The 72,089-nt window shown below is 40.8% G+C and overlaps 1 protein-coding gene across 2 annotated transcripts; it reads right to left on the bottom strand.

Annotated features, from left to right (window-relative positions):
* Positions 1 to 4,671: 4,671 nt before the first annotated feature.
* BTC (betacellulin) lies at positions 4,672 to 54,704 on the bottom strand. 2 transcript variants are annotated; one of them, XM_070791591.1, is made up of 6 exons: positions 54,325 to 54,704; positions 30,701 to 30,769; positions 20,647 to 20,764; positions 11,143 to 11,289; positions 8,996 to 9,106; positions 4,672 to 7,160 (listed from the first exon to the last, which is right to left on the bottom strand). In XM_070791591.1, exons 1-5 carry the CDS (start codon positions 54,386 to 54,388, stop codon positions 8,998 to 9,000), a joined length of 507 nt encoding a protein of 168 aa, XP_070647692.1. In that variant the 5' UTR covers positions 54,389 to 54,704; the 3' UTR covers positions 4,672 to 7,160; positions 8,996 to 8,997. The 2 variants fall into 2 exon arrangements, with proteins under 2 accessions (XP_070647692.1, XP_019817628.2); XM_019962069.2 differs by having other exon boundaries at positions 30,701 to 30,799; positions 54,325 to 54,702.
* Positions 54,705 to 72,089: the final 17,385 nt, after the last annotated feature.

Raw genomic sequence — 72,089 nt, forward strand, 5'->3', positions numbered from 1 at the left:
ATTCTGAGGTACCAAGATAGTGCCAGCAAAATGTTTAGTCTAGCGACTGGAATATTTTAAGCATTCTCTAGGTAAAGGTTCATATTTCCCTGGTGGCTCGGTGATAAAGAATCCTCCTGCAGGAGGATTGGGTTGCAGGAGCCGCAGGAGACATGGGTTCAGTGACTGGATTGGGAAGATCCCCTGGAGGAGGGCATGGCAACCCACTTCAGTATTCTTGCCTGGAGAATTTCATGGACAGAGAAGCCTGTCAGGCTATAGTCCATAGAGTCTCAAGAGCTGGACATGACTGAAGCAATTTCGCACACATACATGCAGGTAAAATTTCAAGTAATATCAGTTATTATTAGTAAGATCAATAATATTAAGGGTGATAGTGGTGATGATTCTGGTGTTTTCTGACCACTCTTATGGAAATCAAGGAATATACCTAAGAGGCAAGTGACAATGATTTACTAACAATGTGGTCTGGGAGGGGACTAAAGCTTCCTGAGCCTTAAGTTCGTACTTGTATAAATGTGTACGATAATTCTAACTATGCAAGAACATGGTGAATAATCATGGAGAGGTTATCCCCAGGCCTGGAGTCAAACTATACTCAATTCAAGTAATGTTGAGCTTACAAATGGTAAAAGTCCTACCCCACTTCCAAAAATAACAAGCTGAACTTAGCATAGTTTAAAAATTAATAGCCCTTCCATTACTTTCAATAGCATTGTAATAATTCTTCCTTAATTCTTCTCATTGGGTACTTTCAAGGAAGAAACGGAGAAGGGAGAGAGGAAGAATACAGGGAGAGAAATGAGCAGTTGCGTAGGGCCAGTCACTGAGTTGGAATCTCTACCTAAACATGGCTTGTTCAGACAAGAGTAGATTGACATTCCTGGGGATCATGAACTCTTGAAAATACAGAGAGCTTTTACTGTATCAGTGCAGCAATTTAAGTTCAGAAAAGAATTCCTTGTTTTCCATAAGGGTGATCAGAGAACATCAGTATCATCACCACCATCATCCTTAGTATTATTGATCTTTCTAATAATAACTAATATTACTTGAACCTTTACCTAGAGAATACTAAAAATATTCCAGGTGCTAGGCTAAGCATGTTACTGGCATGGTCTCATCTAATCCTCTCAGCCCACCCTATTTATTATTTATTTTCACTTTGCTGATGAAAACATTAGTAAGGTTAAGTAACTTGCCCAGGGGTTCATAGTAAGTTACCTGGGATTGAAGCCCAAATCTGTCTGAATTATGATCTTGTGCTGAGAACCTTTATGTTATAATAGTTCAGAAGCAAGTTTCTCCTAACCCTATGCCATTTACAGAAGGATCAGATTAGAGTTCAGATACTTTGGTGTGCAGTTGAAGCTATGAGACAGAGGGGTGACTATTCACAATGCAAGACCAGGTTATCTTCAGGAGTAAATCAAGACCAACCAACAAACAAAAAGCACTGTGCAAATTATTTTTTTAGAGTTGCTAGTTCTGGATCATTGAGTAAACAAATGTTCCTAGGGTATTAAAAAAAAAAAGAATATGCTAGAAACAGCTTTATTAAAATGAGTTTACGCATGGCAGTAATATAAAAATGGTTTTATAGAGCAAGTCAGAAAAAGATTCTCTCTCACTTCTTTCTAAAACCAGCATATGACAAAGTTGTCATCCAGCTTGGATCACAGAGCTTCAAAATATTTTATTATTCTGCACACTTCATACAAGAATAATTACACTTTCTGCAGCAAGTAACACTGAGTTCTGTATCTGTGAAGTTCTGTTTTTTTGTTTTGTTTTGTTTTGTTTTTATTTAAATAAGCTGAAAAAGGAGAAAAGGGAAAACACCTACTGAAGTACTTCTGTTGCACTTCTTTCCTGGTAACTGAAACTCGAATAAGAATAAGAAAAAGTGAAGGAGAATGTCCTTGGAAACACGTTTAACATTTCCTTTATAATACAAGTACTGGCTATAATTGTTGCATAAATGTTCCTAGATACCCACATTTTGAAATTTCCTATAGCACAAACATAATTTATCTCCTGAAAAATAATTGCTGATTTTGTTTTTAGAGTTATATCATTGATTTAGTTTTCTAATACAGAATTTCAGACTACTTCAGACACCAAAAGCTGACAGGTCCCAAGGCTGAATGAACTTGCAAAAGTGCAAACTAGATGTTATTATAAGATACACAGTCTCAGGATCAAGTCACATTAGCAAAGAGACAGGAATAGACTATTCTCACGTTATGTTCCAGTGTCAGTGCTCAAATGCCGAAGCAGGTCACATGGGAAAAGGTTTCTTTGCAGAAAAATACTTTGAGGCATAGAAGAGTCTTTGAAGAACAGATGTCCGAATGTAGCGCCCACATTCATCAACCATAACAAAAAAGATTGTATAAACCAGGATTCTTGCAGCGAAGAAACAAACTTTTTTTTTTTTGCTCCTGACAGTTATTATTAAAATACGTAAATTACTTGGGGGTAAAAAGAAAACTGTTTCTCTCACCATATACTGAGTTCTGGGAATGCTCATCTTGAGCTTCACGCTCCAAGACAGTGGTATAGGTTGAAAGTTTGACAGTGTCCTCTGGATACCATAAGTTCTTGGATAAGCCCTGTTTTAAATTCAGTGCTGTGAAGGATTATATCCACTACAACATAAGTTAGTGACCCTGAGGTCACTATTTGTCCACTGATGAGGTCCCAGGACCCAAGGTACTTGGCACTTAGTAGGTACTTAACAAATATTTTTGAATGAAAGAATGACAGCAATGCCCCAATATATTTAGGTTCTCATAATGTAGTGTATACAGACTATATTAAAATGAAGGTTTCATTAAGGCAATAGTTTGGTCTTAAAACCATGGGCACTAAAATGTGTCCTAGACTTCCTTCATAAAATTTGGCAGAAACCAGGGCCTTTTCCACATAGCAGGTTATTTGACCCAGAACATTTTACTCTACTCTCTATGTAACACTGTGGTCAATAATATAGAGTGGAAATAATCCACTCCAGGAAGCAATCAAAAGCTCTCTATCTCAGCTCATTGCTGTAACAGTATTGGAAGCAGAAACATCTCACCTCTCAGCTCACATGCCCATATACTTTACCCTGTCATGTACAGGACATTCTGAAACAAGGCATGAAGCCTTCATTCTTTCTCTTCTCATATTCTCTCATAGCAACACCCACTAGTCCTTCTATTGATAAGGCTTTTCAAGAAATTCTGTAGAATTTGTTAAGGATCCAAGAACTATCTGGCCTTACCTGGGATATGGGGTAAAGAGGTAAAGACCTTTATTCTCAGAGCCAGTCATCAGTTCAGATGTAATTTCCCTCCAGAATCTTCCATGATTCCTTCTCAACTGGCTAAGTCGTCCTCCTCTCTGAACCCATAGTACCTGAGTCTCTCTTAGACTGCGAAACTATATTGAAATTATCACTGAGTAGCTGTTTCCTCCAGTAAATTGTAGACTGTCCAAGGGACCATGTCTTATTTCTCCTTATCATTTGTCACAGTGGGTGGTACGGTGCCTAGAATTACAGGAGATGCCCAATCAGTGCTCGCTGGACTGTCTACTTAGTCTCCATGCTCCCCTGAAATCATTATCCTGAATGACTATACAGTGATAAATGGAATATTATTGCTAGAAATGCTCCTCTAATTGAAGGCATTATTTGATAGTACTGTTTCAAAGTCATGTCTGCTTTAAGAAACTGTCATCCATGATCTCATGATACACTGGAGTTAGTCAAGATCTTGGTTCCAAGTCATAGAAATCCAAATAGAACTAGCTTAAGCCAAAGAAAGAATTCATTACAAAGATACTGACAGGTCTCGTGGAGGCTACACACAGGAACTGAATGAAGCTAAACTCTGAGATTGCATGGGACAGGAATTCAGACTGTCAGGAAATTCACCTTTCACCTCGGTTCCTCTTTCACCAATTTCTTTGCTTTTCTGGACCTCGTGGAACAAAACATGACTGTCAATAGCTTTGAACTGCACATCTGTATACTCTAAGAACCCAAAGAAGGATAACTTTATTTCAAGTTCCCAATTTCCCAGGAAATGACTCCAGTTGGCCCAATTTCATTAATCGCCCACCTTAGACCAACCAAATACAGCTGGTGCTCATGCTCAGTTGTGGGGTTCCAACTCTTTGCAACCCCATGGACGGTAGCCTACCAGGCTGCCCTGTCCATGAGATTCTCCAGGCAGGGATACTGGAGTGGGTTGCCATTCCCTTCTCCAGGGGATTTCCCAACACAGGGATCAAACCCACGTCTCTTGTGTCTCCTGCATTGGCAGGCAGGTTCTTTACCACTAGCACCACAGAGTGAGGTTAAAAAATATGTCCAGGCTGCTGAGTAACCAGTCTCATAAGTATCTACTACATTTTCAAATTCTTTAGTTTCCAAGGAAAACTTATGGTCAGAGTAAACTACTTCAACGGTATTCATGATAGTTGCTATAAAACACAAGGTTTTGTAAGGCAATAATGTTCAAATTTATTTCTACTAATAACGTGTGGTAACAATAGAAAATTCCTAAGCAAATATATATTTGCTTTGTTTTAAAAATAAATTTATTTTATTACATGGTAATACTGACAGTTTACATAAATGAGGTCATTCAGTATAGGCAAAAAAAAAAATTATAAAATGCATTTCAAAAACATAGGAAAATCTTTGAAGTTCTTTATTGGTAGTTCAGATCTACCAAATTTCAAGAGACACATTTTAGCATCAGAACATAATTTCCAAGCTTGAATTGCCTTGAGAGATTCCATTGGTCAACCAACCTTGATTAAGGAAAGAAGAAACAGTTATAGCATTTTTTAAAAATTTAAATGCTCTAACAAACATTTGTTTCAAGCACTCTTAGTATCAGTAAAGACTGAGAAAGAGAAAGCATGAAGAAACTCAGAGGAAGCTTTTGAAAAGAGTGTATACAAAATGTATCAGGTGAAACTGACCCTATTCAAGGATGGTCATTGTTTGACTTGCTGCTGCTGCTGCTGCTAAGTCACTTCAGTTGTGTTCGACTCTGTCCAACCCCGTAGACGGCAGCCCACCAGGCTCCGCCGTCCCTGGGATTCTCCAGGCAAGAGTACTGGAGTGGGGTGCCATTTCCTTCTCCAGTGCATGAAAGTGAAAAGTAACAGTGAAGTCACTTAGTCATGTCTGACTCTTTGCGACCCCGTGGACTGCAGCCTACCAGGCTCCTCCGTACATGGGATTTTCCAGGCAAGAGTACTGGAGTGGGGTGCCATTGCCTTCTCCATTGTTTGACTTAGTTCTTACTAATATTTGAGCTATTTCTGTGTTATACTTAAGCACAGCCTCATTCTCACTTGAAATACGGTGTGTGATAAAAAGTAATACACAACTTCACCTTTTCTCTGAATTCTCTGCTTCATTTCAGGCATGGAGTCTACACTGCAAATTAGAATTTACAAAGATTCTGGAAAAGCTGTTTTGCTGATAGGCACAATAGCAAAATTGTAGTAATTTGAGGATATCTGCCATCAGTTTTTATAAATGATCCACCCAGCCAATGTAGGAAATTCCATATTATATGGAATTTTGGCTAAATGTACATTCCGCTTTTTCAGATTTAAAAAGAATCTTCATTAAATGTAATATGGAGTTGAAGGAGCATTGGCAAGATGGTCCCAAGTAACAGGTGACTATGGTCATAATTTGATTGCACTAAAATTCATCTGAGAGCAATCACAGGTACTGTTTTCTTGTGTGCTAAGTCACTTCAGTTGTGTCAGACTCCTTGTGACCCTATGGACCATAGCCCACAAGGCTCCTCTGTCCATGGGACTCTCTAGGCAAGAGTGCTAGAATAGGTTGCCATGCCCTCCTCCAGGGCATCTTCCCAACCCAGGGATTGAACTTGTGTCTCTTAAGTATCCTGCATTAGCAGGTGGGTTCTTTACCACTAGTGTCACCTGGGAAGCACCAGAAGAACAAAAATCAGGATATGCCTTATACATCCTGCCTGGGCTCTGTTGTGATGTCCCTGACCATTTACCCCAGGATAAACAGCCTCTTCCAGCGCTTCATCTATCCTTTAGCAAGCATAAACATTTACTTGGAGCTTAAAGATGGTCATGCAATTACTTTCCATCTCTGTCATTTTCCTAAACTGTGGGACAAATCTGTTTGCTTTAGAAATGTAAAAATGTATGTATATCACTGAGAATTTACAAAGGAGCAAAGAAACATAATGAAAGTCAAGCCTATAGAAAGCATGATGGTAACAGTTAACATGTATCCAGGACTCTGCAATCTGAGTTTCTGCAGGAAAATGTACCAGTGCCTCAGTCATTGCAAACACAGTTTAGTGTAAAGTCTTGGGTTATATTGTGCATTAGGTTGCAACAACTCCAGTGAACAAAAATGATGGTTAACAGCAAACCTTGAACTTGGCTAAATATTGGTTCCAATTTCAGCTCCACCAATTCCTAACTATATAAATCTGGGTTAGATCATTTAACTTCTTGTGTTGTATCTGCCTCTTTGCAATCCCATGGACTGTAGCCTGCTAGGCTTTTCTGTCCATGGGATTCTCCAGGTAAGAATACTGGAGTGGGTTGCCATTCCCTTCTCCAGGATATCTGCAAGACCCAGGGATCAAATCCAGGTCTCCTGCATTGCAGGCAGATTCTTAACCATCTGAGCCACCAGGGAATGTCCTTTAGCTTCTTAGGGCCTGTTTCTATACACGAGAAATGAGAATCATAGGTTTTTGAAGGAATGAAAGGAAATAATGTATTTCAAACTCTTAGCACATAGTAAGTGTTGGATAAATGGTAGTTTTATTATTAATGCAATTCCTAAGATCTAAACTCCTTCCTACTCTTCTTTTTTGTTTGACTAGTAATTTTGGTGACAAAACTGAATTGGAAGTTTATTCAAATGTCCCTGCTTAACTGGGTGCTTTTCCCAAACACTATATAATAATAAAATTACTTAGTATTACAAAAATAATAGTAAACAACACAAATCAACATTACAGACAAAAAGTAAATACATTATTTAAAATTCATTTTGCTAGCTGTTTCCTGAGACACATTCTGTCCATTTTCAAATGAGTAAGAAGATACTTTGTAACTTGCCATCAACCTGGAGTAATCTTCATCGACTATAGGAAAAAGGAAAGAAAAAAAAGAAAAGAGCAAGCCATTAAAACAAAATTTATTATGTAGTTACAAAAAAAACCAAAACACAAATCCCAAGCAGGAAACTGTGGGTACTCTGTGGGTACCTCTGTCAAGTTTATTAATTAACCTCTCTATCTGAACCTTTATTCCTTTTCTTCTTCAAAACTCATTCTCCTCAAGATTGAGGAATATATAAGAAAAGGGGGGAATTGTAACTGAGCCAGACCCTATGGGGACTTTCTGAGACCTGCCTTCACCCGTATCCTCTGCTTTATGTACTCTCTCAAGTACCTAATTAATAGTATTTGATGCAAATTTCCTGACTTATTTTGCCAATGGGAAAACCTCCCACCAAATAGAAGAAGTTACCTACCTGATGACCCTGAACACGTAGCCCCAAGTTTCTACTGGAGCCTAAAAACTAATAATGTTAATCCCTATGACACCACCATGCTGCCTCATTATCAGCCATTCAGAGAACTGTGCACAAGCTGATCATGTACCCAGCCATCCCACCTCCCACCTGCCCTTTAAAAAGGCTTTGCCAAAACCCTTGGGGAGCTCCAAGTTTTTCAGGACATGAGCCACCTATTCTCCTTGCAATCTCATAAAACACACACACACACACACACACACCCCAAAAACAAAACCCTCCAGAGTCAGCATTTTTGTTTTCAATTCATTCATATCATTCTGATAATAAGCTAGAAGAACATTATAATTTCTTGATAATCATTTACTGTATTCTATTGTTCAGTTGAGCATTTCTGGAAAAGGAGATTTTGCTGGGTAAGCTATGGAAAGCCACCACTTTCTCCTGCTGGATGAACAAGGCCATGTGCGGCCATGGTTGCTGCTAGCTTCCTCTATGACCTAAGAGGACTTAGCCAAGGATGAAGCCAGCTCTGGGAATGGTAAGCAGAAAGGCAGAAATAATAGTTCTCTGCATAAGAACTCTGGTACAAGCAAATGTGGATGCTCTCTTTCCTCTGGGTTTGGCTAGTGAAAGGTACCTGCTGCAGATCTGAAGGCAAGAGGACAGAGGTTTGGGGATATTCTTCTCCCGCTCCTGCCTCCTTCCTTATTCAGGTGCTGACCATGGCTACTCCCATCCATAGCTACAGTTTCTGCCTGGTGGGCCCTAGAGCACAGCCAGCTTCTCAATGGCAAGGTAAGTGTTTTTCTGCCCTTTCAGGCACAGGTGGGGGACAGCCTCCAGCAGTTGCTAGACTCTGGGAGCCTCAATATTCCTATAGGTTCCCTCAACCCTGCCCTCCCAGCCCCTTCATCAAAATGTCTTTGTTGGATCATCTGAGAGAATTTCTGATTCCTGCTGGGATCTCAAATGATGGAACTTTTAAAAGAGCCTCGAACAGTGCTTGGAATGTGGTAAATGCTCCATAAACATGGTTATTATCAAAACACTGCTTTTGCTATTTCCTTTCAATGTGAGATGTCTAAACTAAAATCTTTCTTATTTGTGTCCCCAAGTGAAAAATATATCAAATATCTTATAATATTTTATAAGAATATAAAATAACCACCACAACCACACAGAACAAGAAACCAGACTGATCTAAGTGCATCGGAAAAACTGTGTAAAAGTCTATATTCTATCTCTGTGGTACCATGCAAAAGAAAGATATGATAAAGTCTTTTATCTGGCTTCAGATTCAATGAAAAAATTGTCAATTTATTTTTAGATGTTTTTAAACACAATCAAATTCCAATCGATTTACTGAATGCAATTAAACCCCACTTCACCAGGCAAATATCACCTGAAGAGCTCCCCATCTACTAAGTTTATCACACTTACCATTAAGCAATACTAGTCTCTTGAATATCATCATTTATAGGAGTTATATCTTTACCCAGAGTTTCCATTTCTTCTTCCTTCTTTCTTCTTTTCCGACGTTTCCGAAGAGGACTTGGAAAACAAAGTGTTAGAAATTAGAGTGGTCCTTTTAGTTACTGCAGTCACAAAATTAAACATCAATAAAGCCTAAGATCTTATTTCCAGACTGGTAAAAATGTACAGGTTCATGAAAAAAAAATTTTTTTAGGTTCTCTCTTAACTATCCCTTTCTCTAGGCTCAAATAGCTACAATAGCAAAAGAACAGAGAGAATGTAGCTTTAGCTACATAGAAGGAACGTAGTACTTGATTGTGGATAGAGCTTGTTGAGCACAAGAAAACCTTTCAGGCCAAGTCATTTTACAAAATAGACTGATAAGCATTATTTAGTATGTAAATAAAAGATAGTACAAAATGGAAACCAACATAAGACTAAGAGAATGAGGGTAATCTCTGAATATGTTAATTAAGTTTCCAGATAAATTAATCAAAAAACGTATTAGATATTCTGTAGTGCAGTCCAGTTTTCTTAAAATATGATACAAAATGAATGTAATAAAATAGAGCATTTCCCAGCTCTGCCCCAAACTTGGCATTCTAAAATTCCTTTTTGCCATAAAGGAAGTAAAACGTTACAAATATCTATCAATTTTATAGCTAGAAGGAATCCTACAGATTATTTGTAAATGAGAGTTTAATCCTCTCATTTTACAGAAAATAAAATTAAAGTTTAAAGAGATTAAGAAGTTTGTCCAAGTTCTCAAAAGTGTTTGATGGCACAGCTGGGACAAACATCTCTCTAGACAGCTGGTAGCTGTGTTAACGCTTTTCTACCAAGAATGCTATAAAGAAAGGACTCCTGTAACACCTTCCTGTAATGAGAACCACAGTCCAAAGTACAGTTCAGGAGGCTTCTCAAGACATGAAGGTAGCATTTTAAGAAAATGCTTTTTTAGCATGCTGTGTGGGAGTTCTGGCCTGATCAAAAATTTGATGAGTTTCCAAAACTAAAGCATTGTACTAAGCCATTCTATCTCAGAGAAAAAACAAGGATTTTCTTGATTAACAAAGTTGAGGTATATAAAAAATAAAGACAGGAGAAACAGTGCAGGCATCTTTTGTAAATAAAATTCATTATTTTAATGTGACTAATAAAAAATACTTTTGTTTCTATCTTTCAAAGTTTTTGTGTCACGGTATAGTTTAAGAAAAGTATTGTTTAAGCTATTAACAAACTTACATAAAACGTGATGGACTCTAGGGCTAAATATTTGACTTTTTTTGATTTCCTTGGACTACAAGGAGATTACACCTGTCAATCCCAAAGGAAATCAATCCTGAATATTCATTGGAAGGACTGATGCTGAAGCTGAAGCTCCAGTCCTTTGGCCACCTGGTGTGAAGAGCTGATTCACTGGAAAAGACCCTGATGCTGGAAAAGATGGAAGGTGGGAGGAGAAGGGGATGAAAGCTCAAACTCAAGGAGGCAGTGGAGGACAGGAGGCCTGGTGTGCTGCGGTTCATGGGACTGGACACGACTTAGCAACTGAACAACAAAACTGACTTTTTAAATTGATATGTAGTTGATGTGTAACATTTTATTCATTTCAGGTATGATTTGATGTATGTTTATATTGAAAATGATCGCCACAATAAGTTTAGTATTTAATAGCCATCTCCACATTTACAAAAATTTTCATTCTTGTGATGAGAACTTTCCAGATCTCCTAAGAAACTTTCAAATATTCAAGACTGTTTTATTAACTATAATCACTATGTGTACATTACATCCCATGACCTGTTTATCTTATAACTAGAAGTTTATACATTTGGGTTGCCTTCATCCATTTTGCCCACTTCCTCTTTCTCAGAGGATTTATATAAATTTTATTTGAATTATAATAATTATGCTTAGAAAAATGACAAAAATCATGTCATGTGTTTATTATAAATGCTTCAGAATAAATGATGGTGAACTGTAAAAAGTAATTTAAATTAAAAAAAGGGGGGGAAGAGAAAAGGCAGGAAGGAGGGAAGGAAGGAAAGAAGATAGGAAAGGAAAGATAAAAGTTTTTAGACTTCCTTAAAATTAAATTTAAAAATACTTACTGACAGCATGTGCAGATACTGACCACTAAAATGATAAAAATTACCATAACTGCTATCAAACAAATCACCAAAATCTGCCCTCTGTCTCCTCTTAGGTAAAACAAGTCAACTCTCTCACATCTGGCCCCAGCATAGCCTTCATCACAGCTATAAAAATAGAACAAAAACAGGGCAACAAGGTCAAAGAGTAAAAGACTCTTAAGAATCTCTACTATTTCTTTGTTGAAGAAATTAACACTTTTTTCATTACTTGGAATTAACAAAGGGTACAATTCCTTTAAACAAAATGTGTTTAAGCTGTACAATCACTGTGTTTACGAGAAATTTCATTCTTTGCTAAAAACCTGTCATCCTTTGAACATCATTAACAATATGTCTGAAGAAGGCAATGGCACCCCACTCCAGTACTCTTGCCTGGAAAATCCCATGGACGGAGGAGCCTTGAAGGCCGCAGTCCATGGGGTCACTGAAGGCTGGGCACGACAGAACGACTTCACTTTCACTTTTCACTTTCATGCATTGGAGAAGGAAATGGCAACCCTCTCCAGTGTTCTTGCCTGGAGAATCCCAGGGACAGCGGAGCCTGGTGAGCTGCCATCTATTGGGTCACACAGAGTTGGACACGACTGAAGTGACTTAGCAGCAACAATATGTCTAAGATAAATAAACGGGGAGGGTAACACTAAAATCTACCCTGAAATTTTAGATTCTGAGTTTGAAAGGGAGGGGGTGATAAAATCCCCTATACAGCACTCTCAAGTGCTTAAATATCCCCGGACAGGGAATTCAAAAATCCCCAGGATTTCCCATTTCATCAGAGGGTGATACAAAGAGTTTCAGTGTGCCTGAGTTCTCCTATTATAAATTATATTCAAAGTATATGGTTTTATATGATCAAACATGGAACATACACAAAGCTCTGTAAATGTTATTTTATAGGACTCCTCTCCACACACCTTCCCCCACCCCTGGCCTCTCTTTTCATCTTCCACCCATCAGTTCTGGTTCTAATGCTTGCAGGAGTCAGACTAGGTAAGTCTCTTCCATCCACCACCTCCCCAACTGCATCCCCTCAAAACACAATAGATGTCCTCTCCAGTTCCTTTATCTGATCCTCTAAAGCCAGTCTCAGATCTGTGCACCATTCCCTGTGTGCATATTAGCTTGGTCGTGTTTGACTCTTTTGGGATGCCATGGACTGTAGCCCACCAGGCTCCTCTGTCCATAGGATTTTTCAGGCAAGAATATTGGTGTGGGTTGCCATTTCCTCCTCCAGGGGATCTTCCCCACCCAAGGATCAAACCTGTGCCTACTGCATTGCAGGGAGATTCTTTACCCTCTGAGTCACTGGGGAGCCCCACCTATCCCTCTGCTCTCTAAAGGCCCCTTTGCTGCATGGTCATGGTAAAGTGAAGTAAACAGAAATCAGCAAGCTCTCCAAACGCCCCAATTCCCCTCTCATTCTCTCATCAACTTCATCAATACAGTCCTGAGTTGACCTCAACTTAGCAGATGCTCCCCTGTCTGAAGTTACAGTTACAGAGCCATTTGACCAAGCAGCATTCAACCACCTAAAATTCAGTAATCTGAGGACTGTTCATTGCAGTCCCTGACTTGTGTCAGATGCCTAAAGGATGCATAAAAAGTTTGTCTGAAGATATTTGAAAACCAAAATGATATGTTGTAACATCACTACTTTTGGCTAACAAATATCTTCTCTTTTTTTCTCCTCAGACTCATGCCAAACACAAAGAGATACTGGTCGTATACATAATTATTTAAATTTCAGAAAGATGAAGCTCTGCTTCTTAGAAAGATGACTGTGTAATTTCATTTTTTGTTGTTATTGTTTAAGCAGATATCTATTGCCAGGCCACTCTAGAGTCTATGTCTGATAAAAAGCCAAGGCAGTTAGTTCCCACAAAGCCTTATTTCTCAAGTAAGGAGGTCCCTGACTGATTATATTGTAGCTGCTACAATGATTAAAAAAAAAAAAAGAAAAACTAGCTTGGTCACAGCCATCAATTGAAAGATGAGGCTCTATGCAAGCAAAGGAGAAAAAAACCACCTAAGGCCATCTATTGCAAAATGACCCCAGGATGTATGAGGGAAAATTGCTTCCTGCAAGATAGCTAGACTCTTCATCGCAAGGTCAAAATAACAGGAAGAGAGCTTAGAAATATCTGAAATATCAAAAAATCTCTTGCACATAGAACTGGAAATGGGGGAAGAATCACTTTTGATCGCAAGTGTGGGAGGGAGGTTTTAATGGGGTTTTTTTTAAGGTTATAATTAAAATCTACAAATATAGTCTCTTCTAATTAGCTGGAATGTTTCTGTAACAAATTTACTAAATACAGCATTTTTAAACAATAACTTTGCCCATAAAGTACACGGCAATTACTTGCTACTCTTTTAGAATGTTTTCCTAATTATAAGCTCTGGGTTCAGTTACTCACCCATGCTTTAAATGAATTTCTCAGTAAGCAGTCCTTCCTATTAACTATAACCCAGTGAAGCTATGTAGAAGGTCAAACCCTTACACAGCTAGTTACAATGACTCATGTTATTTCACTGCTCATCTAATTAATAAAGTATCAGCTAACGGTCATTTCAGAAGGGAAAGGAAGAGGAAAGGGTGAAAGATGCTAGCAAATGTTTAATAAATGCTGAGCAAATGAATGACTTTTTATTTAATAAATATCTGATAAATTAAAAATAACATTTAAAGATGCTATGACCCTTGAATGTGGTCCACTGGAGAAGGGAATGGCAAACCACCTCAGTATTCTTGCCTTGAGAACCCCATGAACAGTATGAAAAGGCAAAATGATAGGATACTGAAAGAGGAACTCCCCAGGTCAGTAGGTACCCAATATGCTACTGGAGATCAGTGGAGAAATAACTCCAGAAAGAATGAAGGGATGGAGCCAAAGCAAAAAGAATACCCAGCTGTGGATGTGACTGGTGATAGAAGCAAGGTCCGATGCTGTAAAGAGCAATACTGCATAGGAACCTGGAATGTCAGGTCCATGAATCAAGGCAAATTGGAAGTGGTCAAACAAGAGATGGCAAGAGTGAACATCTACATTCTAGGAATCAGCAAACTGAAATGGACTGGAATGGGTGAATTTAAGTCAGATGACCATTATATCTACTACTGCGGGCAGGAATCCCTCACAAGAAATGGAGTAGCCATCATGGTCAACAAAAGAGTCCAAAATGCAGTACTTGGATGCAATCTCAAAAATGACAGAATGATCTCTGTTCATTTCCAGGGCAAACCATTCAATATCATGGTGATCCAACCTATGCCCCACCAGTAACGCTGAGGAAGCTGAAGTTGAACAGTTCTATGAAGACCTACAAGACCTTTTAGAACTAACACCCAAAAAAGATGTCCTTTTCATTATAGGGGACTGGAATGCAAAAGTAGGAAGTCAAGAAACACCTGGAGTAACAGGCAAATTTGGCCTTGGAATACAGAATGAAGCAGGGCAAAGAGAGTTTTGCCAAGAAAATACACTGGTCATAACAAACACCCTCTTCCAACAACACAAGAGAAGACTCTACACATGGACATCACCAGATGGTCAACACTGAAATCAGATTGATTATATTCTTTGCAGCCAAAGATGGAGAAGCTCTATACAATCAGCAAAAACAAGACCAGAAGCTGACTGTGGCTAAGACCATGAACTCCTATTACCAAATTCAGACTTAAATTGAAGAAAGTAGGGAAAACCACTAGACCATTCAGGTATGACCTAAATCAAATCCCTTATAATTATACAGTGGAAGTGAGAAATAGATTTAAGGGCCTAGATCTGATTGATAGAGTGTCTGATGAACTATGGACTGAGGTTCATGACATTGTACAGGAGACAGGGATCAAGACCATCCCCATGGAAAAGAACTGCAAAAAAGCAAAATGGCTGTCTGGGGAGGCCTTACAAATAGCTGTGAAAAGAAGAGAAGCGAAAAGCAAAGGAGAAAAGGAAAGATATAAACATCTGAATGCAGAGTTCCAAAGAATAGCAAGAAGAGATAAGAAAGCCTTCTTCAGCGACCAATGCAAAGAAATAGAGGAAAACAACAGAATGGGAAAGACTAGGGATCTCTTCAAGAAAATCAGATACCAAAGGAACATTTCATGCAAAGATGGGCTCGATAAAGGTCAGAAATGGTATGGACCTAAGAGAAGTAGAAGATATTAGGAAGAGATGCCAGGAATACACAGAAGAACGGTACAAAAAAGATCTTCACAACCCAGATAATCACGAGGGTGTGATCACTCACCTAGAGCCAGACATCTTGGAATGTGAAGTCAAGTGGGCCTTAGAAAGCATCACTACGAACAAAGCTAGTGGAGGTGATAGAATTCCAGTTGAGCTATTCCAAATCCTGAAAGATGATTCTGTGAAAGTGCTGTACTCAATATGCCAGCAAATTTGGAAAACTCAGCAGTGACCACAGGATGGGAAAGGGTCAGTTTTCATTCCAATCCCAAAGAAAGGCAATGCCAAAGAATGCTCAAACTACCACACAATTGCACTCATCTCACACACTAGTAAAGTAATGCTCAAAATTCTCCAAGCCAGGCTTCAACAATATGTGAACCGTGAACTTCCTGATATTCAAGCTGGTTTTAGAAAAGGCAGAGGAACCAGAGATCAAATTGCCAGCATCCGCTGGATCATGGAAAAAGCAAGAGAATTCCAGAAAAACATCTATTTCTGCTTTATTGACTATACCAAAGCCTTTGACTGTGTGGATCACAATAAACTGTGGACAATTCTGAAAGAGATGGGAATACCAGACCACCTGATCTGCCTCTTGAGAAATCTGTATGCAAGTCAGGAAGCACCAGTTAGAACTGGACATGGCACAACAGACTGGTTCCAAATAGGAAAAGGAGTATGTCAAGGCTGTATATTGTCACCCTGTTTATTTAACTTATATGCAGAGTACATCATGAGAAATGCTGGACTAGAAGAAACACAAGCTGGAATCAAGATTGCCGGGAGAAATATCAATAACCTCAGATGTGCAGATGACACCACCCTTATGGCAGAAAGGGAAGAGGAACTAAAAAGCCTCTTGATGAAAGTGAAAGTGGAGAGTGAAAAAGTTGGCTTCAAGCTCAACATTCAGAAAACGAAGATCATGGCATCCGGTCCCATCACTTCATGGGAAATAGATGGGGAAACAGTGGAAACAGTGTCAGACTTTATTTTTGGGGCTCCAAAATCACTGCAGATGGTGACTGCAGCCATGAAATTAAAAGACGCTTACTCCTTGGAAGGAAAGTTATGACCAACCTAGATAGCATATTCAAAAGCAGAGACATTACTTTGCCAACAAAGGTTCGTCTAGTCAAGGCTATGGTTTTTCCTGTGGTCATGTATGGATGTGAGAGTTGGACTGTGAAGAAGGCTGAGTGCCGAAGAATTGATGCTTTTGCACTGTGGTGTTGGAGAAGACTCTTGAGAGTCCCTTGGACTGCAAGGAGATCCAACCAGTCCCTTCTGAAGGAGATCAGCCCTGGGATTTCTTTGGAAGGAATGATGCTAAAGCTGAAACTCCAGTACTTTGGCCACCTCATGCGAAGTGTTGACTCATTGGAAAAGACTCTGATGCTGGGAGGGATTGGGGGCAGGAGGAGAAGGGGACGACAGAGGATGAGATGGCTGGATGGCATCACTGATTCGATGGACATGAGTCTCAGTGAACTCCGGGAGTTGGTGATGGACAGGGAGGCCTGGCGTGCTGGGATTCATGGGGTCGCAAAGAGCTGGACACGACTGAGCGACTGATCTGATCTGATCTGATGTCCTTTGAGGACTCTGGGATCTCTGTTCTGAAATAATCACTAGGCACTATTGTAAGAACTTTGTAAGTATTAACTAACCGATCCTTATAACAACCTTTGAAGTAGTATTATTGACCCCTTTTGGAAGATGGAGAAACTGAGATATAAAGAAAGTAGGTGAGTGGGGGCTAGGATTCAAATGCAGGAAGTCTGGCTCCCAAGTTGTCCAACCACATATAATACTGCCCAGGGAATAAACCCTCATCTCCTGAGGCTCCTTCCTGGCAGGCAGAATCTTTACCGGATGAGCCATTGGGTTTCCAGGATGGCTCAGGAATACAGAATTCGCCTGTCTCCTGCAAGAGACTTGGATTCGAGGGTTCAGTCCCAGGGTTGGGAAGGTCCCCTGGAGAAGGAAATGGCAATCCACTCCAGTATTCTTATCTAGGAAATCCCATGGACAGAGGAGCCTGGCTGGCTACAGTCCATGGGGTGGCAAAGAATCGGGCATGACTTAATGACTAAACAGTAACAAGTGAGCTGTGCCATCTAAAATAAAAGCTATGTATCTGGAAACAAATCATCCCTGTTTCCCACCCCCCCAAAAAATACTGAGAAGATTAAGAAGGGATTGAGTTATTTGAAACACACACTTTGGTTTTTTATATAAAGACTGCTGCTGCTGCTACTGCTAAGTCACTTCAGTCGTGTCCAACTCTGTGCGACCCCATAGACAGCAGCCCACCAGGCTCCTCCATCCCTGGGATTCTCCAGGCAAGAACACTGGAGTGGGTTGCCATAAAGACAGGAGTCCACAAACTCCTATGATCCCAAGCAAAAGGAGAAATTTCTGGTTTCCCAAGATGGCATAATCGCCCATGGCAAGACGGTTTTGCCTGAATCTGTGCTACAAAAAATCTCCTAAAAGGTGAGACCTAGTTGAATAGTTCCCATTCAATTCAATAGTACATTTATGGAACATTTACTCTGTGCTGGGTACCACAATAAATATTTTTGCTTGATGTATTATTTTGCTTAATTTTCAACACATGAAAGAAGGATATTATTATCTTCTTTTAGAGATAATTAAACACCCAGGAAAGGTAACCAACTCATTGTTAACACTGCTCATAGTTGGTTGAAACAAAATCTTAGGTGTATTTTACTCCAAAGACTCCAATGTTCTTCCTCCATCAGCCCACTGCCCTCCTTGGTCTTATACCGGATCACCACTAAGAAGGTGTTCCTGGTTCAGATTAAAGCCTTGGATTTGACATTCAGCACAGCACTAGACCAAACCCAGATCTCTTGCTTTGCAGGCAAATTCTTTACCTCTTTATTGTCTGAGCCACCAGGGAAGCCCTCAGTGGTAAAGAATCCGTCTGCCAATGCAGGAGACATAAGAGACACCATTTCGATCCCTGGGTCTGGAAGATCCCCTGGAAGAGGAAATGGCAACCCAACTCAGTATTCTTGCTGGGAGAATCCCATGGACAGAAGAGCCTGGCAGACTGCAATCTATAGGGTCTCACAGAGTGGGACACAACTGAAGGGACTTAGCATGCATGCAGGCACAGCACTATATGAACTGTGACAGAGGGACTTGTTCATTTATTCATCAGACATTTCTTGAGCACCTAGTAAATTCTAGGCACTGTGCTTGGCACTGGAATATGAGAACGAATAAGCCATCATCCCTGCCTTCTAGGAGCTCACAGTCACAGAAGGGAGGGTCAGAGAAACCAACAGTGATACTCCAGGGGGAAAGAGCTTTTCATTGAAATGTGACTAGATCACTAAGGACAGACATCCAACTCAAGTCAGTGCAGGGATCCAGGACGAGCTGCTGTTTGAGCTGTATCTTAAAGCTTCAATAAGAATAAACTTTCCAGACTATGAGAATAGCTTGTCTAATAAACCCTGCAAACGAATGTAGGATTTCATAAGGACATTTGAGAATGTGGTGAGAGATATGGCTGGAAAGTCAAGCCATTCAACTATACTTCAGTGAATATATATATATATATATATATATATATATACACACACACATATATATAACCAAAAAGGTCAGTGAGAGGAGTGACTCAAGATGATATTAGAGAGGAGTCTAGAGAGCAGATCTGCTGAGAAGCTATGATTATTCTGGAAACAAGTAAGAAGAGACATTTATGGTTCAAAGTATGACCATGACTTCCTTTACATATAGAGATGTCAGCTCGCCCTGAATTAGTTTGTAAATTCAACATAATCCTAATAAAAGAAAAACAAAATAAAACAACTGAAAAAGAAAGTTAAGGCAGCATCAGAGGAGCTCTGGAGGAAATGGGTTTTAACCTCTGACTGAAGGAGACAGGCTGGGTAATTTTGTTGTTGTTTAGTTGCTAAGCCATGTCCAACTCTTTGTAACCCATAGGCTGCCAGGCTCCTCTGTCCATGGAATTTTCCAGGCAAGAATACTGGAATGGGTTGCCATTTCCTCCTCTAGGGAATCTTCCCAATCCAGGGATTGAACCCTAGTCACTTGCACTGCAGGTAGATTCTATACCACTGAGCCACCTGGGAAGACCAGGCAGGTAGATTACAGCTGTGGTTTTCATTCTAGAAGGCAGCGATATTAAAGAACAATACATGTACAGACATAGGGACCAGTAAGAGAAATGTACTGAGCTAAGAAGCATTAATCTTTTAAAAATTCATTATATTCTCCCAAGCCAGTAAGCAATTAAATGAAATTTTAAAAAATCAGCTCTATCTTTCCCAAAAATTTAAGCACATTTTCCTATTTCCTTACAGTAGGCTTTTTTCTTATTCCCCTCTAAGTATTACCTATTTATATATTTTTAATTAAATTAAATTATAATGTAACTTTGAAGAAGTCCTCAGCTCTTCAATTTTCCACTATATCAGGGCTTGGAATCACTGTCCTGAGATACTTGTGGGGGAGGTGGGGGTGGGGAGAAGAATACTGGGGCGACTACACAGAAGAACATAAATATTCTATGAACTTTAGGTTAAAATTATATTTTAAAAAAATCACCTTGTTCCTCTATGAGGTAAGGTCTCAGCACTTTAGCAAGACATCTTTAGCAGAAAATAAATATTTAAGATATGCAAAAAATTTGTTTGTTCCTGAGTAAAATTAAACTTGGACTCAATCTACCAAGAGTTGGAACGAGAACTCTCCTCCCAGTTCCCTGCTGCACTAAACAGGCTTTATGAATCTCTAAAAATAGGACTGATTTCCATGCACTTAATTGACACCTGCAAAAGTAGCTTTGAATTTGGCAGAAATTTCCTTCATATTTACATTCACAATGAACCACCTAACAAATGCCAGAAGAATGTGTTCGAGTTTGAGCCACACCAGAGTTTATTTGAGCTGAAAAGCATCCTTAACACTAGACAGAAACAGTTTTGCTTGCTCAAGACAGCGGAGGAACACGGGCCCCACCTCCGAAGGCGATCTGGACTCTCGCATGCTCAGATTTCAGCAAGAAAGTGTGCGTCAGTTTCTCCGTAAGTCACTGCCCCTAAACAAGTTGGGGGGTTGGGGTGGGTAGGACCGGGGAAAACTGTAACCCGACAGATGGCTGGGTGAGCTCAGACTTTCCACTCCTGTCACCGCCCCCCCCACCCCAAGCCAGCACCAGTCTGCACCCCTTGGCTTGTAGGCTCCATGCTCCACTTACACGCAGGAGGGCGTCTGCTCGGCCACCACGAAGCGACATCTCCCTTTAATGCAGTAATGCTTGTACTGCTTGGGGCACCGAGAGAAGTGGCCTCTTCGCTTTGGTTGTGTGGTGGTAGCTGAAGAAGGAGAAATGACTCAGTAAATCAACTCACTTTAAATGCATGTTTGTAAATGTAATAGAATTATATTCCTACCAGTGTCGCCAGTGTTTCTGTAGAATATACTCCCATTTCTCATCGCTCCTTCTCTCCACACTGGGATATGTCAGACTTTGGGGACCAGAAACTGGCCCTAGAGACTGGCTATTGGGGAATGTGATGGAAACGTTTCAGATTTTAACTAAGATTCCTGTTTAAACGACCTCTGAGAAAAGTCAGCGCTGTTTAAAGGGTAAACATAATTGTGATAAAAGAGGAAGATTGGGAAGATTGTCAGAGGTGTGGGGCTGATGGCATTGAAAAGAGAGGAGGGTTTTTTGTTTGTTTGTTTTTGCTTTCTTCTTTTCCTTTTTTTAAACTTAAACACAGCACTTACTAAGTGCCAGATGCTGGTCAATATGCTCTATATAGAGTCATCCCTCGGTATCTGAGGAGACTGATTTCAGGACCCCAGCTGATACCAAAATCCACAGATGCTGAGGACCCTTATATCATGGTGTTTACAGTCAGCCTTTGGTATTGCCTGGTTGGATCTTTGGTTGCCTGAATCTAAAGATGCTAACAGGAACCCGCAGATTGGGAGGGAGGGCTGTATTAGCTCATTTAATACTCATAACAGCCTTGTGAGGGAAGCACCATTCTAACTCCTGTCTATGGATGAGCACGGCACAACACTGGGAAAGACTGAAGGCAGGAGGAGAAGGGGACCACAGAGGACAAGAGGGTTGGATGGACTCGATGGACATGAGTTTGACCAAACTCCAGGAGATGGTGAAGGACAGCGAGGCCTGGCATGCTGCAGTCCGCAGAGTCGTAGAGTCGGACACGACTGAGTGACTGAACAACAGGAAAGCACAACACATCGAGGCTAAGTTACTTTCCCACATCCCGCAGCTCGTATGTGGCAGGGCTGGGACTCAGACCCAGGCAGTCCTTGCGTTTGACTGCTCCACTCTGTTGGGCAGGTAGCAGTCATCTGCTCCCTGCCTGAGGCACCCACAAGTCCTGCTTCTCTGAATCGAGATCATCCCACTCATTGGACCCCTGGGGGGCTTTTCCTGCTCTGAACGAGGAAGACTGGAAGCTTCATATCCAGGATTTCATTCCCTATACTGACTTTTTTCTTACCTTTTAGAATCTTAATTGCCTAATTTTTCAATTAGGGGAATAGGGGGGATAATATGGAGCAATTTCTCCATCGTTTACCTGTAAAAAGTTTCAATAAATAAGGGCTGTCAAGAGAAACAGTAAAAAAAAAAAAAAAAAAAATGCTAACTAGTTGTTTCATGGGTTGATTCACAATAAACGCCTACCCACACCCAGAGAAAACAGCTAACTAGCCAGCTGACCCAGGGTCGGACTTTCCATTGTCATGGTATGACCAACAGCTTGCAGGACTCAGACACCTGTGAAATCAGAAAGCCCACGGTGGTCACCACAGAAGGGCATTTCACACTAGGTTTGGCATGGCACCTGGCACTCCAATGACATTAAACAATCCTTTTAGAGAGAGCAATGACCACTGAACTTTTAATTAATATTATGAAATGAGTAAATATATAGCTGCCCAGGGTCACCACAAAGGACACTCACAAAGAACTCTGGATGATCGGTACAGAGGAAATTCCTGGGATGCCAGGTCACAGAGTTTCAGAGGGTGGGAGACGTTGGAACTGGCTGACCTGGTTTTGGTCGGGGACTTGATTACCAGTCCTGCTGACTGCTCGTACGTGCCAGACATTTGCTCCCATGCCTGCCAGTCAATGGGACTCTGGTTGAAATTTCTCCCATAAATAACTGCAAAATGTCTCAAAGGCAAAGATCTGTGTATTTTGGCAAATAGATTGATCGAATGAAAATCAACTTCCATTCATTGAGTATCTCCTCTTTCCAGAGGCCTGTAGTAAGCATGAGAAAACATCAAAGAAATAAGAGATACCCTATCTAACTAGCGACATTGGCATGATAGAACAAATTTAATTCAATAATAAGCAACAAACCAGTAAAAACAACCATAGTAACCACGTAAACAGTGTGGTCCACTGGAAACAGTGGAAAAAACACTGGCTTAGGAGGAAGGAAATCAGTGTTTCATTTTCAGCTCTGCCTTACATGAGCCATATGGGTCCAGGCAAGCTAATTAAGCTGTCTGAGCCTCAGTTCCATCATCTGGAAACTGAAGATGCTAACATCTACCTTAAAGGGCTGTTGAGAGGCTCAAGTGAAAAAATGCATGTGGAAATTCTTAACTTCCCAGGTGGCGCTATTGGTAAAGAAGCTGCCTGCAATGCAGGAGACCCAGGTTCAACCCCTGGGTCGGGAAGATCCCCTGGAGAAGGAAATGACAACCCACTCCAGTATTCTTGCCTGGAGAATTCCATGGACAGAGGAGGCTTGTGGGCTACAGATCATGGGGTCACAAAGAGTCAGACATGACTGAGCAACTTTCACTTCACTTCGTATGCAAATTCCTAGCAAAGTGCATGAGACAATAAAGTCCTTAGTAAATGAGTTGATTCTAGAATCTTGAAAATCTTGACAATTCTAAGAGAAGTCTTGCAGCAGTACCAAGAGGGCTTATCTAATTTTTTAAAAAATTCTGGAAAATGCAGAGTTTTTTTAAGAGATGCAAGCATGAGTGCTCAGTCATGTCAGACTTTTTGTGACCCATGGGCTACAGCCAGGCTCCTCTGCTGATGGGATTCTCCGCAAGAATACTGGAGTGGGTTGCCATTTCCCCCTCAAGGGCCTCTTCCTGACTCAGGGATCGAGCCAGAGTCTCTTGCATCTTCTGCATTGGCAGGCAGATTCTTTACCATTGACCCACCTGAGAAACACTTTTAGGAGATGGTGAGCAAGCAACAGAGTTGTGGAGAATTTCAAGAGAGACAATTCAGTCTTCAGGAATATGCCAGCCTTATGCAGGAGGAGGGAGGCAGATTTAATGGACATGGAAGAGACCTGAAGGAGAGCAGCCAAGGATGGCTGTGAATGGAAGTCAGAGACCTCAAATGTCAGCAGGCTGAAGTTTTACCCTTGAATGAGGTGGGAGAGAGTTGAAGAAGGTTCTTATGGGTTAAATTAAATGGTATGTGTGAAAGCTAAACTGTGAAGCATTTTACCAATGTATTAGACAATAAAGCACAGAATGGATTAAAGTAAGAAGATGCCAAGGGGGAAAGGAGGAAACTAAGTCACATCTGAGCCACGCAGACATACATGACACAGACCTGGGGCAGGGGAATGGAGGGCAAGGAGATGAATAAAAGAATAGAGAATCATCAGTACCATTTCCATCATAAAATACAGAGAATTTAAAACATGATTAATACAATAATCAGGTAAGAACAGGTAAGAACAGGGACCTACTGTATAGCTCAGGGAACTCTACTCAATACTGCATAATAACCTATATGGGAAATGAATCTGAAAAAGAATATGTATAAATTCATCACTTTGCTGTACAACTAAAACTAATACAGCACTGTAAATCAACTGCACTCCAATAAAGAAGCAGTGAGACTTCCTGACGGATCTACTGGGCTCCAGAAAGGTCTTTTCTACTTTGTAAAGCACACCTGACTTTAAATATAAGCTATATGGCTCTGTATCCTGAACTTCACTAATTCCTCTGGCTGCCATGCCCTGCTAAACATAGCCAGCCTTTTTAATAAACACCACATAGAGCAAGATACCAGAGAGCGCCTTAACCAGCAGCTGCTGGATGCAGTGATTTGATCAGCCTCGGTTCATCCAAGCAACACAAATCCATGCCAGGGAAAGGGTTGCCAGGTCCTGTTTTGATTGCTCACAGAGTTCCCTCCTTTGCCAAATAAGCATGCCCTTAAATATTCCCAGCATTATTTGGATTTGAAAACACTTCCATGTCACCAAGCAGAAAATGTCCTGTGATTTCTCTATGGAACTTTAAAACCTGGAAGAAAAATTAATCACACATATTGCCCTTCCCACTCCACACTCCCCCCCAAAAAAAGCTAAATGGGAGCCTCTCCCTCTCTCTCTTGCATGGAAATGAGAAGGCTTATCAGCATTTCCTCCTTTGAAATGCACCTAAAATTCCAGTTGCTTTCATCTAATATTCATCAAGGTCACATTATCTGAAAACTGAACAGCTATGAAATCCAACATTTTCTGCCTATCATGAGACCTGATGACATAGGGAAGGGGACGGTAAAGTCTATCCTTCCATTCCAGAGATATTTATCAAGAAAAAGGAAAAGTTAATCTTATGATAAAAGAATGATTAGTCCTACGTATTGTGTTTCTCTGTTGACAAGTGAATGGCATGGTCTTAAAAATGTAACAGCCATGAAGATTCCTCTGATATTGAGGTTTGTTTGCTGTTATTTAGTCACCAAGTTGTGTCTGATTCTTTTTCAACTCCATGGACTGTAGCCTGCCAGGTTCCTCTGTCCATGGGATTTCCCAGGCAAGAATACTGGAGTGGGGTGCCATTTCCTATTCCAAATACTAGGGGTGGTGGAACTTAATTACTCTTTTTCCCTCCTACTTGCTCTTTTCCAACTCACACTCCCCAAACCAAATCATTTCTCTGGGAATGAGTTTGTTCCGCAAAACTACATGGAAAAATTGCATGTACCAGATCACAGCACAATCTTTTAAGTGGATGGGCACTGCAGGTAACATATCACAAACTCTTCATGAGACACTATATTCCAAAGATTCTACAGCCAATTAAATAAGAAATCACCAGGGCTACTGGAGGTCAATGATGTCAAAATTTGATTCCAAGAGTTAGTAGAAGGGATCAGAAGTAAGAATATCTTTCTTTGATAGTATGGGCAGGTAGATAAGAAGTGGTCACATTTTGGGGGGTCATTAGAATCATTAGATGAGATGTGATGGCTTCTCTTGGGCCAAACTAAAGTGGAGAAATACAGCAGACACCCAGATAACCTAGTTTAAAAATAGAATTTTCCTCATTTTGATGGATGCTTTGATCAAACAGTGTGGTTCTTTAGTCTTTCTGTGTGTATGTGCTAAGTTGCTTCAGTCGTGTCTAACTCCTTGTGACGCTATGGACTGTAGCCCCCCAGGATCCTCTGTCCACGGAATTCTTCAGGCAAGAATACTGAAATGGATTGCCATGCCCTTCTCCAGGGGATCTTCCAAACCCAGGGATCGAACCCGTGTCTCTTACGTCTCCTGCATTGGCAAGCAGGTTCTTTTCTACTAGCCCCGCCTGGGAAGCCCTAGTCTTTCTGTACTTGATTCTTATTCTCCAGCCAAGCAGGCTTTGCCATGCCTTTGTGATTAAAACTCTTCACAATTAATACATTAGGCTTATTTTCATAAAATCGTCTCTTACGTATTCTGATAATGCTCATGAAAAATCTATTTAATGATTTTGCAAATGGTATCAATATCAGCAACTCTTCTGAAATCAATTACTGGGATAATGCTTTTTTGGTAAATCTCATTACAGTATTTATAACCTCTTGTATCTCTAAATCTTTAGTTAAATACATAGTTAAATCTCTATGTAAGAGATTTAAAAGAGGGGAACTAAATTCAGGCTTCCCTGGTGGCTCAGATGGTAAAGAATCTGCCTGCAATGCAGGGACCCAGATTCGATCGCTGTGTCAGGAAGATATCCTGGAGGAGAGAATGGCTACCTACTCCTGTATTCTTGCCTGAAGAATTCCATGGACAGAGAACCCTAGCAAGCCACAGTCCATGGGGTCGCAAAGAGTCGAACATGACTGAACAACTAACACTTTAAACTTCTCAACTTTATAAATTTTGAGATAGAAGTCCTACAAATGTTAACAAAGAGAGAGAGGAAGGGAAAAAAATCCTTATAAATTGACCTTCACACACAGATATCTGACCTAAAAAGAGTGGAAAACAACCAGTGCACCGAAGAGTTCAAATGGTCACAGCAGAATCTGGAGAAAATTTCCTCCTAGACTATGAAGTACAGCCTGAGACTTTAATATTTTAGACCTCTTCCCAGTAGGGACTTCATTTTACAACCTTCTTAAACCAAGAAGGGAGGAAGAAGGTTTTATATTTTTTAAGTTAATTTTTCTTCTTACCTTGCCAACTATCTCCGTGGGACAGGGGAATGTAAATTCAGGATGCTCTTGAAAAAGTGCAACATCAGAAAATTTATTGTAATTGAGGATTCCCATTTGTCTTACATTCAATGCCATTTTTTGTCAAAATGTGAATTGGTCTATTTCTCCAGGAAAAGAAAAATAAATCTCACAGATGTATTTGTTACCCTCCTGAGCTTCTAGGATATGTTTATACAGAGGGCCAATCAGGCCTCATCAGCAAGTCTTTTACCCAGAAGGACTGTGTCAACCATCTGTGAGCTTACAGGACTGGACATTCACTTATAGCTGCTCTTTTCATTCTAGCCCTTTTAAAGGAAGAAGAAAGAATTCAGTGTTGAGATTTGCGTGTATTTCATATATTTAAAATTATTCTTGGCTAGGAGATAAATAAGAATGGACAGGGAAAAAATTGCATTTCTTTTTGTTTTTCAAGAGTGCATGTGATGCCTCCTTTGCTCATTCTCCCTGGCTGGTTTGACTTCAACTCCCTCAGCTCCTAAATTTTGCAATGCATTGAGGCGCAACACTTACTCAGCTTTTCTCCTTGCTCCTCTTCCTCTCTGGGTGTTTCCTGGCTTCAAACAGCTTAATGATAACAATGCCCAAATTTGTTTCCATCCCAGATCTCTTCCTCCCATGCTAACTGCCTCATTAACATATATCTCACTGGCATTTCAACTTAACACTTCCAAAATGGAACCTAGGATTTCCACCCTCCTCAAATCTTGTCCTTCCTCATCTCAGTAAATGGCATCTGCCTCTTTTTTCCTATTACCTTTGTGACCTCATCTTTGACTATTTTGTTCATTGCTGCATCCTTGGCACTTGGAACAGGGCCTCCTGTATAGTAGGTAGCTCATAAGTACTGACAAACTGAATAAATGTTTCATTCAAGATAGAAAACGACGGACTAAAAATGGAATGCTTAAAGACTGGGGCTGTTGGCAAGTAAAATCCTGAAATCATTTAGAAACAAGAAGGACCCTTAAAAATCATTTAATTCAGGGGTCCCCAACCTCCAGGGTGTAGACCGGTACTTTCTGTCAGATCAGCAGCATTTGAATAGAAATAAAGCACACGATGGGCTTCCCTGGTGGCTCAAACAGTAAAGAATCTGCCTACAAAGCTGGAGACCTGAGTTCCGCCCCTGGGTCGGGAAGATCCCCTGGAAAAGGGAATGGCAACCCACTCCAGTATTCTTGCCTGGAGAATTTCAAGGACAGAGGACCCTGGCAGGCTACAGTCCATGGGGTCACAAGAGTCAGACATGACTGACTGACTAACACTTTCACTTTTTCACTTTCAAAGTGCACAATACAAGTAATGCAATTGAATCATCCCCAAACAACACCCCCATCCCCAGTCTGTGGAAAAATTGTCTTCCATGAAATCAATCCCTAGTGCCAAAAAGGTTGGGGACCACTGAAAGTCACTTCTTTATTTTACAGGTTCCAAATTAAGTCTTTGAAAGCTTGAGCAATGTGCTCAAGGTCACACAGTTACTCAACAGAGACAATCTGCTCCTGTTTTACATTAATTTCTCTTTCAAGAAACTACTGTCATTTGCACTTTCAAGGAATTGTTTTTTTCAGAATTTTTCTCATGTATTGAACATTCCAGTCTTCTAAAGTGATTCTAGAATATTACCATGGGAATTAACAATACACATTCTAGAGCCAGTCTTTCCAAGTTCATGTCAGGCTACTCTGCTTACCTGTGACCTTAAACAAACTAGGAAACAATTTATAGACTGAAAGTGCAATCTACAGCCTCTATAGAAAATAGCAAGGAGTTTATTCAAAAATTTTAAGTGGAACAGCCATATGATCCAACAATACCACTCCTGGGTATTTATCCAAAAATCAGGATCTCAAAAAAGAAGCTGCATTCCCATGTTAATTGTAGCATTATTCACAATAGCCAAGATGTGGAAACAACCAAAATATTTATCAAGAGATGAATTGATAAAGGAAATACAGTATATACAGACAATGGAATATTAATCAATCTTGACAAAGAAGAAAATTTTGCAATATGCAGCAACATGGATGAACCTGGAGGGCATTATGCTAAAAGAAATAAACCAGTCACCAAAGGACAAGTAATACATGATTCAACTTATATGAGTATCTAAATAGCCAAATGCACAGAAACAGAGTAGAATGGTGGTTGCCACAGGTTGCGGGGAGAGGCCTTGTTTGTTGTTCAAGGGCTATAAAGCTTCAGTTCTGTAAGATAAATAATTACTAGAGATCTGCTATCCAACATCACATGCTATAGTTAATAATATATGCTAAGTCACTTCAGTTGTCTTTGACTCTTTACAACGCTATGGACTGTAGCCTTCTAGGCTTCTCTGTCCATAGGATTTCCTAGGCAAGAATACTGGGGTGGGTTCCCATGCCCTCCGCCAGGGATCTCCCCGACTCAGGGATCAAACCGAGGCCTCTTAGTCTCCCGCATTGGCAGGTGGGGTCTGGGAAGCCCCAGTAATATTGTATCATGCACTTAAAATGTTGTTAAAAGTTCTCATGACAATAACAAAATTTAAAACTACATTTAGGAGAATGATAAGTAATAGTTTTTAACCCTGTCAATCATGAGATTACAGAATAATCTCCCAAAGGAAATGTGAAAGTGTCATTTAAGACATTCGAAACCAGACTGAAGGAAAACACACATATAAAGTAGGCTTTGTCCTTCTCACTACACAGGTGACAAGACTCACACCGTCAGGATCTAAGACAGCATGGACTCCACAGCCCATGGGCACTCTCCAGGCCACCCACTAAGGGGAGGGAGGAAAGAGGAAAGTCGGGCTAGAACTGATGACTCACATCAGGACGACTTGCTCAGCGTGCTCCTGGCTCAGTTACAACATCCCCAGGACACTAGGAAAGGAGCACTTGCACCAGGTCACCATACTGCAGCTCAGAGAAGTTTCCAGAGGTTCTTCTCCACTCTGCCCTACTTTCAGAACTGGCCTATGTTGTATTGTGTTTTGTTTTGAAACAAGAAACAGCCTCTGTAGAAGATCAGACCATACAGTGTATAAATGACAGACAGACCTTAGACCAGAAGTCAGTCAGCTGTGACCCAAAAACCAAATCTTGTTCACAGCTTCTTTCTCTAAAAAAAAAAGTCTTATTGGAAGACATCCAAAGCCATTCATTTGCATACTGTCTATGGCTGCTTTCAATGGCAGAGCAGAGTAGTTCCAAAAAAGACCACAAACCCCACAAAATCTCAGTTTTTACTATCTGACTCTACTAAAGTTGACCCCTGCCTCAGACTAATAACTTTGAGAATACTAATTCAAGCATCTGTAAGGTAAAATATGTTTTAAAAATTGATGCCTTCTTCCCTTCTTTTAAGTTATAAAATAGAAAATAAAATTTTGAATTTGAATAGAATGTGCCAACTTTCTATGAATCTAGTCTAAGATATCACATGATGCTAGAGGCTGGAAGTCACATCTATGATGGAATGAGAAAGACCTGAGTGTGAATCCCAGATTTGCAGTATACCAGCAGTGTGACCTTTGGCAATTACATATTCTTTCTAGCTTCACCTTGAAATAAAGTAAAAAATGTTACTAGCTCATAGAGTTCTTGCAAGGAGTGAATGCACTACTGTATGTAAAGCCCAGTGCCTGGTACATTAGCAAGTGCTCAAAAAACTATCTGGTTTTATGATTACTGTATTATCAACTTAAAATTTAGAGAAGTCAGCTTTCTGAGATTGAATACAAAACTGATGAAATACAAAGACATCAGTAGTTATGCATTACCTGGGCAGTTTTCTGCGTGATCTCCACAAAGAAGGCCATCATCTTCAGGACTTCTGGTTGAATTCCCATCTGCCAGAACACAGTGGAGGATCACTAGACCTTCAAGTTCAAAACAGAACCAAAATAAACATGAAACCTTGAAAACGTGCTCAAGACAAAAGATTCTATCAAAGTCTCAACCATTTATGAAAATAACAAGCCTGTGGCTCCCATTTCCAAGTTATTTTCTTGCAGCATGGAAGGGGCACCCAGGCCAGCATGTCTCATTTTTCAAGCTCAAGGCTCAAGACAGAATTTTCAAACCAGTATCACTTTCTGGGCTTCCTTGGTGGCTCAGACATTAAAGAATCTGCCCACAATGTGGGAGACCTGGGTTCGATCCCTGGGTTTGGGAAGATCCTCTGGAGAAAGGAATGGCAACCCACTCCAGTATTCTTGCCTGGGAAATCCCATAGACAGAGGAGCCTGGAGGGCTACAGTCCGTGGAGTTGCAAAGAGTCAGACACGACTGAACAAACAACACACACACATCACTTATATCTGATGAGACCTGGCCCTATAAGTGAGAAGACTTAGCCATAGCTGTGATGGAGCCTTATCCTATGAGCAGAAGCACAAAGGGAGTTCTCAGCCACCTGATGGATATATATACACTGGTGAGCTTCAGGGAAGAGGGATAATGAACCCATGTGGCAATGTATTTTCTCCACTGGTCTTCACATGCCCAGTGCTTCTCAAGTTTTAACTACCCAGTGTGCTTCCATCTGGGGAGATGCAAACTAGATATTCAATTCATAGGAACTGTTTTAAAATTTGAAGTTCCTCCAGCTTAGTAACTCTGTCTCTGAGAAGGACAGGCCTCATGGAAAAGCAGGCGGAGGAAAGGAACATGGTGCTGAGGTTAGGAAAGTTTAGAATACAAAGGGTAGTCCTTGCAGGGATTCTGATTCAAACAAACCAACAGTAAAAATCACAGTAAATATAATCAGGGGAATCTGACAATCTTAAGAAATTGTTAGAGTGTCAAGTGTGATAGGAGAAGGAAATGGCAACCCACTCCGGTATTCTTACCTAGAGAATCCTGTGTACAGAGGATCCTGGTGGGCTGCTAGCCATACGGTCTCATAGAGTCGGACACGACTGAAGCGACTTAGCATGCATCCATGCATTGGAGTAGGAAATGGCAACCCACTCCAGTATTCTTGCCTGGAGAATCCCAGGGATGGAGGAGCCTGGTGGGCTGCCGCCTATGGGGTCGCACAGAGTCAGACACGACTGAAGCGACAGCAGCAGCAGCAAGTGTGATAATGATATTGTGGTTTAGATTTTAAAAACAGAATTATATCTCTTAGAGATATGTATTTAAATACTTATTAAGGAAATTAATGTATCTCTGATTTGCTTTAAAATAATCCAAAAAGGGAAGACAGGTGTGCAGCAGTGAGGGAAAGGCATAGATGAAACAAGATGGTCCCTATATTGCTCATTGTTGAAGCTGGGTGGTATGTATGTCAAGGTTCACTCTGCTGTTGTCTCTACTTTTACATATACTTTAAAATATCTATAATAAGAAGCTGGAGAGGAGAGGGCAGAGGAGGAATGATAAAACGGCTTGGGAGCTGGATGATCCTGAGTTCATAATCTGTTTTTGCCACTTTAGAGCCATGTACCATGGGCGAATTTCATAACCTCTCGGTTTCCTCATTGGCAAGATGGAGATAATTATTATCCCTTCTTCAGAGTGCTGTCGTGAGGCTCCAACCAGCAAAGTATGCAAGGCACTTAATGCAGTGTTAACGCTTAATCAGTACTGTTAAATTACTCATTATTATGTAACTAGTAGGAACAGAGTAACTTGCAAGAACAGAGTAACTTGCCCACTGGTTGTGTTGACAAGGTTCTAAGCTGCACATGTCCTTCAAGTACAATTAAGCTCAACAAACATCCACAAGCACCCCCAAAACACACCTGTGGACAGGAAATGCTCTACCCTCAAACTCCTCCAAAGCTGCTAAGGCAGGTAATCAGCCAACCAAGTAACCAAAACACAGTGATAGTATTGTACCAGATAACAATAGAATCTAGAAAGTTCAAAGGCGGGAAGAGTTTCAAAAACAGTTTTTTCAAAACAGAGAGTTTTTTCTCTCTCTATTGAATTGGGGGGAAAAAAAATTTTTTTTTTAAAGAGGTGGTACCTAGCATTGAAAACAGTGAAGAAAAAAAGAAACTCATATCCATTGATAATAGGTAAATTATTACTACTCTTCCGCAGGACAATTTATCAGGACTTTTAGCTAAAAGCTTAAAAATTGTCCAAGTGCTTAAATCCAGTAATCTCATTTCTAGCAAGTTTTCCCAAGGAAATAAATTAAAATACATAAAAAGATTTCACTACAAAATTTCTACATGTGACATGGCTTATAAAAAAATTAGAAATTGGCCTAAATATCTAACAATAGAGAGCTGATTAAAGATATAGGAAATACTTCTGGGTAATATAATGCTCTTCAGTCATAAAAATTTATTTTCAAACATTTAAAAATATCCCTCAGTAAGAGAAGCAAGTTATAGACTAGTAATTAGTGAGATCTGAGTGTTTTTTTCTGCATGTGTTTGTGATAAATATAAAAATATCCATATAGATAAATAGTTTAAAAAAAAGATGGGTAAGTAAGTAGATAGAGTTGCCCACATGGTTAGAAGAATTTTTTGTTAATTATCCTAATTTGCACTTTCTAATTTTTCTACTTGACTATTCTGTTTGTTGAAACAATAAAAAAGGAGCAGCTCAAATTTAAAAAAAAAAAAAAAAAAACACAATTTGGCACAATTTGGATACCAAATTTCTATATATTTTTCTGCCTTTAACCCTGTTACCTGGCTCCTCCTTTCACACTTAGAACAAACCAGAAACAGTCATTTAAGACTTCTCAAGTACAGGAGCTATATATTTCCCAGCTCTGAAATCCTGTTATTTAACACAGAACACAAGGGATATTCAACAAATGTTGATAGAAGAGTGATCTTAGATTAATCTATGAACATACAAAACAAACATTAAGTTCAAAGATCCCAATGTCAATGTCCAGTGGAAAATTTTATGCTTTTTTATTATAAAACAGGTTTAAAGCATTTTTAAAACCCCACATATGGGCTTTCTTCATGGGCACAATCAGAGGCATTAATTCTTCGGTTAATCTGTTCTGATGATGGAAACTGAAAAAAAAAAACCATTAAATCTCATAGAGATTTAACATCTGCAAACTAAGGATGGCAATATCTTCATCTTAAGACTATTGTAAAATGTAAATTAACATAAGAAAAGATACACACACGGCTTGACAGATAGTGTACAACTTTTAATCTTCTTGAGTTCCTTCCCTTATCAGTTTATAATTTAACACAACATTCTTTATTCCCACATGACAGAGGAAGTCCTGATTCCATGGAAATCCTGCCTGGGCCTCCGAACACTCTGGCAGGCTGTGCCCAGGCTGTCTTCTGCTAAGGCTCACTCCACATGCTGGCATCAGCTGGCAAAGAAATTCCACTAGGGAGAGCCCCTGGGAGGACCCCTTGGGTTAGACATTCTCGGGCCAATTAGACACCAAGTTCAAGGGTCTGTGATGAGGTACATAGCTCCTCCTACTCCCATGCAATAATCTTCATTAGCTGGTGGTCATGAACCAAATCAAGCTTGATTTTAAAGAACAATTTACTTGGTCTGCATAGTTTTTTTAAAACTGAATCATGATGGTTTATATCAAGCCTGGATTTTTCTGCTTCTACTTAAAAAGTGGAAGTCTGAAACACCTTCATAGCAACAACTAGCTGGAACCTAGTAGCACATGACCTCTTTAAATGCCACAGACTCCATCAGGCTTGCTGAGTTCATTTATTTTAACTTCCTAGACCCTGACAGGAATCTGAGTGTGTGATCCATATGGAGAGACTCAGAAATCAGAGAAGTGCTCACAAAAGCATCTACTCAATATTGAAGGCTGCTTCAAAGAGAAAGGACGCTCCTGTTTCATCCATAATTCAACAGATATTTATTAAACATTTTGGGTTTGGCACTGATGCAAGACACTGAATGTTCAAAGATAACAAATATCATCACTACCTTCAAGGAACTCATATTCTTATAAGGAAGATCGATACACAAATCCATAAGATATAATGTGATAAGCAGAACAGGTAGCATGGGACTAACACAGGGTGGAGAATCAACTTGCATAGCAGCAAAAACTTCACAGAGAAGGTGGGAATTACAGTGACTTTTTAATAGGTAATAAATGCTTTTTTAAAACATCAAAACTTCTAGAAAACAAATACTGAGTTATCAAGATAACGTGATTATATCATATTGTTTCAGCAGTTGACAATATTTATGTGGTAATGATAATATAAATACTGATGAAAGTGAAAGTCACTCAGTCATGTCTGACTCTTTGCAACCCCATGGACTATACAGTCCATGGAATTCTCCAGGCCAGAATACTAGAGTGGGTAGTCTTTCCCTTCTCCAGGGGACCCAGGGATTGAACCCAGGTCTTCTGCATTGCAGGCAGATTCATTATCAGCCGAACCACAAGGGAAGCCCAAGAATACTGGAGTAGGTAGCCTATCCCTTCTCCAGCAGATCTTCCTGACCCAGGAATCAAACTGTGGTCTCCTGCATTGCAGATACATTCTTTACCAACTGGGCTATCAAATGTGTCATAAAATTAAGACCATTAATTAGCCAACATAGACCATGTAGAGTAACTAGTTGTGATTAATCATTATCTATGCAGTGCTCATCTATGCAGTGCTCATCATCAAAGTGTTTTGAGTATTACCCTTATAGTCACTATACTGGAATGAGAAGAGAAACTCAACAAGTCTAAACTTGACAACTCATGAAATAGTATTACAAATGGTTTAGCAATACAGAGGTAAATACAGACGCAGCACCTTAAAGAGTCAAAAGTGGTTGATTCTAGCAAGGTGAAGAGCCAGGAAGGCAGGAACAAAGATCTGCTATTCAATATTATGATCCTTTTAGCACTATTTGATTTTTAAAAATCTGTGTATGTGTATTACTTTATTAAAAACAAAATTAATTTTTAAGAAAAAGACAACTAAAATTGTAACTAACCAGGGCATTCTAAATGAAAGAGACAACTTATAAAAAGGCATGGCATGACTAATACAACTTGTCCAGTTCTTTGGAGGGCTGGTGGGGATTGTGATGGAAGAAAAGATTGGGGGGCCCGTGGGTCACAAATGGCTGCTGCTGCTGCTAAGTCACTTCAGTCGTGTCCGACTCTATGCAACCCCATAGACAGCAGCCCACCAGGCTCCCCAGTCCCTGGGATTCTCCAGGCAAGAACACTGGAGTGGGTTGCCATTTCCTTCTCCAATGCATGAAAGTGAAAAGTGAAAGTGAAGTCGCTCAGTCGTGTCCGACTGCAGCCTACCAGGCTCCTCCATCCATGGGATTTTCCAGGCAAGAGTACTGGAGTGGAGTACCATCACCTTCTCTGCACAAATGGCCAAGAGCCATGTTAATTACTTTGGATCTGCTTCCCTGGTGGCTCAGACAGTAAAAAAAAATCTGCCTGCAATGCGGGAGACCCAGATTCCATCCCTGGGTCAGGAAGATCCCCTGGAGAAGGAAATGGCAACCCATTCCAGGATTCTTGCCTGGAAAATCCCATGGACAGAGGAGCCTGGAGGGCTACAGTCCAAGAAGTCACAAAGAGTTGGATGTGGCTAAGCAACTAACACTTTCACTTTCGTGTAGTTAAAATGGGGTCATTGAAAAGTTTTAAGTGAGAACCATTGTGATCGTCTGTTTTTCCACTTTGAAAAGGTTCCTTTAATACCAGTACAGGTGATTCAGATACACCTAAATGACGGTGGTGGCAACACAACCCTATGGAGAAGAAGAAATTAACATGAGAGACATGCACAAAGTGAAATATACACAAAAAAGACTTGGTGACTAATAAGCTAGAGTAGGAGGTGGGGTAAAAGGAGTCTAGGATGACTCCACAGTTTGTGACTAGAGTTACTGGCTGGATTGCGGTACCAACCACCTGTATAAGGTATACAAGAAAACAAACAGGTTGAGGATTGCTACAGACTGTTTTGTTGAAACCTAATCTCGAATGTGATGTGACTAGGTCGTGAGGGTGGAGCCCTCATGTTTGGGATCAGACCTTATGAAAGACACCTCACAGAGCTCCCTTGCTTCTTCTGCCATGTGAGGACACAGTAGAAAGATGGCTGGCTATGAACCAGGAAGCAGGCTCTCTCCAGACACTGAATCTGCTAGAGATCTTCATCTGGGACTTAGCAGCCTCCAGAACTGTGGAAAATAAATGTTTGTTGTTTACAAGCCACCAAGGCTATGTTATGTTATTACAGCAGCCCAAACTGAATAAAATAGGCATGGAGAAAAATTCAGTTTTAGACATTCTGAATCTGACATGACTGTGTCTCATTTACAAATAGTAGATAGATATTAGATCTGGAACCCTGGAGTGAAGTCAAAGCTACAGGTTCTGAATTTTGGAGTCATGAAAAATAAACTGGTATTTAACACCATTGATATGGATCTGTTAGAAAGAACTATGTGAAAAGAAAAAAAAAAGCTGACTAAGCATACAATCCTGAAAAAAAAAAAACAAAAAAAACCCAGTATCGTAGAGGAGCAGAAAGAGAAGAGACCTCAAGGGATCAAGAAGGAACAGCCACAGAACTAAGAAGAGAAGTTTCCTAGAAGAATTTGATCAACTGTATATGGTGACTCAGCAGTAAAGAACCACCTGCAGTGCAGGAGACTTTGGTTAGATCCCTGGGTCGGGAAGATTCCCTATAGGAGGAAATGGTGACCCACTCCAGTATTCTTGCCTTGAAAATCCCATGGACAGAGGAGCCTGGCAGGATATAGTCCCTAGGGTTGCAAAGAGTTGGACATGACTGAGCAAAAGTAGGGATAAGGGCTGATGGAGAATTAAAAATAAAAACTGAAATATATGCATTAGATTTGAAAACCAAAAAGCACTAACAATATCTTGCTAGATAGAAATGGCATGAAACATGTGCAAATAACTGTAGATTACTCTTCAAAGATTAGAAAGGGAAGGGTACCATTAGTCAATATGTACAGAAAAGAGAATTATTTTGCTTTCATCCTTATTATGAAAGATAATTGACAGGAAGATGCCAAAGGTACAAGGGAGAGGCAAAGGATGAATGAATGACAGAGGCAGAGAGTTTGGAAAGTTTAGCCCAAAAGGCAGGGCCACTGCAATTGCAAGGCAGTCCTTGGCTGTCAAAGTTAGTAGTTCTGGCAGATATAACTTTATTTCAAGTGAATGAAAAGTCCTTGGTGAATAAAAGCTTAAAGACATCTTATATTCAATATATCTTACCTCATTGATCACAGAAACACACGTTCTGGTTAAAATGAGTGGGAAATATCTAATGGGTTTCTCCACTTTCACACTACTAGCATTTTGGGGCTGGATAATTCTTTCTTTCAGGGTGCTATGTGCTGTACTATGACTAGCAGTATACCTGGCTTTTGCCCACAAAATGCCAGTGTCATCCCCCTCCCTTCCTCCATCCAACCCTAACGTCACAATCAAAACTATCTCCAGACCTTGCCAAATGTTTCCTTGGGTGAGAAATTACATTGGTTGAGAACCACTGAAATTCTCTTCAAACCATTTTAATTTTTTTTTTATCCAAAACACAGCTTTCATTTTTTAAATATATTCCTTTAATCTAATTCAACTGCATAGCTTCAAAGGCTCAAATTTTGACTTAAAAAATTTCTTAGGGAAAATGCCATTATCTTATAGAAAGATCACCAGACTCAGTCATTAATTCACCACTTGACCTTGAGTTAATTAACACACTCTCCTGAACTTTTTCCTCAAGAAAAAGTACAATCAAAGGCTCTCTGCCTATCCCATGATCTAGTTCACAAAAATCAAGTGCAATAATTTAGCAAAAGAATTTTTAAAAGAAGACACATTATTAAAATTATGTTTATCAGAGAACCTATGGATTTTATTTTAGAGAAAATGAAAGAAAGTATGATCCTAGATGTGGAAAACATAAGATTTTCATTCAAGAGTCACAAATTATATTAAATTTCAGAATTAGTAAGAACCTCAGAGGTATTCAAATCTCCTACCAACCAACTCTCATGGCTAAATTGCCTCAGTCATGTGCAACTCTTGCAATCCTATGGACTGTAGCCTGCCAGGCTTCCCCATCTGTGAGAGAGGCAGGCAATACTCCAGGCAGGAATACTGGAGTGGGTTGCCATGGCCTCCTCTCTGGGATCTTCCCAATCCAGGGATTGAACCCATGTCTCTTATGTCTCCTGCATTGGCAGGTGGGTTCCCACTAGCTCTACCTGGAAAGCCCCCAACCAACTCTCAGCTTCTCTATAAAACATCCCCTGAGACAGTTCATTAAGCCCACCTTTAAAATTTTGGCACAGAGACTTCACTGTCTTATAAGGCATCCCATTTCAATGAGACCATTCACCCATTCTTTCGATCACAGTCATTCATTCGAAATAAATATTAAGCATCTATTTCTAAGCCTCTATAAATGCTTCTTTATGTTGAACTAGTTTTTTCCTTTTCATAATTTTACTCTGCTAATTGGAATCACATAGAATAAGTCGAATCTCTCTTTCTCATGACAGATCCTCATATATTTGAAGCCAGAAATCAGGTCTTCCTGAAAGAATTTCTCTTTCTCAAGTTAAACGTCCTGGTGACTTCAATCACATTTTACCTGAAATCACCAAGACCTCTCATAAACCTTACATCCTCCTTAAATACAAGGTTCAAATAAAGCAGTATTTTACATGGTTTGGCAAAGACAGAGTGGGGCTCTCAACCACCACAGTAAAGGCACCATATGCAGCCCCATAGCATATCAGCCCTTTTAAATTATTCCATTAATTTCAGGGGTTTTATGCTGCTTAGAATAAAAAGAAACTCCTAAGTTTCTTATATGCTAGAAGGCAGTGAATTGATGGATTTTTTTGTTCCTTTGTTTTGTTTTGTTTCGTTTCAGTTTTCACCTAAACATGAATTTGCAGTTGTCCCTTTATATTGCATTAAATTTTAGCTACCATCCAAATATTTCACAATCTCTTTGTTTTCTTATTCTTTCATTCAGTCTATTATCCATGTCTCCCTGCTGCACATGACCTGCAGAATTCTCAGATGCATTCAAGCAATAAAAATAACACACAAAAAAGTTAAATTAGCTGCACTTACTAAGTGACTGGATATTGAGTCTGTATTTCTGGGGTTGGTTTTTAAATGGCGAATCTACTCATAAAGACAAAAAGGAAAAGAAACCTAATTCTACTTTAGTGAGTCAAAGCTCCATTTACTTTTCTTCACTTTGAGGTTCTCAAATTAAAAATTATGGAACGTATTAAAAGTATTATCCCCGTCAGCCAGCATAGAGAATGAAGTCATTGGGAACAATACAAGCATTCAAAGAGACACAGTTGACAAGGAGCATGACCCATCGTCTTAAAGTTACTGCTAATGTTGAGGTAAGTCATACACCAGCTGGGTCAACTATTTAAAAAGATCAAACGTGACCAAGCCAAACAGTCACATATGTTGTATTCGCCTCATCTCTGAGCTGAACTTTCCGTTTTTAGACCCAAGTGCATTTTATATTTTTAAAATAATATAACAGTATCACAAAATGTCCGTATGTCCTAATTTAGGACATCTACTCGTGTCTACTAAATCCAGTGATTTCCTGTGATATCATATCAATCTTATTTTAGGATTCAAATCACACTCCATGTCCCATTAGGCAATCCAACTGTAAATCAACAGAGAATATATCAATTTACAAATATAAGCAGAAATCAGAAGAATATTTCATAGTCAAATTCCCAAAAGTTCATTTATATTAGAGGGATTAATAAGAAAAGGATATGTTTGGAGACAAATGGAGCTGTATTTGAATCCTGAATGTACCTTTTAATTTACCAGCTTTGTGATATGATCAAGTTACTCAACATTGAACTACAGGGTGTCCATCTACAAATGGAGGCCTATAATACATGACTTACAAGGTAACAATTTAGCTAGCTGCTTAAAGAAACTGGAAAAAGTAAATTATGATTATTAACCTTGACAATACCTGTCACAATATAGGACTCAACAGAATAGCAGCTATGGGACTAAAAGCAAAAAAATTCTTATTTCTCTAGTAAAATATAGATTCTCATTCTCATTAATGGGACATTTCTACATTTATGGTGTGATTTGCCTCTTGTATAAAGTATTCCTATGAAACAACCTACAAAAGATAAATAAATGTACATATACCTATTACACTTCTAAAGTGCAAGATGAAATGTGTTCAGTGAGAAAAACCTGTATGTTGGTCTTTTCACATGCTGTTTTTCTCCAGTGTTTTTTAAAAAATAATTAACATGAACACACTTCAACCAATTAATAGAAATACATCATCTTCTACATTTATGTTTCTTTGTATTTTCAGTACAGTCTGTCAGCAACTCAGCATGGTGTTTATGTCAGATGGGTGGTACTGATTCAGTTGGTTTGTTAAATAAGTCAATGATGCAAATATAACAGATAAATTCAGATCTTAGATGATACTATTTAGCAATCAAATGTATTATATATCTAATTTTTAATTTCTGAAAAATAAAATTAATAAAGTTTTAAAATTTAAATCAATGTTAGAATTTAAGCAGCTGGGAAATTTCCCCAATGTATCTCTATTGTTAAAAAGAAAAACAGAATCCTAAGCATGCATACTATACACAAAAAGCATTTTCTACATCCAAAAAGAGGACATATCTAAAATGAATTTGAAAAAAATATTCAGGAGTAGAAATCCTTTTTAACATTGAGCTTGTGGGTGGCTGAGTAAAAAACTGTGAAATAGATTGAGTTTGACATTGATGTTCTCCTCCATCTTTTGGTGACTCCTTTCCTATCCTTTTTCATTGTTGTCTTTTCCTCTCCTATAAACCAGTATCCTCCTATTGCTTTAACATTTCCCCTAATAGAACATAATTTCTTCCTAGATTTCCCTTTCCAAATGCATTTGCTTTCAAAGCATACCTGCAAAGAAAGAAATTGTTTAACTCAACAGAAATACTCTAGAATAGAGTGCCTCAACTGGGTCTTCTAGGAGCCTGAGATACAGATTAAGGGATTATCACTTTGTAGGGGATGTACAAGCTCTGGGTCGTGAGAATGAGAAAAAAGGAAAGGAAGCTGAGAAGGAGACAATGCAACGTCGTGAGTGTACCCATCACTCTGGGTGCAGCTCCAGAGTGAGTCACAAAGACAGAAATGAGTGACACGTCCACTCATCCATGGTCTATGTAAAAAGTCTGTAAAGGAACTACATCTTGAAGTAGCACAACAGGAGAAAGAATGCAGGAGGGATTTCTCTTCCCCAGTCACTTCCATCACCCATTTCCCACTGGATGAAATTTACCCCTCTGGGTGCTGCCTGCCCCTCTTTTTGGCCCCGTGGTGAGTGAGAGGCTGGAATGCCTGCCCTGGGACATGGCCTTGTATCTAAGTCCCGAAAGACGGGCAACCTGGTATGAGCAGAGAGCAGACCAAGGGACAAGGGAGGTAGTTGAAGGGCCCTTAAGAAATGCCTGACTTTGTGTCCCAATATAGTGGAGTATTTGGTGGCATCAGAACACCTCAGAGGGAGCCTTGTTCCAGGACAAGGAGAGATTTTTCTAATATCTCTCAAATCACACCACCAGAAGGACTATGTATTCTTAAAAAAATGAAAGACTGGTTCCAGATTTTCAGGGCTAGGAGAGGAGACCTAGAAAAGGGTAGAGAAAAAAATGAGAGTCTTCACAAATAGTTTATGTCCATTCAAAATAAGAGAAGTAGAATATGAACTCCTTCCTCCTTCAACACAAAATTTTATTCAAAATGGTAAAAACAATATCTTAGTGTTTAAGAAGGACTTAGGATGATGGATCACATATATTTAACTCATAAAAGAACACCACAATAATATTTTTAAAGCTCAGAAAGGGAAGCAATGTAACAACCTGTCATACATAAACTAACTCATATATCTGAAAGCTGTCAACACAATAATGCCTTTGCCAGTAAATCAACCTTTTTATTTTGGCCATTGACCATTATTAAATCTATGACAACAATGACTAAATTGAATAAGAACCCTATAGTAACCTAGAGCTAGTTTCTTAGAAATCATCAGTTGTCAAAACCTGACTTTTTTAATCCTATTCCTTTATGATAAGGCCAGACAAGACAGTCAGACGTTGTAGCACTTTAAATGAAAAGCTCTGGGCTCACTGAATTTCTGTAATAGTTCAACGAGAGGAAGCAAAAGGAACCAAGGAAAAAGAAAATTTGTTATCAAGGAGGATTATCCAAGTGCAAAGTGAGGAGGAATAGCAAAGTTGGCCTCTCGATCCAGCGATAACACAGCCTCTGACCCATGAGGAAACAGTCATCAAACTTTAATAATGGTAAAGAAAAGAAAACCCTATGTTTTAGAGTAGATAGGGTTTTAGAGTAGATAGGGTTTTAGAGTAGATGCTCACCCAACCTAAAAAAGTCCCAGAATTTAGGCCCTTAAAATAATTTAACCCAACTTAACATTAACCCATTATTATCTTTATTGATCAAACCATTTGCAGAGACAAGAAATATCAATCAATATCAGATAGTATATTTATAAGTGCCAGGGCTTCCCTGGTGGCTCAGATGGTAAAGAATCTGCCTACAATGCAGGAGTCCTGGGTTCGATCCCTGGGTCAAGAAGATCTCTTGGAGAAGGGAATGGATACCTACTCCTGTAGACTTGCCTGGAGAATTCCATGGACTGAAGACACGTAGACGACAGTCCACGTTGTCACAAAAAGCTGGACACAACTGAGTGACTAATGGTAAATAACTATAAAGAAAATAAATTCTAGTAGAATTCCAAAAAGAGGCAAGGTGTTGAGCTGAAGAAACCACTGGGAAAAGTTTCACAAAAGAAGTTGGAAACCAAACTGAACCAAAGGTAATGACATAGAAAGGAGCTGAGTATGCTCTGGGGGCCAATGAGTAAAGATGTCCAATCAGAGTGAAAAATTATACACAGAACTATTAGACAACAAGGGCCTTCTTGATGTGTGCGGTGTGACTATGAAATTATTCAATTGATTTTCTTGTGTGACCTATGAAAATAAGACTCATTAAGAAATAGTCACACCACATAGTTCTAATTGAAACTTTGCAACCTCTGTTCACCACATCCTGAATAAAGCATCTGACTAATCTAGAAAACCACTCAAGAAGTATTTAATAGGGGTGGATGCTGTTGGTTAGAAATCAGTAAGAAAGAACAGAGTGCATTTTGTTTGTTATGCTTCTGTCAAGGCCAATGAAAAGTGTATTCATTTCATCTGGCATCTAAGTCACATTTTTGTACTTCTTGCCCTCTCTTCCAGGGTAATTTTCATTTATCTAAAAGTGAGTAGAGAATCTTCTCATGGAAGTTTCCTATCACAGGATGGCAATTTTATAAATGTGTCTCCTGAAATAATAACATTTGAAATTTTAGTCAACAGAACTTATCAATTATAGTTATATCAGGGATTTTTCCCTTCACAATAGGATCCCAAGTGATAATTATCATCCCAACAGATGGTAAAATATAGAGTGCAGAGTCTTTAAGGCAAAAACTGAGGCTACAGCATGGGATTGATACTATATCCCAGGATATACTCTCATCACATCATATGAGGGGTACATGATACTGTATTGGCATTGTTGGTTGTGTTAACCTTGATAATTCTAGTCATGGAAAGACATGGTTACTGAATACAGTTTGGGGCAGGGAGAGTGGGGGAATAAGTGATTTTTTTTTTTCAAATTCTTTACCGTTGGCCCCCAAGGTCTCCAAATGTCCTGCCTCTTCTCCTCTCAGGGAAGTCAGCCGACAGTTTCTTAGTTTGAAACTCTATCTACCTACCTCCAAAGTATCCCCAAAGTGAAGTAGCATCATAGTAACATCCATCATTCATAGAGACATAAGCACCCTCAGTGGTCATTTGGTCCAACTCCTACCTCACCTGGGAATCACCTCTATACAACCTTCCTAAATGCCACCCAACTACAGACATATCCAGGCTCACGAAGCTCACCACATCCCAAGGCAGCTGATTCTATTTTTTTCAGAGCCTTATTGGGAGAAATTTTCCTAAATTAAGGTGAGAGTATCTGCTATGTACAAGAATCCTCAATTCTATATTCCCTCTGTACTGGGAATATAGCCGCGAACAAATCAGATAAAAACCCCTGACATCATGAGTCCCATTTACATTCTAATGGAACTGTGGAAAACATGGTTATAATGAGGCAGACTTCTGCTTCATTTTTTTTCCTTTGCATGCTTCCAGTGGTGAATATGATAGCAATTTCCTTTGATCAAAGTATAAACAACACTCCAATAGGCTTAATGAACACAATGATTCTATTTTTCCCTTTTAGACACACCTATGAAATAATTTAAAGGTTATCTACATATTCATAAAGTTAAGAATATTAATAAATTTTGAGCAATTTTTAGCCAATTATCTGCTAAAATCTTTTCCTGCATATCCTATTTTATCCTCAATACACTCCCATGTCTCTAGATGATAAGTACTACTATCATTATTGTCATTCTATAGATAAGAAAATGCAGCACAGAGAGCCTAAGTAACTTTCTCAACCTTATAAGACAATTATTATGGAACAACTTAATATTTATGCAGGGCTCTTGGCTCTTTAAAATCTGGAGAAGTTATTTTGTCAAAAGAAAGCTTTTCTGAAACAACCAGGTTATTTTCCATCTGTCTGACATCTAGAAATGAATTTTGACATTGCATCGTCATTCATTCTTCAAAAATGACAGTTTATTCTCTTTATATAAGGTAATTATTTGCATAACTCCCAATAAATGGACAACCTCATTTTGATGAGATTAAAAGTATCAAAATTATCTTGTAAATATTTTATTTTTCTCTGCTACTGAAGAATGACTATTTATCTGATTCACCTTAAGATGCTGGGTTTGGGGGTCAATGTCAGGCAAGTGCTGGAAAGCTCTTCATTGCACAAAACTAGGATCAAAATTGGCGGTTGAAGAAGAATCCATTGAGACTTTTTATTTTTAGAAAGCAGATAAGCATTTTGCAGCACCATTTCTTACATTTGTTCCTTCCTACCAAAACCAGCCAAAATAGAACTCTTGTTGAGAATTTGTATCTATTGCCTATTTCATAACTAGTGGGAGGAGGAATTTGAGAAATAAAGGCAAGGGAAAGTTTTCCCACCAGTTGGTAGGTGCTGATTGTATTTTAGAAATACCCAGAATCAAAATATCTACAATTTTTAAAATTAATAATTTCATCTGTGCTTTCCAGTTATCCATTATAACAGCCCGTGTTAATCTAGAACTAACTATATTGCAGGCACAGCTGAAGTGCTTTATGCAGTAACTCACTCAGTCCACATAACAGTCTCAGTTCTGTTACTGTCAGCTTTTACAGATGAAGAAACTGATGCCAAGAGGGTTTAAGAGATTTGTCCAAGAGGAAGGAGTTGTTAAACCACAGGGCCAGGGGAATCATGCCTAGATGGTCCAGCCCAGAATCTATACTTTTGCCCACAGCATCACATTACTCAGGATATGCTCTTTTTACTCCTTCTCAGTAATAGGCCTACAGATGCAATCAGGGGGAATCTAAAGCGAGATCACCCCTCTCCATCTGCACTAAGGAGTGTTCCCCAAGTGTCACAGTGTTGCAAGCATTCCAGGAAAGTGCAGGAGTCACCCCACAGGTTCAGATTTGTTTAAGGACAGGATCAGACTAGGATGGTCAAAGTGATTTTAGGCACAGACCAAAGGAAAACACCTGGCCTGATCAATGCCAACTGTTCAGTACCAGCTGGAATGGCCTAGGCCTGGGACATGAGTGGGCAGGTTTCCTGGCTGGGAGGAAGAGCCAAGAGTCCAAGAACCTGAGGCATAGCCCGAGCCAAGGATGCCACAGATGTGCGGGTAGGCAGCAGGGAAAGCAAAGATGATAGGAAAACAGACTTAAATGCTTTTTAAATAAGAACTGAGTTCCTCTTAAATACAGTGATACGTATTGAGCTTTAGTGTTCTATTCTCTGCTGTCTTTCTCATTCAGCCACAAATACTTATCTACTGTGATCCAGGCATTGTCACTTCATCATCATTGTTCAGGCTCATAAAGCCAGAACAAGTTACTTAACGCCTCTATGCCTCATATCCTTCAACATAAATGAGAATCATCATTATGTCTAGCTTGTGTGTTCAGGGGATAGTGTTACATGGATGAAACCAGATATTACACACTTAGAATAGTGCCCAAAATGCATACTACATAATTGCTCTGCTATTATTTTTGGTGTAAAGATCAGTGAGGTAATGGTATTAATATGAAAACACTTTATCAATTGTGAAGGTGTCCAGAGTGTAAAGAGTTATTATGCTGAGATTTCATACCCAAGGTTAAGCAGATATCTGAGTACATAGCAATGTCTTGTGTCAGTCACTCTACGAGACTGGACTAGTCAAATGCCAGAAACCCCATAGGAAGGTGGTCATGAACAAGTCAAGTCTTGCTAGGTCACTTCAGTCATTTCTGACTCTTTGTGATCCTATGGACTGTAGCCCACCAGTCTCCTCCATCCATGGGATTCTCCAGGCAAGAATACAGGAGTAGGTTGCCATTCCCTTCTCCAGAGAATCTTCCTGAGCCAGGGATTGAACCAGTGTCTCTTACATCTCCTGCGTTGACAGGCAGGTTCTTTACCATTAGCACCACCTGGGAACCCCCAAGTCAAGTCTGCTACTGCTGCTGCTGCTGCTAAGTTGCTTCAGTCATGTCTGACTCTGTGCGACCCCCCTCAAATGGCCTCATTTGGCTCTGATGAGAATTCCCTGTCCTTTCTACTAGGCTGTTTGTATTAGAGGAAGAAATAAGCCTTCCTCTCCTACTCTGGACAGGCCTGTGCCATTGGCTCACAATGCTAACATCTAACCATCAAGGAATCCATACAGTGGATAGTTATGAAATACTTCGACGTAACATTAGATAAGCCAGAGATTCCCTCAATACAAACAAGTCAGACTGCATTCAGCCTCCACAGCAAATCTATCTCAACTTCTATGGGAACCATCAAAAGTTTTCATATATTTAATACTAAGCAGAAACCCATAAATAACCAAGTTGTTACTCCCAGCTAATGAAACACACATGTGTTAGGAAAAGTTCTAATCATATACGAGAGCAAGTCACCTCACACCTCACAAAATCCAAAGGGCATTTTCTTTAATGAACCAATGGAGAATGCCCTGAATCCAGTGCATTTCCCTCCCTGCTTTAAACACCTGCTCTAAAAGCCTATATTTTGACTGATGAGATCTGCCCTTGAACCAAATATGTGAGACACAAGTAGCAGTTCTGAACCTAAAACAGAAGTAAACTTACTATTTGCCAAATAAAGTCCTTTTGTGAATGCATCTCTAGCACCACCAGAGGCAAGTCCCAAGTAAGAAGAGATGAATAAATGTGTCCTTCTACATCATCTCTAAGTTGTGAGCATGTTTTGGCAACAAGAAACAGCTGTTTTCTTTACTGAACATACTCTTCCCTTCATACCTGGGCACTGTCACCAATAGCCACTTGCACTCATTCATTCATTCATTCAATTAACTAGTATGTTTTCAGCTCCTACTATGTGCCATGCACTTTTTATACATCTCAAAGATAAGGCTAAATGAATGAATAAATCCATGATTTTGCAGAACTGTTGTTTAGTCACAAAGTCATGTCCAATTCCTTTGGGACCGCATGGCCTACAACCCACCAGGTTCCTCTGTTCATGGGCTTTCCCAGGCAAGAATACGGGGGTGAGTTGCCATTTCCTTCTCCAGGGGATATTTTTGACTCAGGAATTGAACCTGCATCTCTGCACTGTAGGCAGATTCTTTACCACTGACCCACTGGGGAAGCTCTTTGCAAAGAGAAATGCTATATTAGTAACTCATCCTGTTATACAACCAATTGGGGCACTTTGAAATAAGAAGCCTGGACACAAACTCGGTCATACTTTCTGTCACTGTTTTGGAATCCGTGATTCTGGTCTAGAGGTCAGGTAAATACTATACTGTGTGTGCTCAGTTGCTTCAATCGTGTCCAACTCTTTGCAACCCTAATGACTATAGCCCACCCAGCTCCTCTGTCCATGGGATTCTCCAGGCAAGAATATTGGAGTAGGTTTCCATGCTTTCCTCGAGGGGATCTTCCACACCCAGGGATTGAACCAGCATTTCCTGTGGCTCTTGTATTGCAGATTGATTCTTTACCACTGAGCCACTGGGGAAGCCCAAATACTATACTACATATCCCTTAAAAACAAACATAAAGAATGAATAAAAGTACTTCTTGGCTATTTGACTTGGTGTTGCTGATAATCAATATAGGTTATTGCCTAACCGATACGAGTAAAGATGGAATACCCCATCTCTCTCCAACCATCTAAAAAATCTTCTGTAAAAAAGTATAGCAAGTACAGATTCATGTGAGCTACCAAGATTCCTTTTTTAAGATACAAATATGCCTGAGCAAGTTAGAAATCATTAGCAGCACAAAGTATAGCCATTTTAATCAGATTGCTTTCCTCTTAAATTTTATTTTGGGAGACTCTTGACCAACTAGAATATGGATTCTTTGTGGATCCAAGGGTTGTCTACAAATTTGGAAGTGTATCAAGATTATGGATTAAGCCTAAACTGCCTGCAGCTCAGATTCTGGCTAATCTATTTGGACCACCCTGGGAAGACACTAATTGTAGCAGCCTGCTATGCCCCTTTGCTCAGTTAAGTCTGACTCTCTAGGATCCCATGGACTGTAGCCCAGCCAGGCTCCTCTGTCCATGGAATTTTCCAGGCAAGAATACTGGAGTGGGTTTCCATTTCCTATTCCAGGGGATCTTCCCAGCCCAGGAGTTGAACCTGTGTCTCTTGAGTCTCCTGCACTAGCAGGCAGATTCCTTACCACTGTGCCAAAGCTGATAATCATGGTTTAGATGGCTGACTCCGGCTTCAGTGTGGTACCTGTTTCACTGACTCACCCCTAACCTAGGCTCCTAGTAGTATTCATGCCTGTGTCCTGACATGAGCTGACTGTATGTGTGATAGTCGCTTTGTTATGTCCAACTCTTTGCGACCCCATGGACTGTAGCCTGCCAGGCTCCTCTGTCCATGGGGATTCTTCAGGCAAGAATACTGGAGGGGGTTGCCATTTCCTTTTCCAGGGGATCTTCCTGACCCAGGAATTGAACCCCCATCTCCTGCATTGCAGGCAGATTCTTTACCATCTGAGCTACAGGGAGGGTGAGAAAAAACAAGAGGAGGCTTTCCCACTGGGCTCTCCACAGATTTCAAGAGCACACGGAACTGGGGCAAGCACTTTCAGCAGAGATGGAGTGATGCCAGGGGTGTGGACAGACACAGGTACTCTCTTTCCTGGGCGCCTTTGACTTTAGCACAGATATTTGCAGGCCAAGCTTTGGCAGAGCCACCTTCAGTGGGCACAACAAGGCCTGTCTGCAATACTGGGGTCTTTCTTGCAGAATTATTTGGGAGTTTCCACACAACAACTGAGAATGGAGCAAGAGCAAAATTTGATTTGTAACACTTGTTAATATGCAAGTGTGGCCTATGAAACCTGGAATTTTTGAAAAGGAAAAAAAAAAAAAAACCTCCCAAGGCTTTTCTAAGCCAAAAAGCATAACTGAAGAGGCAAATCCTAAAATCCTCACTGTGTGGGCCCCCAGCTACTTCCTTTCTGTAATGAGAATTTTACTTGCTGCCACCTACCTGCTTTACAACTTGAAAGTCAGATATTACATCATGAATACATTCATACCTTCGAGAAGAAAAAAACAACTTATATATATTAATGGTGCAGATGTTTATAAGGAGCAGAACATATTTTTGACCTTAAAACTCATTCATTGTTTTTTATAAAGCATTTTTTCCCTTTTTCACTGGTTAGGATTTTAGCTTTAGTTTGTTACAGCAATGGATGAGAAGGAGACATTTATAAGGAATCCAACTTCTTCAAAATTAAAAAAAACACTTTAAACAAAGTTATTGCCCTTTTACCATATTTATCAAAGAAGGGAGCATGTATGATTCTTTTTGTAAAGATAAAGTTTATAGGAAACAAAGATCCATTACAAGTAAATGGAAATTAAATGTTATTGTACAAAGATTTTTCTCTTAAATTCCCAGGAGAAATGTTGGTTAAAGATGAGGAGAGTGTTGGAACATCCCTGGTGGTCCAGTGGCTAAGATTTCACACTCCCATTGCAGGAGGCCCGGGTTTGAACCCTAGTCAGGGAACTAGTTCCCACATGCCTCAACTAAGAAGAGTCCACATGCCATGACTAAAGATCCTACGTGTCTAACAAAGATCAAAGATCCCAAGTGCTGCAGCTAAGACCCAGTGCAGCCAAATAAATAAATATTTTTTTAAAAGATCAGCAAAGTGTCAAGTTGATAAGGACCTTAGTCTCATCTAAAGCAATCCCTTTACTTAAGAAAAACAATGACCAGGAAATTGTGATTTACAGACATCTCAGAGTCATGGAATGGCAGAGCTGGAACCAGGTCTCATGTCTGTTCACTGACAGCTCTCAAGGTACTTTTGCTATCACACACACACACACACACACACACACACACCCTAGAACATCACACAAGCCATTGCTCACATTCTTTTCAAGAAGTAAATAAAATAACATGTGACTTAAATTAGGAATGAGACTTAAAAATTAAGTATGTGTGAGAGAAATAGGACCACTTAATGGAAACATTGAGGTCAACAAATTACATCCTTTGGCATTCTGCAAGGAGTGGAGCCTCTTAGGGAATCTAGAGACTGAATTCAATTCGCTAAGCCAAACATTCAACACGGCAGTTGCACACTTAGCTTACCCTCAGTTACAACAGCACTGGATTAGAGCTCTGTTTGGTTTTGCTTTTTCATTTCTGCCTTTTGACAAGTTTTGAGAAAAAATTAAAAAGCACCATGTGATAGTTAATAGTGAAGAATGCCTATCAACCTGGAATAGTCATTTCTACTATAGCCATTTCTGCAGACACCACCCTAATCTTGTCCCAAATCAGCTCTTGCCTGGATTATATCTATGAGACAATCACATACCCTGGCCCCCTTTCCTTTCACACTGCACTCCACTGCCAGGCTTGTCTCCTTAAATCATTGTTTGTATTATATCACTCTGTATTCAAGACCTATGATGGTGTATGTTTAACTGTTTATTGACTCATCAAAATATTTTAATCTGGCTTCTTTTGGCTCTTCATAATCTGTCTGCCTCTCATCAATTCTACTTTCTGGCAAGCAGACTCCAGGAAATTAATTTCATTCCCATCACCAACACTTTGGTAAATACTTTTCCCCCTTCTCCTTCCCCTCTCTCCACTATTTCAAATCATGTGTCTGTGTGTGTCTGTGTGTGTGTCTGTGTCTGTGTTTGTGTGCATGCACGCTCAGTCATGTCCAACTCTTTGCAACCCCATGGACTGTAGCCCACCAGGCTCCTCTGTCCATGGGATTTTCCAGGCAAGAATACGAGGACAGGTTGCCATTTCCTTCTTCAGGGGATCCTCCTGACCCAAAGACCAAACCTGTCTCTTGGGTCTCCTGCATTGGCAGGCGGATCCTTCACCAGCTGAGCCATCAGGAGGCCCTCCCTCTCTCTTTACTGTTTCAAACCCAGCCAAGCTCCAATCCAACCCACTCAAGTCCTCTATGCAGCGTCCCCACTGTTCCATTCCTCCCTGTTGAGTTCTCCTTTCTCTGGTTTCATGACATTTTCTCCTATTGTTTCATATCTGTTAGTCCTGCATTCCTAAATTTAACACATATCTTTTAGGTCAAGAATCATGTTTTAAGACTCTCTTGAGCCCTCTTCCCACCCCCATCCTAATATGCTCTAGCCTCTTGCTCACTGTAGCAGATTCTCAATAAACAATTTGACAGCAGGACAGAGCAGATATAACAGAGGAAGAGAATGCTAGTTTCACCCAAGTGACGCTGGTAAATGCATAGTACTGTCTCTAGCCCTACCTCTCAGGCTCACTGCCCTTCTTCAGGCTCCACATCACTCCATTTCTAAATTGTTTCTGACTTCTCCCTCTGCAGGCTCTGTAAATCGGTTCTTTCTCTCTAACCATGGTGTAAGTCTGATCTACTTCCAACTAAGGCCATGACACCTTTTAGGCACCAATCCTACTCCAAGAACACTGCCAAATGGAAGTTTTCATTTAGACCCCACCTCTTTTCCTCCATAAGAGAAAGCCCAGTCCTTTCCAGACTGGAAGATAGTGTCCTCTTCACATAGACACTTTAGCTGTCACATTGGTGCCCCAAGTCCAGATGTCCCTCCCCCTCATCCCAGCCAGGACTACAGAATATTGCCAGTTGCCCATCCCTCTGCCACTCCCCCTACCTCCAATGATCAAGATGCAGAGGGGACACCTTGAAGTAGTAGGATCTTCCCACCTGAGTATCTTCCTGCTACTTTCCTATACTGGAGGGCGAGGGGAGCCTTGCTTCCAGCTGTATAAAGTCGCCAGCATCCGAAGTTGCAGCACCCTGCCACTCCTTCCATTAACCACTCTTCCCTCCTAGCAGGTGACCACACCCAGTAGCCCCTAACCTACCCACTCAGGTTTCACCTTCGAGGTGAAGGAAAGTCTTCTCTCTGCAATTTCTCCTTAAAATAGGAAATCATATGTTCTAAGTGGAGCACCAATGTGTTTCATCAGTAGTACTAGCCCTCAGCAAAATACCTCATCTCCCTTTCCTTTGCTTCCCTATCAGCAACAGAAGACCCAGATGATCTCAAAAGTTGAGTCTTTTTTTCTCCCCTTCTCCTGTTCCCCCTAACTTGGCCAGCAAGAAGGGAGTGTAATAATTCTTCTCCGGGCCCTCTTCAGCTCCCTCTGCCTCCCAGGTCCTCCCCCTCCTACCTCTAGTACCCGCCCAGGGCGCACACACAGGCAAATAGCTCTCCACCAGGCTCCACACTCCTTAAGGCCTGCATTGCCAGCCAGCCAAGGAGTTCCTTTTCCTTTTCCTCCTCCTCCCCGGGATGTCTTCTCGGTCTAGTCTCCCAGGCTCCCACTTCAGTGGATTTCCCTGCCACCACTCCTCGCTCGCGGGCACCTGCGCCCCTGCCCTCCGCTCGGCGCCCGCCAGCGGGATCCTTACTGCCCTCGGGTCGCCCCCTGGGCCCAGGGCCGCCGCAGCAGGTGCAGCCCCAGGTGCCCAATTGCCGGATCCTCGAGCTACCCAAAATCACGCAAGTTCTTCCACCCGCCCCTGCCAGCCCCAGGGCGCCCTCGGAGTCCAAACGCCAGCGCGGAAGATTTGCCCTTATTGCGACTCCACCCGAGCCTCTCCTCCCGGGTCTCCCGTGCCCACTGCGGCCACTTACCCAGGGCGAGGGCCGGGAGCAGGGGCAGGGGGCTGGCGCCGCTGCCAGGGGCGGCCCGTGCCATCAACCGCGCTGCGGGGCCGCGCAGCCCCCAGACGAGCCTCCCGCCTCCTCCTGCGCCCCCTTCCCGAGCCGCGAGCGCCCGACCGGGTGCCTGGAAACGAATGCCCGGAGCCAGCAGGAAGCGAAACTACTCCCCAGGCTGGCACCCGGGCTACCGCGCGGGCAAACACCCAGGGCAGGCGGCCTGAAGGTTCGGCGAGTGTCGCCGGGAGGAGGGAGCCTCCTATTTATCCTCGCTCCCGTGGCACACACCCCACCGACCGGGCGCAGGACTTCGCTGCCGTGACCTCCACGCCGTTCCCACCCAAGTTACCCCACACCCACACCCACACTCCGGGACACTTTCGGGCTGCCCTGGGGCCGGCTCACCCACTCCCCCTACTGGGTCGCACCTGGCGGTTCATTTCCCTCCCCCAGGGAAGTCGAAGAGGTTGGGAGGGCACCTGGAGAGGTCCGAGATGTGGGGCCTGCGGGCGGCCCTGGGGGAAGCCGGCTGTGAACTCTTGGAGCCCACTGGGCGAGAATCAGAGCCCCGGACCGCTCTGGAATTCCAGCTTCTCTTATTTCAGCCGATTGTTGGCGTCTTGGACGGACCAGAGCCAACACTAACTGTGGTTAACCTCAGGCATTTGCCAATTTACAAGCTTCTCTTTTCCGTATATAATTAGTTGAATATCTGGGAGTTTGGCCTCACCAGGAGCTACTTTAAGAATGTCACATTTATTTATATATATATATATATCCATTTACTCGTCTATTCATTGCATTTTCATTTATTTATTTAATTCACGAACTCTCCTGGATCCCTGGGTCTGGACGATCCCCTGGAGAAGGAAATGGCAACCCACTCAGGTATTCTTGCCTGGGAAATCCCATGGACAGAGGAACCTGGCAAGCTCCATGAACTGTAGTTCATGGGAGTTGCAAAAGAGTCCAACACAACTTAGTGGCTGAACAACAAACAACAGCAAAATGGATCTATTAGAATAAGGAGAAAGTCTCCGGCTTGCCAAGCACTATCTCTATCTCAACACCCCTATTCTTGAAGGAGAGGTGGGATCTGATGGCTCAGCATCAAGCATCTTCTGGAACACAAAGGCACCCTCACAACTTTCAAAGACAAAAGCAGCATTCAAGTTTACCTTACATGATTAATATGTTCATCTCCAAAATAACTAAAGGGTACAGCAGTTTTCATACTGATCTATGCTCCTCCTGTAAGATCAATATGTGTAATCACGCCCCTTCAATACAGAAGTTTATTTCTATAGCATCCAAAAGTCCAATAAACATTCATTTACATAAAATATGCAGTTCAGATATCTTTCCCTTCCTCCCCACTGTTTAAATTAAATAAATTATTATGTGCTTTTCTTCCATAAGTGACATTTCATTTCAAAACCAATTCACGTTGTTTTAGTGCAGCAGGCAACCAATATATCCAGAGGAATAAAAATCAGTTGTTCATTTCCAAAATCCTATTCTAGCCCCCACACGACAGCTCATAAAGCATCTTTGGGAGGACAGGCACGAGGTTCAGAAAATTCAAGGTTGTGAGACAGACGGTTACTGCACTCCAGATCAAAAGGGCAAGAGCACAGGAAGCTCAGGGTTCACATCATCTCCCTTCTTTCCATCTCCATCCTTCCCTTTTCCTATCTAATATTCTCTCCTTCCCTCTGGATCAGGACCCTAGATTAAGGCACCTTTCAGTCCAAGATGGCACCTTAGGCAACAATTGTCATGGTATCCTCAATGGAACCTTACTGTTTCATTTTCCTTCTCCATAGATACTAATAAAAAATAAAACAAACCTAAGCAAAAAATACCAAATGTTTGTTAACTGTTGTAAAGTGCCAAGACTTGGCATAGTTTCATACCATCTGAATGGCAATTCGTGCCATTCAGATGGTATGAAATTAACATTTTCAGGCCAGTGGAGTATGAAATAGTGTACTTTAGTATATTAACTAGACCAGATACTTTAATAACCTTTCCTAATAACCTCAAATATGCAGATGTCACCACCCTTATGGCAGAAAGTGAAGAGGAACTCAAAAGCCTCTTCATGAAAGTGAAAGTGGAGAGTGAAAAAGTTGGCTTAAAGCTCAACATTCAGAAAACGAAGATCATGGCATGCGGTCCCACCACTTCATGGGAAATAGATGGGGAAACAGTGGAAACAGTGTCAGACTTTATTTTTTGGGCTCCAGAATCACTGCAGATGGTGACAGCGGCCATGAAATTAAAAGACGCTTACTCCTTGGAAGGAAAGTTATGACCAACCTAGATAGCATATTGAAAAGCAGAGACATTACTTTGCCAACAAAGGTTCGTCTAGTCAAGGCTATGGTTTTTCCTGTGGTCATGTATGGATGTGAGAGTTGGACTGTGAAGAAGGCTGAGTGCCGAAGAATTGATGCTTTTGAACTGTGGTGTTGGAGAAGACTCTTGAGAGTCCCTTGGACTGCAAGGAGATCCAACCAGTCCATTCTGAAGGAGATCAGCCCTGGGATTTCTTTGGAAGGAATGATGCTAAAGCTGAAACTGCAGTACTTTGGCCACCTCATGCAAAGAGTTGACTCATTGGAAAAGACTCTGATGCTGGGAGGGATTGGGGGCAGGAGAAGGGGATGACAGAGAATGAGATGGCTGGATGGCATCACTGACTCGATGGACGTGAGTCTGAGTGAACTCCAGGAGTTGGTGATGGACAGGGAGGCCTGGTGTGCTGCGATTCATGGGGTTGCAAAGAGTCGGACACGACTGAGCGACTGATCTGATCTGAAGGGCTTTATTTACTGCCAGAAGTAAAATAAGTACTCCAGAAAGTAGGCCTTTCAAATTTCCTGGCACCAAAGATTCAATCTCTTCAGGACCAAGGAACTTTCTCTTTCTTTTCATTCCTCTTGCCTGCCTTCCTTTTGGACTTCCTTCCTCCTTTCTCTCCCTTCTTCTCCTTCCCTTCCTCTTTCTCCTTCTTTTTCTCTCTCTTCTCTCCTTCTCTCTCTCAATTCACCCACCATGGGGGAAGGTAAATCTAGGCTCCAACCACTAACTCTGGAAGAGTAGGAGATAGGAATTGACCTTCATGAGGCCTCATTTGTGTAACTGAGGTGTGTCTCAATGCTTTAGATTATAAACTGAGCTGTTACTAAGAGAAGTGAGAGGCTAACAGGCAGGAAGGCCAGGGGTCTCCAAACGGAGGAAATAGGCTGAAAGAATCAAACATTTTTTTATCTCTCTCATAAGCAGCAGGAGGAAACAAACTAGTGATACATTTTTTTTTCTTTCCCTTCTCTATACCAATTTAAAAGGAGGTTTCTCTTAAAATACTGTATTGCCATAATGACACCTGATTCCACCTGAAGTTAACTATTCTCAAACCTTGAGTTAACCAATGCATTCTTCTTACGGAAATATTTTTCTTAGTTATGTTAATGTACTATGCATTTACCCCAAACTCTGTCTTCAAGTTGGTATGGCTCAGAACCGACTTGACAAACCAGTATGTTATACTCAGACATTGTTCCCCTAATCTATGTAAACGAAACTCTTTGTATGGTAATCTGCCTTTCTACAAGATTCAAGTCAATCATTTTATGGCCCAGGATGACTCATCTGGTGCCAAGATTACCCCAAAATACATCTTTTGGATCAGGGGGCCTGGTGCCATTCTGAATTTTAAGACATTCCTTTCTTTCATTAACAGAAGGCAATGGCACCCCACTCCAGTACTCTTGCCTGGAAAATCCCATGGACGGAGGGGCCTGGAAGGCTGCAGTCCATGGGGTCACTAAGAGTCGGACACAACTGAGCGACTTCACTTTCACTTTTCACTTTCATGCATTGGAGAAGGCAATGGCACCCCACTCCAGTGTTCTTGCCTGGAGAATCCCAGGGACCGGGGAGCCTGGTGGGCTACCATCTATGGGGTCGCACAGAGTCGGACACGACTGAAGTGACTTAGCAGCAGCAGCAGCAGTGACTATATAGTGTAAGTAAGTGTGTTAGTTGCTCAGTCGTGCCTGACTCTTTTCGACCCCATGGACTGCAGCCCAGCAGGCTTCTCTGTCCATGAGATTTTCCAGGCAAGGATACTGGAGTGGGTTGCCATTTCCCTCTCCAGGGGATCTTCCCAACCCAGGGATCGAACCTGGGTTTCCTGCACTGCGGGCAGATTCTTTACCAACTGAGCTACAAGGGAAGCCCATATAGTGACTATATGCTGCTGCTGCTGCTAAGTCACTTCAGTCGTGTCCAACTCTATGCAACCCCATAGACGGCAGCCCACCAGGCTCCCCGGTCCCTGGGATTCTCCAGGCAAGAACACTGGAGCGGGTTGCCATTTCCTTCTCCAATGCATGAAAGTGAAAAAATAAAGTGAAGTCGCTCAGTCGTGTCCGACTCCTAGCGACCCCATGGACTGCAGCCCACCAGGCCCCTCCGTCCATGGGATTTTTCAGGCAAGAGTACTGGAGTGGGTTGCCATTGCCTTCTCCGAGTGACTATATAACATCCAGCTAAAAATTAGCAGGGGGGTATTCTTTCTGCCCCCTTCTGATGCCTATGTCAGAAGCTTTCTCTAGCTCCTTTATACTTTAACAAAACTTTATTACACAAAAGCTCTGAGCGATCAAGCCTCTTCTCCGGCCCCGGATTGAATTCTTCTCCTTCGGAGGCCAAGAATCTCAGTGTCTTTTCATAGTTCAGCAACAACCTTTCAGAAGAATGGGTCAAATCTACAACAGAGTTATAAGGTAGAACTTGTGTCCTCAGAATCCTCAAGCCAGGGATTTATTGAAAGGTGTCTTTCCTCTGCCAGCTTTAAGCTGGTCTAACCAGCCCTCCAGAATCTTAGCTGGGTGCCTTTGAATTCCTTTAAGCATCAATTTTTCTCTTCCCACACAGAGTGGCCTCCAGTGGGGACACTCCTCTCTCTCCTCTGGACAGTACAAAATAAGCTTGTAGCTATTTTGGGCATTTGTGGTTATTGTGGTTATTATGGGACACAGCACCTAAATAGACACAGCAGTGGTGGTAGACAGGAAAATTCTGGAACATATCCATTCAAGATCAGCATGTATCCTCCAAATTATAACTTTAAGGTATTCAAGGTATAGGAAGATTTCCCAGTGGTCATTAACATTGTTTAACTCAATAAGAGTAGGTAAATAAAAAGAAACATTAATGGTGAATATAATGTTTTTATAGTAATGATAAACATTATGCATTGTAGATTATTAAAAATTAGTAGTATAATCTATGTGCTCAGTCGTGTCCAACTCTTTGTAAACCTATGGACTTTATTCCACCAGGCTCCTCTGTCCATGGCTTCCCTGGCAAGAAATACTGGAGTGGGTTACCATTTCCTCTTTCAGGGGATCTTCCTGACCCAGAAATAGAAGCTACATCTCCTGCATTAGCAGGTGGATTCTTTACTACTACGACTACAAGTGTGCTAGTGCTAAGTCGCTTCAATCGTGTCTGACTGTTTGTGATCCTATGGGCCATAGCCTGCCAGGCTCCTCTGTCCATGGAGTTCTCCAGGAAAGAATACTGGAGTGGGTTGCCATTTCTCCAGGGATCTTCCTGACCCAGGGATCAAATCTGTGTCTCTTAGACTCCTGCAATGGTAGGCAGGTTCTTTACCACTAACTCCACCTAGGAAGCCAAGGTTTTCAAATATTCTTGAAACTATTGAATAAGTCTCTAAGGAAAACCAGTGAATAATCATGCCTAAAAGCTGTCTTCAGGTGATCTTGTTTTACAACCTAGTTTTTTTCTGGGGAAAGGAGATTATTACTTTTTTCTATTATTTTCTATTTTCGATTATTCTTATTTTTTCTATTTTCTCAACCTTCTTCAGTCCTCAGGCATTCAGTGTTTATACGTATGCCTCAATCTGACTTGCTCTCTTTTTAAAATGGCAGTTTTAAAAAGTTCAGTTCAGTCGCTCAGTTGTGTCCGACTCTTTGCAACCCCATGGACTGCAGTATGCCATCCAACCATCTCATCCTCTATCTTCCCCTTCTCCTCCTGCCTTTAATCTTTCCCAACATCAGGGTCTTTTCAAATGAGTCAGTTCTCCTCATTAGGTGGCCAAAGTATTGAAGTTTCAGCTTCAACATCAGTCCTTCCAATGAACACCCAGGACTGATCTCCTTCAGAATGGACTGGTTGGACCTCCTTGCAGTCCAAGGGACTCTCAAGAGTCTTCTCCAACACTACATAAATCTCAGAGATAATCATCTCTGTGATATCAGTTTCAGCTCTCCATTACAACCTTTTCCTCTGACCATATTCATAAACACTTGAAAAATATACTTCTGCTTAAAAAAAAATCTATGCTTTTGTACAGGCCCTAGTTGTAGACTAAGTAGGCAAGCACCTAAGTGGCATAATTTTAATGCTGTAATATGGCCAGGTCTTAAACTACACTCCCTAACACACCTGGCACAGTGGCTTCATCCCTTCCTACATAGTTATATTTTCCCGTTAGTGTCGACACTCCTCTATGTGGGACAAAAGAGTGGAATACTCTGTACAATTGGTTTTGGAGTTTGTTTAGTCTGTTCATATGGGAGTCTGTCACTGAATGCCTGGATCACAGATTACTCATTTCTCTGAGCTTAAGTTTTGTACTCTATATGAAATGTGATGGTAATGATTGACATAGTTTTTATGAGGTCACAATGATATATATCGCTAAGGCAAAAATCTGGCATATTAGAAATTATTCAGTGTGTTAGAGTTATATTATTTTGCAATCTATGTATTGGTTACATAGGGGAGAAGAGTGAGAACTGGCTTCCTTCACTAACCCTCTCTAACATAGTCCTAGGGGAGGGAAGCAAAGAGCACCGAGCCTAAAATTACTCACTGGGAAAGTAACAGTGAGCCTAAAATTCCGTGAATTGGGGGACTATTTGTGCTTCTGAAGCTCCCTTAGTCCCCTCTGACCTTCTTTCATTTGGTAGCTTCAAACTTACCCCAGGATTTGGTGCCATTGTAGCAATCATTGGAACAAAATATTAGAAGCAGAGTTATTAGAAGAGAATGTGGAAGCACATCTGTGGGAATCTCAAGCCCTAAAGGCAGACATTATGAGGCATAGTGGAAACTATTAGGGTAAAAAAGAAGGACGTGGGATAAAGAAATAGAAGTAACATTACTGTGGGAAAGCTTACAAATAACTGGCCAGATAGAGAACATTCTCCTGACCCATACAGTGGCAGCACTGTCCCCCTAGACACATACAATTTTTTTCCACTCTTGTTCCTATCTTCTAGTTCATCAAACATTGAATACCTTACCTTGCACCATGCATTGTATTAGGAGGTGCTGCTGCTGCTGCTGCTGCTGCTGAGTCACTTCAGTCGTGTCCGACTCTGTGAGACCCCATAGACGACAGCCCACCAGGATGCCCCATCCCTGGGATTCTCCAGGCAAGAACACTGGAGTGGGTTGCCATTTCCTTCTCCAATACATGAAAATGAAAAGTGAAAGTGAAGTGGCTCAGTCATTTCTGACCCTCAGCGACCCAATGGACTGCAGCCTTCCAGACTCCTCCGTCCATGGGATTTTCCAGGCAAGAGTACTGGAGTGGGGTGCCATTGCCTTCTCCAATTAGGAGGTGGTGGTATTATCCAAATGAACACAACTAATGTGAGGACCTTTTTCTTGTAGCACATTTCACCCTATTGTGGACACACTTATTGTGGACAAAGTGGATATTCCTGAATCCTGCCTGCTATAAGTCCCCCTCACAGGGAGGGGAGGAATTTTTTCAGCTAAGTATACATGAGTTTATCAACCCACTGCCAGAATAATAATAACAAAAAACACTTACTGATGCTTAATGTGTGGCAGGTACCATTTTCAGCACTTTACATGCACCAACTTTTTAAATGACAGGTGAGGTTGTCTAGTGGTAAAGAAACCACCTGCCAATGCAAGAGGAATAGTAAACATGGGTTTGATCCCTGGGTCAGGAATATGCCCTAGAGGAGGGCAAGGCAATCCATTCCAGTATTCTTGCCTAGATAATCCCATGGACAGAGGAGCCTAGTGGGCTACAATCCATAGGGTACTAAAATAGGGGAAGGAGTGTGTCAAGACTGTATATTGTCACCCTGTTTATTTAACTTATATTCAGAGTACATGATGCAAAATGCTGGACTAGGTGAATCACAAGCTGGAATCAAGATTGCCAGGAGAAATATCAAAACCCTCAGGTATGCAGATGCTGCTGCTGCTGCTAAGTCACTTCAGTTGTGTCCGACTCTGTGTGACCCCATAGACGGCAGCCCACCAGGCTCCCCGGTCCCTGGGATTCTATAGGCAAGAACACTGGAGTGGGTTGCCATTTCCTTCTCCAATGCATGAAAGTGAAAAGTGAAAGTGAAGTCGCTCAGTCATGTCTGACCCTCAGCAACCCCATAGACTGCAGCCTTCCAGGCTCCTCCATCCATGGGATTTTCCAGGCAAGAGTACTGGAGTATCAGTATGCAGATGATACCACTCTAATTTGGAGAAGGGAATGGCAACCCACCCCAGTATTCTTGCCTGGAGAATTCCATGGACAGAGGAGCCTGTCAGGGTACAGTCCATGGGTCACAAAGAGTCAGACATGACTGAAAGACTAACACACAACTCTAATAGAAGAAAGCAGAGAGGAACTAAAGAACTTCTTTGATGATGTTGAAAGAGGAAAGTGAAAAAGCTGACTTAAAATTCAACATTCAAAAAACTAAAACATCCTGTCCCATCACTTCATGGCAAAGGGGGAAAAGTAGAAGCAGTAACAAATTTTCTTTTCTTGGGCTCCAAAGTGACTGTGGATGGTGACTGCAGCCATGAAATCCAAAGACACTTGCTCCTTGGAAGAAAAGTTATGACAATATTAGACAGGGTATTAAAAAGCAGAAACATCACTTTGTTGACAAAGGTCCATATAGTCAAAGCTATGGTTTTTCCAGTAATCATGTACAGATGTGAGAGTTGAACGATAAAGAAGGAAGTGTGCCAAAGAGTTGACACTTTTAAATTGTGATACTGGAAAAGATTCCTGAGAGTCCCTTAGACAGCAAGGAGATCAAACCAATCAATTCTAAAGGAAATCAACCCTGAATATACCTTGGAAGGACTGATGCTGAAGCCTCAGTACTTTGGCCACCTGATGGGAAGAGCCAACTCATTGAAAAAGACCCTGATGCTAGGAAAGATTGAGGGCAGGAGGAAAAGGGGGCTACAGAGGATGAGGGGGTTAGATGGCATCATCGACTCAATGGACATGAGTTTGATCAAACTCCAAGAGATAATGAAGGACAGGGAAGCCTGGAGTGTTGCAGTCCAGGGGCTTGCAAAGAGCTGGACATGACTGAACAACAACTTTTCAAATGCTTGTCAAGTATACTGTGAATTATGTACTTTTGTTATTCTCATTTCACAGTGAGAACATTAAAACACCAAAGTTAAATAAGTTGCCCAGAGTCATGTAGCTGATACAAGGCAGAGCTATGCTGTATAAGCTCAGGTTCTGAATCCTGAATATACTCTTCACACCCAGTGACCTAGTAGTAGTAAATCATTGCCTCTGACTTTGAGTAGCTCAAATACTTGTGGAGAGTGAGGTCAATCCTCTAGCTACCTGCTGGAAGTCTCATTTGGGAAAAACAGTATGTCTGATGAGTTCTTCACTTGACTTCCTGAAAAATTGCATCTTTTCAAAATATAGAGAAAAAGATGGGGAATTTGCTGAATTGGATGTAATTCTAACTCACAAGGTAAGATTGGCTGTAAAGTTAAGAGCAAAATAAAACATAAGAGAAAAATGACTATGCAACCCTAGAATTAGTTATGGCCACTTAAGGGAAGACGAGCGTCAGCTACATGACATCAACTGAAAGAAGGCAGGCTTCCAAATGCAACCCAGAGGAAAACAGTCATGGGAAGAGGGCTTGAGAAGCTAAAAAGGATGAATGTTTCAACAGTTAAAAGCTCTCAAAAAAGCGATTCCTATTATGCAATTATTAACAATTTCAGTTAAAATTAATCTAAAATCTGGAGGGGAAGGCACATATTCATGTGCAGACAAGAGTGACTGTCATAGAGCTATGAAAATAGCCTCGGAAGAGGCTGAGATGTGTGAAAGTGACTTGGGACCACAGAGCTCTCATTATATTCATAATGAAAATTTCAAAGAGGGGCATGGCCAGTTGTTCAATATGGTGCAACATACATGAATCTCTCATACATGTGTGTGTGCACACACACACACATGGGTTTTTTTGTCACTTTTATTGGGAGTTAATTTTCTTCTGCCAAGCAGATTTTTTTTTAAAGAGCATCTGAAGAGATGTCAACATTCACAATTTCCTTTTTCTTTTTTAAGGCTGACTAGTATTTTGTTGTATGTACATACCACATTTTCTTTATCCATCCATTTGTGTATGGACATTTAGGTTGCTTCCACATCTCGGCTACTGTGAATAGTTAAGCAATGAATATGATAGGAGTGCCAATGTCTCTTCAAGATCCTGATTTCAGATTTGGGAGATAAATACCTAAAGCAGGATTGCTAATTCATATAGTAGTTCTATTTTTAACTTTTCGAAGAAACTTTGTATTGTCTTCCATAGTAACTGCCCTATTTTACATTCCCATCGGCAATGAGCAAGAAGTTCTAATCTCTCCTCATCCTCACAAAAACTATTATCTTTTTTGGTATAACAGCCATTTAGCAGGTGAATCCTGCAACATGCCTCACCAGGGATGAATCTGGAAGACATTATACTAAGTGAAATAAGCCAGTCCCAGGAGGAAAAACATTGCATGATTTCATTTACATAAGGTACCTAAAGTAGCCAGATTCATAGAGTCAAAGTGTGGAGCAGTGGTTTCCAGGAGCTAGGCAGACAGAGAAAAAAGGAGTTACTAATCAACTGGCATGAAGTGTCAGTTGAACAAGATGAATAAATGCTACAGACCTGCTGTCCATTGAACCCATAGTCAACAGTAACATCATGGACACTAACAATTGTGTTAAGATGAGGCTGGATTTCAAGTTGTGTTCTTGCTACAATAAAATAAAATATAAAACTGAGAAGCCCCAGATGAATGTAGACATTCTGAGAGAGTTTGCAAATCCTTTGATGAATTCAAGTGTTTTGATTCATATGAGTTATATTCCAAGACACTGGGGAGGAAGAGGAGCTACTAGAATTCTAGGTGAAATCAATTCCAAAAGAATGAAGATAAGGAAATATATTTTTAGTGTTCCCAAAAGGGAAGAATGTATATGTCCTTAATGATAAGTTGCTAAACTTAATCAGACTGGTGAGGGTTCTTGCCTCTATTTCACAAATAACAGTTCTTTCTGTGTTGTTTAGCTTTAAGCAGAGAGGACAGAGGCAAGAAGGGAGGGTGGGAAGGTGGCTTGCATGATAGATTTTTTCAAATATTTGAAGAGTTGTCACATGGAAAATGAATTCTATTCATACGGCTTAGTCCCAGGGGTTGCAACAAGGACCTAAGTGTTAGAGGGAGATGAATTTGGATTCAATATAAAGAATATCTGTCTAAAATTCTAAAGAGAGAATAGATTCCCTCAGGAAGTAATAAGTTCCTTGGCACTGGAAATACACGTACTGTGAACTGTAGAGGCAATTCAAATAATTTCATCTCATCCTAACCTGGAGATGCTCAGATGCTAAGGCCAGATGACTTTAAATGGGCCTTTTCAACCATAAAATGCTAATACAACATTGCAAGTTTTCTTCCTTCAATACTCTTTTGAAGTGACCAGATGGACACTAAGAAACCATTTCTGCTCAAATCTGCCATGAAACTAGACACTTAAAAAATAATTTTGAATCCTAATTAACATACAAATGGCTATGAATTCTACATATGCTAGACTATCTTCTAAATTTAAATTGCAACTTAATTTAAAATTTAATTTAAAACTAGTACTTTTAGTTTATGGCCCATAATATTTGTGTGATCACCAGCTGCCAAAGAAATAAGAAATAAGTAGTAAAATGTACTTATTACAAATCACGGTCGATTGGTCTCACAGATGATATAGCTTATCAATTTCTGCTTTCTTAGCCTATCAACAAGTACAAGATGATGCCGTTATCAAATAGTTTAAATGTAAGTTTCAGAGGGTTACATTTTGACATAGTTCAGACCACCATCTTTAAGCTATCTAGATTATATTTTTTTAATGTACTCCCAGAGGCACAAAATGGAGATTTAATTTAGGGGTATAACATAAAATTGCATTTAAATAGAGTAAATATTCCCATGAACAAAGAAATCTAAAGGAAAGATTCCTTTTAACTACAGTTGATGCCCAAGAAGATGAAGACTAAGACCTGCAATGTAGTCTAGACTGAAATGCTGTTATGGAGACTTCCCGCTGTGATGACAAGCGACATTTGTAAATCATAATAACTTCTAACTGCTATATCCCTTTCTTTGGGCAAAGTGTCAGAATGGCAAATTCAAAAGAAACATTCCCTAGAGTGAGTAAATAACCTTAACTTTCTCCCTTCAAATGTTCCTAATTTGAGATTTTAGATTTTTATGAAGTGTCTTTCATCAGGTACCTCCTTCATCCTCAAAAAGCCTTGGAAGCATCCATTCTAAGCTGTCTCCCATGGCCTTTGTTTTATAAATAAGATATAAAGAAGTTTTATAAAGCAAGCTTCAGCATTAGAACTAGAATCAAGGTCTTTTACAACTGAATCCAATAGATAATCTAGTACACTGGCTCCTTCTGCCACGCTAATGCTGACAGCTTCATTAATAAAACCTATTTCAAGTAATTCCAAATTTGCAAATATCATTGCCTGTCACCCCACAGGTAAGATCGAAATTATGCCCCTACTTTAGAAATTTACCTAGCAGAAGATGGTGAGGCAAAGAAGCTAAAACATTTGTTATACAAACCCGCCCTCAACCCTCTCAATTTTTATATTTTCACCATCTCTCTTGGTTTAAGGATATATTTTCATGGCAGTTATTTTCAACTATATCCTTTATTATCGTCTAAAAGACTTTCCTCCATGAATCAAAATGATAGCTCTGAAAAAAAAAAAAAAAAAAAACTGTCTCTTGGAGCTTTATAAAGAAAACGTTATCAAAAACACTTCTGCCTGGAGAAGAGACTCAAGCTCCCTGCACCATCTTAATGGCCACTTATGCAATGCCCGGCTCAGAAAGAAAGAAATAAAATAACTAAAGATGGAAAATATTATCTTCTCTGCCCCGCCACTTCACCGCCTGATTTTCTGCTTCATTTCCAATACTATTGCATTAACTCGGACCCTTATCATCTCATGCCTGGAATAAGCTTCTGATTTTCCCAACTCCAATATTATTTCTCTGCTTCAGTTCCCTCATGTGTAAAGTAGAGAATAATAATGATTCCTCTTTAAATTGGATTGTTGTGGGAAATAAATGAGTAGATACATAGAAAGTGTTTGGACTACTATCTGGCACACAGTTAACCACTCAGTAAATGTTAAGTAAAAATTTACCCTCTATACAGCAAGACTGGCAATTCCACAATGAAACTCTGAATATATCCAGAATCTATGTTTCTTATTTCTTCTATTGCTACAACTCTGGTTCAAACCACCATCATTTCTTGCTTAGATTATTATAAGAACCTCGTCACTGGCTTTTCTGCTTTTTCTCTGGACAGGCTGTGCTGAGCTCAGTAGCTGAATGACTCTGTTTTTAAAGTGATGTGTCAGATCGATTAGTCCTCTGTTTCTCTCTCTTTATCTCTCTCTCCCTAACGGCTGTTCATCTCTTTACAATATAAACCAAAGTCCTTAAAAGGTCTGTAGAGCCCTGCTCAGCCCCAAGTCCCATTTCCATTACTTTCTTGACCTCATCCAGCCCTCCTACTTGATTTAACTCCAGCCCTCCGGCCTCTTCCAGATTCTGCATACTGACCTTGCCTGCTCCCACCTTCTGGTCTTCAGACCAGAGCTTCCTTCTGCCTGAGGCATTTTCCTTTTCCCCACACAATGCATTATTCACTCCCTGGTTCCTTCAGATCTCTGATCACCTTCTTTCAAACTGTATCTCTTCCTCCTCCTCCCAGTTCAGTTCAGTTCAGTCGCTCAGTTGTGTCCGACTTTTTGAGAGCCCATTGAATTGCAGCATGCCAAGCCTCCCTGTCCAACACCAACTCCCAGAGTTCACTCAGACTCACGTCCATCGAGTCAGTGATGCCATCCAGCCATCTCATCCTCTGTTGCCCTCTTCTCCTCCTGCCCCCAATCCTTCCCAGCATTAGGGTCTTTTCCAAGGAGTCAACTAGTTGCATGAGGTGGCCAAAGTATTGGAGTTTCAGCTTCAACATCAGTCCTTCCAATGAACACCCAGGGCTGATCTCCTTGAGGATGGACTGGATCTTCTTGCAGTCCAAGGGACTCTCAAGAGTTTTCTCCAACACCACAGTTCAAACGAATCAATTCTTAGGCGCTCACCTTTCTTCATCGTCCAACTCTCACATCCATACATGACTACTGTTAAAACCATAGCCTGATATGACCCTAATTCCTGGAAGTATGCCTGGCGTGAAATACCTTATTCGGTAAAAGTGAAAGTTGCTCAGTCGTGTCCAACTCTTTGCGACTTCATGGACTGTTTAGTCCATGGAATTCTCCAGGCCAGAAAACTGGAGTGGTTAGCCATTCCCTTCTCCAGGGGATCTCCCCAACCCAGGGATCAAACCCAGGTCTCCTGCACTTCAGGTAGATTCTTCACCAGCTGAGCCACTAGGGAAGCACAGACTGAATACATGGATAAATGTGTTGCCACCCTGCTGGATACCCTTCAATACTTCCCCATGGCTGGGGGTCAGTCCAGACTCCTCGGCCAGCATATACATAGCTGGCCATCTGACTGTCTGGCCTCTTCCTATTCTTTCAACCCTGCTCTCTGATGGGTGCCTCCCCATGCTACAGTTCCAATGAAGTATTTGAATAAATGCAGCTTCCTGGCCAAAAGCTTGTCAACCTAAAAAAAAAAAAAAGCACAATGTGAGAGTTGCAAGTTAAGTTTTATTGGGGGCAATATGAGGACTGCAGCCCAGGAGACAGCACTTCAGATAGCTCCGAGAGACTGCTCCAAAGAGGTAGTAGGGAAGGAAAGTTATATATGTGATTTTGATAAAGAGGGAACACATGCAATCAAGCACATATTTTTTTTGTAGAAAATTTCTGCTGTTCCCATGAAGCTTCTGCTAGTCACAGGAACAATCATCATCATGAAGGATGTTAGTGTTTTTCAAGATGTGAGGAGATACAGGAATTGGGCTCTAAAATCAGCTCCTGAGAATATCTATCTAAAGATCTGTCCTGCCAGTTTCCCAGAGCACAGAGCACCTCTGTGCTGCTCTCCACATTGAACTCCTTCAGAGGGTGTTGGAGGTCACCAGCTTCAGCAGCACATTAATCCTTGTAGAGGTAGATGGCAAGCATCCGTGGCAAGTGCCAATTTGTGGTTGACAAGTTGAACCTGGCAAATACTTCTTGCTTTTCAGGATGTCAACCTTGACTATGAAGCTCTTTTTTTACCTTCCTGTCCCTGGTAGAATATATCTGCCTCTCTTTTGTGCCCCTAGTATATCCTGAAGAGAGTTCTAGCTCAGCAGGAAAGTCACCATAATGGCTTTCTTTTTTTCCATACCTGTCTTCTTTGACCACATCATAGGCCTCCTGAGGACAGAGGCCCTATTCAGATACCCAGCATCTTACACAGTACCAACTAGTTCATGTGGGTCACAGAAACTCAATATATATTGTTGCATGTTCACAGGAATGAGTGAAAGGTGTCAAGCAGATTCAGCTAGTTCCAATTCTAATACCAGTGGTTACGTTAGGCAGTAAATCTCCTCCAAGTCAAAGATTCTGCCCCTGTCATTCAAAGGAACTCGAGACACATGCTAATGCCATCGAGGAAGATAACAGAGGTGAAACAGGGACCACTGAACATGGAGAAAGGGCCGAGGTCTGACCACAAGCACACAGAGATCTGGGGTTCTGTCTTCACACGTGTTGGTGGAGGCACGTCTGTTAAGGGAGGATCCTACCTGGACTACCTGGATCTCTGGATCTTTCCTAAATGACATTAACTCAAAGGGAGACTCTACTGAGGTGTGGAGACCAGGGGAAGGGCAACCACATACAGGATGATGACTTCAAGGAGATTCCAGTAATAGAAGGTAATTAAAATGTTGAGGCAGGAACAAGCAGAGAAACTGAAGAGAAGAAGATAAAGGAGAGAGAGAGAAGGAAGGAAGGAAGGAGGGGAGAAAGAGAAAAAGAAATTGCTACCTTTTTTCCTCCAACAAAATTGCCCTTGCAATGCCCTGTTTGTCATTAGCCCAAATTTCAACCCACTTAACTTCTATGGGGATAGTCCCTGAGGACCAGTCTCATAAAGCTTTTATTTATCACTGTCCTTGAAGCATGGCTTTCAAGTATCCTCTCCTTTTCCCACTGATCATAAACCTGCTTCTCAGTCCAGGCATTTTTCCTTGTTTTGTTATCAGTTCTTTGGGGCAGGGTCATATAGCATGCTGACTAAGGTTAATTACTTCATTAATTCATCCACTTTCCTGATGTGCAGTATTATTTTTATCACCTTCCGTTCAAAAATGAGTTGAATTCATTACTAGGATTTTGTGCATGAAGGTCAGTTGAACCTCAAATTGTAGGCCAAGACATGAGGAATTAGCCTGCCATACTAGTGCTGAAAGTTGTCCCCAAATGTACAGCTGTGCCCTCAGTCCTCTGGAGATATCACGACACAGCCTGGGCTCAGCTCCGTTTCCTCCACAAACTTTCCAGCAGGATACACATCTATGGCTTCCCTGGTGGCTGCTAAAGAATCAGCTGGCAAAAAATCCTCCTACAATGTGGGAAACCCCTGTTTGATCCCTGGGTTGGGAAGATCCCCTGGAGAAGGGAACAGGCTACCCACTCCAGTATTCTGCCTTGGAGAATTCTACGGACTGTATAGTCCATAGAGTGGCAAAGAATGGCACACGACTGAGTGACTTTCACTTCACTTCACACATCTATGGCATAAAGAGGCCAGAGAGTCTCTGTCATCTCTTCCCAAAATACCTCCTTCATGCTTACATCCATTCAATTCATTCATGTAATAATCAGGGGGGAAGCCCCACTCTGTGTTAGGTACATTGAAAGCCTTAAGGCATATCAGATCCCGTAAGACTAGTCTATGCTTTCAGTATGTGCAGTGCAATTAAAGAACAGAAAACCAAATCAAAAGTTGTTGTAAAGTATGATAAATCAAGTAACAGTGACAATAACAAGAGTAATAATAGTTGCTGAAATTTACTGAATTTTTACTGTGTGCTGGCTGCACATTACTTTTCATGTACTAATTCATGTAGTTAATTCATTCACTTATTAAGTCAAACAATCCCATAAAGGCAGATGCTGTTATTAGTCTCTAGTTTGTAGGTGAGAAAAATGCAAGATGGAGAGGTTAAGTAATTTGTCCAACTGGTTGATAAAGGGCCAAGCCCTGGTTTTACCCCAGACATATGCCCTGAAGCATTTATAATTTTAAGCATCCTTCCCCACACAAAAAAGGCTTTTAAAAGTGTATTGAAGGACTTGCCAGGTGGCTCAGTGAATAAGAAT

This window comes from Bos indicus, chromosome 6 (genome assembly GCF_029378745.1).
Source record: "Bos indicus isolate NIAB-ARS_2022 breed Sahiwal x Tharparkar chromosome 6, NIAB-ARS_B.indTharparkar_mat_pri_1.0, whole genome shotgun sequence".
NCBI classification, from domain to species: Eukaryota; Metazoa; Chordata; class Mammalia; order Artiodactyla; family Bovidae; genus Bos; species Bos indicus.

Excerpts from the sequence above, each read along its gene's own strand:
- BTC (XM_019962069.2), bottom strand. The coding sequence starts at position 54,388 with ATGGCACGGGCCGCCCCTGGCAGCGGCGCCAGCCCCCTGCCCCTGCTC. Across the intron at positions 11,290-20,646 it reads GAGCAGACGCCCTCCTGCGT|CTGTGATGAAGGCTATGCTG; the intron begins GTAAGTGGAGCA and ends CTATTTTTATAG. Across the intron at positions 9,107-11,142 it reads AGTATCTGCACATGCTGTCA|TCCTCTTCGGAAACGTCGGA; the intron begins GTAAGTATTTTT and ends TTGTTTTCCAAG.